General features: G+C 39.8%; 3 protein-coding genes across 4 annotated transcripts; 2 read left to right on the top strand and 1 right to left on the bottom strand.

Annotated features, from left to right (window-relative positions):
• Positions 1–12,887: 12,887 nt before the first annotated feature.
• Positions 12,888–30,424, top strand: LOC137255723 (sulfotransferase 1B1-like). Of its 2 annotated transcripts, none has more exons than XM_067793224.1 (8): positions 12,888–12,987; positions 13,393–13,440; positions 22,438–22,557; positions 25,393–25,570; positions 26,418–26,735; positions 27,724–27,827; positions 28,365–28,527; positions 29,961–30,424. In XM_067793224.1, exons 4-8 carry the CDS (start codon positions 25,399–25,401, stop codon positions 30,074–30,076), a joined length of 873 nt encoding a protein of 290 aa, XP_067649325.1. In that variant the 5' UTR covers positions 12,888–12,987; positions 13,393–13,440; positions 22,438–22,557; positions 25,393–25,398; the 3' UTR covers positions 30,077–30,424. The 2 variants fall into 2 exon arrangements, with proteins under 2 accessions (XP_067649325.1, XP_067649333.1); XM_067793232.1 differs by having other exon boundaries at positions 12,920–13,155.
• A 9,249-nt stretch (positions 30,425–39,673) lies between these two features.
• On the top strand, positions 39,674–47,240 carry LOC137255715 (sulfotransferase 1B1-like). The gene is made up of 6 exons (XM_067793212.1): positions 39,674–39,969; positions 41,775–41,955; positions 43,379–43,699; positions 45,303–45,406; positions 46,303–46,465; positions 46,820–47,240. Exons 2-6 carry the CDS (start codon positions 41,781–41,783, stop codon positions 46,933–46,935), a joined length of 879 nt encoding a protein of 292 aa, XP_067649313.1. The 5' UTR covers positions 39,674–39,969; positions 41,775–41,780; the 3' UTR covers positions 46,936–47,240.
• A 3,454-nt stretch (positions 47,241–50,694) lies between these two features.
• Positions 50,695–56,294, bottom strand: LOC137277288 (uncharacterized). The gene is made up of 7 exons (XM_067808950.1): positions 56,078–56,294; positions 54,795–54,911; positions 54,299–54,426; positions 52,882–52,924; positions 51,960–52,113; positions 51,187–51,291; positions 50,695–50,763 (listed from the first exon to the last, which is right to left on the bottom strand). Exons 1-7 carry the CDS (start codon positions 56,292–56,294, stop codon positions 50,757–50,759), a joined length of 771 nt encoding a protein of 256 aa, XP_067665051.1. The 3' UTR covers positions 50,695–50,756.
• Positions 56,295–72,089: the final 15,795 nt, after the last annotated feature.

Raw genomic sequence — 72,089 nt, 5'->3', positions numbered from 1 at the left:
CTCAATGGGATTTCTTTCAACAAGACTTCAAGGTTCAGGTTCCCCTACTTTTTGGGTGAGTATATATGGCGGCGCCTATGTAAATAAACGAGTCGGGACCAAACAATCCAGTGATCAATAACCAGAGCATCGATGTACGCAGTTGAGATACGACGTCATGTGTCAACCAAGTCAGCGCATCCCGTTAGTCGCCTCTTACGACAATCATGGGTTACTGAAGATCATATCTGACCTGGATCTTCATGGGTCCGTAAGAGTGTGAAATATCAATACCGGTGGGTTGGGATTTTAGCAATATCGTGGCCAGCAATACCACGGCGGACGACACCAGAAATGGGCTTCACACATGGTACCATGAGGGAAATGAAACTCAGCTAGGCCTTGGTGTGACGAACGCTTCAACCACAAGGCTACCCCACCGCTCACATCCAGGTCTGTATTTGAGACTGTTCACAAACGTAAGGCTCAGATAAAGCTCGCTTGTAGTACACCTAGGACGTCAACCTCAATATTCAGCGGCTGTTGCTGCTCCACAGCACGCCTCATCATAATACTATACATATGGAAATTAATTAAGCAACACCAAATTCAAAGACACATAAAAACTTAACAAAGTTTAACGAAGTAATTTTGATGATTGATTATTCAATTTTGATGTATTGACATACAGCATGAGCTTTTCATGGGTTGATATGACGCGCGTGAAGCTTGCACAGCGCACGTGCATTGCTTTAACCTCAACTTTCGAAAAATGCACTTTTTCCCTGGGGTGTTTACAAGCGCAGGTTGTCGATTGCATTCGGTTTTTCATTCATTTCAATGTCATGGCACGTAGGAAATTATCAGAGGCCACTCGTTGGCAAATAATCGGCATGAGGAATGCTGGTATGTCTCTAAGACAAATCGGGACTCAAATCGGACGACATCATTCCATAATTTCAAAACTTTTGAAAAAATACCGGGCCACTAATGAAGTTAAAGACCTGCCTAGACCAGGAAGACCCAGGAAGACCACAGTCCGGGAGGACAGAGCTTTACTGAGACTTGTACGGCGCAGGTCCTTCGACTCGAGCTCTCGGTTGAGACAGGAGTGGCTTCCAGGGAGACCCATCTCGAACAGGACTGTTCGGAATCGTCTGAAAGCTGCAGGATACCGGGCAAGGAGGCCAATCAAGCGACCCAGACTGTCTCCAGCCCATAAGGCAGCCCGACTGGCCTGGTGTAATGACCGTTTGCACTGGAACATTGCCTCTTGGAGGAAGGTCCATTTCTCAGATGAGAGCCGGTTCTTGCTGCACATGGTGGACGGTCGTACTCGGGTCTGGAGGCAGAGGAACACAGCAATGGCTCCACGGAACATCCAGGAGACTGTGGCCTTTGGGGGAGGTTCCGTTATGGTATGGGGGTGCATTTCCATGAACTGCAAGTTGGATATCATTACCATCCGTGGCAACCTTAACGGTGTTCGTTACCAACAGGAGGTTCTTGACAGGGCTGTGGTACCTCATTTTGAGAACCATCCTCTGGCAACGAGACCCATATTTATGGACGACAATGCTAGACCTCACAGGGCGCATGCTGTAAATGATTTTTTGCGGCAAAATGCAATTGACAGAATTCCATGGCCTGCCATGAGCCCTGACCTCAACCCCATTGAACATTTGTGGGACTTTATTGGCCGTCGTGTGAGGCAGAGAGACCCACCAGTCCATAATCTCAACGAATTGACGGCTGCCCTGCATGAGGAGTGGAACAGGATCCCCCAGAATCAGATCCGGAGACTCATCCAAGGAATGAGGAGGCGTCTGGAATCGGTGGTGCGTGCGCAGGGAGGACACACTAGATATTGATGAAAGTCGGTGTGCAGACTCTCAGATGACTGTTCTTTCTTTCCATGTGACATTTGTGTTAATACACCTGACAACAACGTCTGTGGATGAATAGTAAATTGTGTCCATTTTTTCATGAATTTAAGACAGTTTTAAGAATTTGGATTTCGTTGCAATAAAGCAAAGTCTTGATACTTTTTCCCTTTAAGTTGTTTGTCAGAGATCGTCTGTTGAATAAAAAAGTGTCAAACTATATCAACCCGGCATATTTTGATTGTCAGAACACTTCAAAGTTGCTCCAATAGAAAAAATTGGGGTGTTGCTTGATTAATTTCCAGGTGTATATATATGTCCGAGAGACAGTAACTCATAGTGTGTTTCCTTCCTGAAATGTCATAGCACAAATGTAGCAAATCAAGGCTTTCCATTGACCGAAGGCCTGGCTATTCATTATCTCGGTATCTCATTTTCAATTTAAAGCAGCAACATACTTTCAGAGGCCAAGTTTAAGTCTACATACTACCAGTACATGTAGGTCTGAAACGAATCCTTCTTTTTTCATTTCCACGTGAACAGATGACGTGAAGGGTTAACAGAAATAACGGACACTGATAAAACAGACCCACGTAGCGAGCAATTAGCGAGCTGGCTGAGGCGCTAGGCTTGTGATCCAGCGATCGAGCCCATGTGTGGGTGGGTGTAAAAACCTTAACCGAGAGACAACTTTGTGTGCAGACGCTTTCAGTGTTGTCACAACCCCTAGGGAACAGAGCAGAACCCACGAATCATTATGGTACATTATGTTTGCCACATGAATACAAGAATGTGCGAATACCCAGTTGCGGGTAGAACATCTAGCAGTAAACTTGGACATAGTACTGTGACTATGTGCCCTAGTCCACCCAGCTGTGAATGGGTGCGTCGTGAAGGTGAGAAAGCCGCAATAGGCCGTGCACCTAATGGCCGCAAGAGTTACTTGTTTCCCAGGGAGTTGAGGTTGGTCGCATAAAAAAATCACGACAGCATGGATTCGTGAAGTATATTGACAGGTCACGACGCTCATTTATAAGATGACGCCTTCACTGGTCGTCTGCATCATGCTCGGTGCATGTATGTTGTGCTCTTGGCTCAGTTGACAGGCTGCCGGTGCTCTTGCTGAGCGTCACGAACAGCAAATTGCACGCATCCTAGAGTCCGTTTGGCTCAAAATATATGGAACGTACTGTTATACTTGGTACTGTAACATGGAAGCAGACTGTACTAAAGTATGTCAACTTAATAAAATGCAGCATAAGACTGGTGTCTTGGCAGGAATCACTTTCATGGCTGAGAGCTTTATTATCTCTATACTTGATGCCAAGGTCAGACATGAATTTTGTTACAACTCGGTCAACTCACTATGTGAAAATAAATCGTTCTTTTGGTGTTATATGAACCATGATATTTATCATATTTTATGCACCACTAACGTAAATAATTGTCACAGTTTTCAGATGACGAAGGAGCGTAGTTCGTGGCTCCTGGTTGCCTGTGCTGGACACAGGCAGCTTTGTCCTCGGCAATAGCATTGATTTTGCCGACGACTTCGGCCCTGCCACCCCTCCGGGTAGCCATGTCAACAATTATTTAATGAAATAAATGGCATTCTAAGATGCATGACTGATCATAAAGTGAATGAATTCAATAGTAAAAATAGGAAATACAATTTACAAGAAATATCTTAACTGTCACATGTCAAAAAAAATTACTAATGTTCAGGTATAAATGTGGGTATCAGTTTAAAACTATTCACATTTAATATTCTTGTATCTAACCAAGATATAGGTCTGTATGAATGTTTATGAAAGATTTTGATAGTATAGTCCCGTACAATATTTTGATCAGCAACTAAATCGTATAGGGTAGAGGCGTTGATTTGTTCGACCTGCAGGTCAAGGGAGACAAACAGCTATGCAGAGCAGTGCCTGCAGGACGGCACTCTATCACCGCAGAGCAGTGCTCGAGTTTGGAGACACTTTGATCGGGAAGAAATGAAGAAATTTCTTGGACTCTAGTTGGCATGGGTGTTGTCAGGATGCCTATGATTTCATCCAACTAGAATGGGACGGACAAGAACCGGATGACATCAACACTTTCCATAGGGGGAAACCATGTTGAACTGCTTACAAATCATCACGCTGTTCCTCCATTGCAGTGCCCTGATGCCAGCAAGGTACCCGCTCCACATACACGTCCTTGACTGTCTAGTGAATGTGATCTTCGCAAACAATCATCGGTAAGTTATTTTAAATTTCCCTGTTTAAATTTAACATTTCTTAGGATGGATTTTATGAAATGGTATCCAGTTGTATTCAATATAACAATTACAGCCCATCTAAGCAAATGACTAAATGAATTATGATGCCTGATATTGCATACTGACATCAACATCCTTCACCTTTTTTAGGCTGGTCCAGAGTGTTTGCGCGGATGAAAGGATGGTTGGCTTCGTCTTGTTCAATACATGGCCAACACGAAAGCACACAGATGGGGAGTGAAATTGAGGATTCTTGTCTAGGCGGGTAGTGGATACAGCCATCAAGTTTGGATCTACAAATTTATTAATTTGTTATCTGTAAATATCCCCAATATTATTTGACTGTGAGAGTATAACTTACGCTGTATTTGCAATATTAAAGCAAAATCACGACAAAATATTATATATAAATATATTACATGTAATAAATAAATAGTAAAATCGTGGCGATGTATATTAATTTATTGTCTGTAAATAACCTTAATATGACTGGAATGTAGGAATATGACTGCCGTATTTGCGATATTGAAACAAAATCATAGCATATTATTGTATTATTGTAACATGTACTGAAATATGAAATTTTGTGAATATCTATAAGTTAACAAGTATGTAAGTACCCTACTATACATTTCATGTTTGAAACATACGTATATAAAGAAAGTCGGGTCAAAGAGTTCAGAACATTCCAAATATCTGATTCACGTATGTATTATGGTACCAATGTGGCAATGTGGACAAGAAATATAAAATAATTTACATACAGGAATAGGCCTACATATAGAGCTAGGGTGGACACAGAAAATATTACAAAACCATAACCTGATTGAACTGGCACTGATGTTGAAACATTCATTGGATGCTTGGAAGGAGATTCAACAGACAATAAATATTAACAGTTTAAACGAAAGTATTACGTACACGTTGTTTTCATATAGTGGATTATAAACAAATATTAACAGTTTAAACGAAAGTATTACCTACACGTTGTTTTCATATAGTGGATTATAAACAAATATTAACAGTTTAAATGAAAGTATTACCTCCACGTTGTTTTCATATAGTTGATGACAGGTTTATTTATATATAGTGGACTATAAACAAATATTAAGAGTTTAAATGAAAGTATTACCTCCAGGTTGTTTTCATATAGTTGATGACAGGTTTATTTATCTATAGTGGATTATAAACAAATATTAACAGTCTAAATGAAAGTATTACCTACACGTTGTTTTCATATAGTTGATGACAGGTTTATTTATATATAGTGGATTATAAACAAATATTAACAGTCTAAATGAAAGTATTACCTACACGTTGTTTTCATATAGTTGATGACAGGTTTATTTATATATAGTGGATTATAAACAAATATTAACAGTCTAAATGAAAGTATTACTTCCACGTTGTTTTCATATAGTTGATGACAGGTTTATTTATATATAGTGGATTATAAACAAATATTAACAGTTTAAATGAAAGTATTATTATATATTGTGAATTATTTATAAACAGGCATAATCTACAACGCAAACACTCTGAGCCTGTCTGAAAAAGGTGAAAGATGCTGATCAATATTTGTTTTATCAGGTTCATGGCATCATTAGTGAGTGAGTGAGTTTGGTTTTACGCCACTTTTAGCAATATCCCAGCGATATTACGGCGGGTGACACCAGAAAATGGGCCTCACACATGGCATCATTAGAATTCAGGGGTTCAAAATAATATCCAAAAGCAACTTGCCACAGGACAAGCGACTATATGAAGGTAACTTGTCCTGACTAATTTTCCACTTGCCCTGATTTCTGTGACATAATCATGATGATGAAATTATGAAAGAACAGATCACCCTTCATAATATTTGATGTTAATGTTTCCTGGACCATTTATCGAAAAGTGATAAATAGCCAAGAAATATAAACTTTTTCATAATCATTGCGAAATTTAATAGCTACACTTTGAGCAGATATGAAATGAGATCCAAGTATATTTGCAGTTTGAAACCCTATGCGAAAATTAGTACAAGTAAGATAACATTATTTGATTGCCCAAAATTAAAACTGACTTGACCCGGGTTATTGGGCGATGGGATTTTTTAACCCTTGGAATTCATTCAGTCATTTAATTACACGGGCTGTAATGGATAGGTACCATTTCATTCAGTTCATCCTAAAAATTGCTAAATTTAAGAAGAAAATTTATAACAGCTTACCAATGTTTGCAAAAACTCCATTCTCAACATCAAGGACACAGTGACAACACACGACACAGCAACAACACACTGGTTATTTCTATGTGGCAGAAAAGTTTCGCTTACAAGAGATTTGTGAAATGGGGACCTGGCTGCCAAATAGAAAAGAGAGGTTTGTGAAACGGGGCTCAGTGGGTTAAGCCACATCAGCAATAATGTCTCTATTGAGAGAAAAAAAAAGCCAATAAAGTTGATAACATTATTTATTACACCACTGCATAACAAAGAACAGGAAACACTCCACCAGACAAACCACTGACACCATATCTAATACTGATGAACTTCATGGTTACCACCACAGACTGTATCACTGCAAAAGGTTCATATCAGCAGACATACTTATTCTCTGACAGCATTGCACCGATCAATCTAACACTGTAAACTAGTTTTTTAACAAACACTCTTTCAAGGAACTAATGGATATGACAAACAGTCCTTTTTGTCTGGGCTATTGTATGTTTTAGTTGAAATGTGTACAAGTCACCATGTGACCAGAGAACTATAATTAGTGGTCCCTTATGCCTGGTTTACATTTGGCCTACGATGGTCCCTTAAACAGCCCATAGCTCCATTTCTGTGTGGTCACTGTGTGGCTGTACGATCATCGCATGATACTAGTATTCTACAGGAGCAGAGGCCTGTACGATTTTGTCAAACATCAAATTTTGACAAATTTGGAAAAATCATCGCATTGGCATCACATTGGCACTGCATGATCACAGTATGATCTCCGCTCAGCCTCTCCTTCTGTGCAGTAGCTCTAGTACAATCTCCATAAGATCTCAGTACGATTTCTGTGCAGCCTCAATGCAGGTTTACCTTGGCCTTGACCAAAGGAAATCGCATGGTGCCCATAAAGTTTGTTGTGCCCATATGCTCATGGTCAAAATTAAGGAGACATTTGGACGGAAGGCATTATTGCGGAATGTTTGCTCTGTACAATTTCTTTACAGTTACAGATGGAATCAGCTCAACAGAGTTTGGCCACAAGACAACCTTTAACTAACAACACCATTCAAATAAATAATTCATGGAGCTAGTTTTGGTATCTTCAATATCACACTTTATCCTTAATAAATATCTGTATCATGTAAACCTTGAGAGATCGAACCCAGGCATGACAAGCAATGGTTTTAACCATAAGACTACCCCACAGGCCATTATACCTGAATTCAATACTTTATACAAGTAAAAACAACAGATTTCAAGTGAGTTGCAGAGTTCGTGAGTCGGCTTTTGAGCATGAAATCTATCGTCAATTTAGTGATGCTTGAGCTGGAGTCAAAATTACATTCTGGATGTGTCAAAATAATTTTTTATAGGTATTCAAGTATCGAATCAAAATAGTGATAAGAGTTATCGAAAATCAAAACTAAGGTATCAGATTCTGTTTTCTATAATTCAAACCTAATCGTTGAAACCCTAATTCTCACAACACAGCAAGAGAGAGGTACAAATTTCCCCAAGCAAAGTTTCTCTTCACACAGAAGTGCCACCAAGTCAATGAGCTGAAAGGCAGCTATTCACTAACAGAAAAGTGTTGCTTTGAAAATAAAAAAAATATCTTTAGTTCACATTAACAAGGAAATTGTCAATGAAGCTTTAGTCAAAACTGTTGGCACGACAACAAAAATTCAACATTTCAAAAACCTTATGAAGAAATACAACTATGAACTTGTTACAAGATCGAACACATATCTTTTTAAGAATGAAATGGTTACTCCAAACATCTTTTAGGTGTATTTTGTTAAAAACTTACATATTTCATAATTGTTTTAACTGAAAACACATGGAAATTCATTTGGGTCTTTCAGATTATCCTAGAGGACAAGTAGAAAACATTTTTCACTGGCCCATGGAGAGATGGAACTTGTCGGAACCACACAAACATGCTTACGGTTAACATTCTCCATCAACATTAAAGCTAGCCAAAAAGCATCCAGTCAATGATGACAGCAAACATTGGATTTCAATTCACTTAAAAACATAGTGGTCAAGGGCTAATGGAATTTGGTGAATTTCAATGGCTGGAACATAGTTCCATAGTTTTCAATAAGCAAAATCACACATATATTCCTTGAAAGAAGTTAATGAACACCCTATCTGTTCTCATAATGACAATTAGTCTGTTGGTGGGCATGGAGTCCTCCAGTTGATAGTATTCTTTAACATATTTTGGGTAGAATAAATAATATTCATTGAGCTACTATGGACTTATTCTGAACAACCAATTCTGAAAGATATTTGAGAAACCCTTATTTGCCATAGTCTTCACGGCAAGGTGGAGAACAACAGACACAAAAAACACCTCCCCAAAATTGTTGCATTACAAAATTAAACAGAAAACATCCCACATAATAGAGTGCTAATATTTAAATCATTGAACTGTCATGTGTATATATACCAAATACATGTTTTGTGAAAAAATGACAATTCAAGACTACTACAGTTTGCTAGATATGCTAGATAATGCAACATGTTATTAAAAATCCATTCCAGGATCCAAACCCCAACGCTGGGAGTGAGGCACCTAATCGCTAGCACACAAAGTTAGTCGCCCAGCCAATTTAAACAGCAATATGGAAATGTGACAACAGGTAGTCTAGACCACATATACTTTGTGTACCTCTTGTCAAGTGTAAACTGACTTATTCTCGCCAACAGTACAAGAATTAGTACTTCAATGAGAGAGAGTCACAAACATAGCTTAATACATTTGCCCGAAAGACACTGTTTATTTTGTTGGACAATGCCAGAAAAAAGCTAGGCTTAACTTGATGACGCAAACTAACGGCAAGACTAGAGTAAACAATGTATATAATAAGAAGAGTGCTAGACACTGTTAGATGATACTAGACTGTGTTAAGCAATGCAATACAATGTTAGAAAATGCAAGACATTACTAATGATGCTAGACAATGACAGGCAATGCTACACAATGTTAGGTACTGCTTGACAATTGTTTAAAATGCTTGACACTGATCGGAAATATCAGACACTTATAATCAGTTATACATGCAGTCATCACCACCAACTTTTGTATATTTTAATTCTCCTTTATCTGCTATTTATTTTAATTGTATATACATGGTTAAAATCACCACTCTGGCTTTATGTACATTACTAGTATATATATCCTGTTTAACTGCTTGTTAGCACCTGACGAAAGGGGGAAGGAATAGCCCAGAAATGTTGTGTAAACATCCATAATATTATGTCTTTTTAGAATACCAATTTCTAAATGCCTCTCAAGAACATCATCATCATCATCATCATCATCATCATCATCATCATCATCATCATCTCAACTTAGTCCTATGCTACCCATGTATAAACCAGCTTAACAGAATAAAAAAGCTAGAACATGAAACATTGAGCACCAGCATCACAAATACAAGGTAATGTATGCGTGAATGAGTGAGTTCAATTCTACACCAAATTAAACAATTTTCCAGCCAAATGGCAGCAGTCCCAAACAATCCAGTCATCAACAGCAAGTGGGTGTGCCTGACCACCCGATCCTCTTATTGGCCACTTACCACAAGAATGATTTATCGAAGTTCAATTCTAACCAGGATCTTCACAATCAGTTAATTAACCACATACCCACAATGCTAATACTGAGCAATAAACCAGCAAATTCGAATCTCCTTACACGGAGTAAATGCCTACTTCACAATTGAACTACATGGTGAGCCAGCATTCCTATGATTGTTCTGACATTCAGACTGGTGGTGGTCCGATTAATTGAAATAATCCAGGATTGGTCACAGTGACTAAACAACAAAGCAACAGATCATGTTTTCTCATAATCAAACACCAACAATTTTGCTTGCATCATCAATATTTTTCAAAAGGGCAGTTTTGTCCATGTCGTTAAATTTAAATTTCATGAGCACTACATGTTTGTTACATATCATGATTGAATTTACCCTTAAAAAAAGACAGGAGTGAGTTTAGTTTAACCCTGCACTCAGAATATGCCAGCTACATGGTGGCGGTCTGTAAATAATCGAGTCTGGACCAGACAATCAAGTGATCAGCAACATGAACGTCGATCAGCGTAATTGGGAACCGATGACATGTGTCAACCAAGCCAGCAAGTCTTACCACCTGGTCCAGTCAGTCGCCTCTACGACTAGCATAGTCACCTATGGCAAGCACGGGTTGCTGAAGGCCTATTCTATCCCTGGACCTTCACAGGCAAAAAAAGAAATAAATAAAAACACAGGAATTTTCTGTTCCTAACATACCAGTCTTCCTTTAAAAATGTGAAATGTGAAATCTGAAAATGCATTTTATGCAGTTTGCAATATAAACCAAAGAAGTACATGTTTTTTTCTCTACTTTTTATGCATTGACAAACCTAATAGAAAAATGTGAAACATGACAAACCAATTATTTTTGGTGATTGATCATGTGTAATGACCCAAACATCAATTATGGGATTCCCATTTTGAAAAAGATACTACTGCCTTTCTGTTTTCATTTATGATTTGTGAGCATAATAAATATTGAGATTAAATATACAAAAATATAATTACAAAAAATTCTGTTTCAGATGAGGATTTTCACATTAGAAGAATTGACTGGGTTGATGTGTGTATTGTGGCATACATGGAAGATGTGCAAATGTTATTCAGAGAGGATAAGTCAAAAACATCTTCAAATACAAACAGACATTAGCAAATATTCAAATTTCTGGATTAGGTAATCATTTTCAGGAGGTAATGTAACTTTGTATGCACATAAACACCCTACACATGATCAACAATTCACTGGTTACATGAGTCTTTAGTAAAGCAGTGTTAACTTGCATTCAATGAAAATACATGAAACAGTTTTTAGATAGAACTGAAAATTCTCATTTTCACAAGATCATCCGTGCTGTTTAAACATTTGAATTCTAGTTATCACTAGTCACAGTGTATTAAAAACAGCACAAGGGGGACTAGATTTCAAACGGATAGTCCAAATTTTCAGCTAGCCAGCAAGACGGTCCATAAATCTGAATGAATTCTCAGTGTTTGGACTGGACTGGCAAAATCCATTTTGATGTCTGCTTTTGGCTTATTTCATACACTGGTATTCACTAGGACCATTGAAAAACTTAAAAAGAATAGTCATCAGAAGTTGTAACTAGTACAACTAAATTTGAGATGTTTTCATTAAATGTATCGGTTAAACTGTTGCAGGAACTGACTAGTTATTGACAGACTATGGAGCACAAGTAAGGGTGACTCTGAAAATCCAAACCATTCAGCAGTTCCTGGCAACGACTACGATGTGACTCTATACAGTGAACCAGTTTCTTTGGCATCCTGTTTCCCCGAGATAGTCACCAATTTGAAATGCCCATTGTCTGAAAGAACACTTAACTCCAAATCACTAGATTTATGACTCATACCATACATTTAATGCGATGTATTGGTACACTGAATGTCAGCCATCTTGAACTAGTTCTGCAATAATGCTACATCTCATCATCAGGAGCGTTTATGTGTATGACCCAGTTCCTGTAACATGACAATGACCTAAATGAATGAAAAGTGAGATGATCTATCCATTAGCTTACATAGGTGAAATGAGGTGCTCTGGGGCACAACACTACCATCACTACAAATGCAGAGACAAAAACACTGAGGATTAATCGGTATAAAAAACAACAGTTTCCTGTATCACAACATACGCCAAATGCCCGTTGTTATTGAGGCAGTGTTCACGACAGTTTTTCAAAGTAACAGGACATTGGGTCCTGTAAGTTTCAGATGTCTGTCTGACCCACTGAAAATTCAAAAGATCCACAGAATAAAGTTAAACAAAACAACATTTCAGATTTGACATTGCTTATAATTGGCATTGAAGTTATTAATATTATGTGATAACATACATAAGATTTCTAAACAGCCAACAAGTGTCACATGCCGCAAATAACAACTTCACACAAAGACATTGTGAAATATTCAGTCAGACACTGGGGCTGCCATGTTGGTGATTTCTATCTGACCACTGGTGAATCTGCCAGATTTGTCAGAGGGTCAGACTGTAGAGGATAAGGAAATATGCCATAGCACCCAGACAGCTTGATCATTTGTGCAAGACATGCACAAACAAATATGAATAACCCAAATAAGTTTGAACTGTTTTTGCATAATTATGATTTCGGAAACATTTTTCATGAAAATATATGTTCATTTCATAGTCATCAAACCCACGTCTTCAGTGTGAAAAAGCAAATGATTTATCTTCTTGGCTATAAGAGTGTGGGTTGTATGATCGCCAGGGACTTGCAACTGATAATAAAATGTGCCATTAAGAGTGTATATATATGTGTCTATAAAACACAAAGGAAAATATTAATGACATGTATTATCAGTATCAACAACGGTTAAGGGGTTAAATCCTGAAAGGTTATAAAAACCATCTGAAGCACTAAGATACCAGCGCCAAGCAAGGTGTAATCAGCCACAGCAAGTCCACTCATGTACCAAAAACAAATCACTGAGTTTGGGTGATAGTGCTAGTGACACATACAGAAACATAGACTTGTGCATACAACTTACTGACAGTGATCCAGATCACCTGTGTGGACCTCTGTCAAAATACCTGAGGTTAGTGAAACAAATCAAAAATCATTGAAAAAGGAAATGCTTATAAAGAATGTGATGTCATACAGTTTTTCAAAAGGATTCAAGATAGTTGCTGTCAGACAAGGCATTAAGGAAAAACCTTTTTAAGTTGAACATCCATCTACGCAATTGGGATAGAACCTTTTCAAGGTATTTTGTTATGTTCTCTGTATTTCTAAAATTTTTGTCATAACTTTCAATTTAAATGGGTTAGGGTACAATTTACTGCACGAAGGACAACCACATTGACTTTGTACCGAGAAACTAAACATCAATACAGCATGGAGGATATCATAGTGGAACATGAACAGAAAAACGGAAACTGTTGATATCATAATAATAATCATATGATGTCATAAATACATAAAAACTCTTTATTTACTTCAGGAAACTGTTCTGAGCTGCATTTTCCAGAATATTCCATGCTGTGTAAAGGTACGTCTTACCTATGAATTGATTTACTGTAGAACAATTCATAATATTGAAAAGACTCTTGTCATGAGTTTAATAAATGATAAAAATCAGTGAAAATTGGCAAATGCTTAACAAAGCTTTACTCCAAAATGCAGCTGTTCACACGCATGATACCTGCACAAACTTTTCAGCAATATGATCATGATGATACATGCAAATTTGCAATTCATCTGCATGAAGTTTGCAGTTGGTTTCCTTAAGTAAGAGGAAAAATCAATCTTTGATGTAACCATAAATACATACATAACATATCGTGAGTGTTTAACTGAGTCAAAACGTTTGATTGGAAGCATAACTTCAAAAAATATTTTTGTAAGAAAACAGTGAAAATACTGTTCCAACACGAAGACTTACAGAAACATACATGCATACAACTTACAGGCAGTATGTTGTGTGATTATGGCTGATGTGTAATTATGACTGACACTAAATTACAGCTATTTGCAACCGACATGAGAGTGATGACTGTCAACATGAAGCTAGGATGCCTCTGTCATGCCACAGACAACTATTTTCTTATTTGTACAAGACAAATACACAATAACAATTCAAATATAGCTTACAGAGGCGACTGAGGAATCGAACCCAGGTCAGAGAGACACGCAGACACTTTAACCACTAGACTACCCCACCATCCCTTAAAAACAACATGTCACCTCAGAGGCATATTTTGACGGGAAGTAGTGATCCATTTCATTTTCAATGTGACATTAGAAACTGCTTTCACATTGTCTCCAGTTAATTTGTTTTCGAAACCTTGAATTCAAAGGCGAACTTTGTTACCACTGTTACAAGGTAAAACAGTTATGTCAAAATATGGATCTGCACACATCAGGGGTTTACTTCATAATGAACCTGTAATCATTCAAGGAAGCCAGAAGTATTCATTGTATTTGTAAGGGTCCATGCATGCATCATGAGGGTTCAGTAGTGAAATGGATTTGTGTATCATACTTTAATTACATGATTTCTTCAGAACTGTATGAATCAATGATCACATAAACAGAGGTCACATATGATGCATGAAAGAACATGAAGCAGCAACTGACTCTGTTACATAGGAGTGGGTGACTGAAACCGGGTCTTCAGACAGTTTTTCCCAATGGGCTACCCAATCATCCCACGATATGTAAGAGGTAAAATGATTATTATTGGATTTCCCCCACAATGGAGTATATATTTTCCCTGAATTCAGTCTCTGTAACTGTATAAACAGAATGCCAGTGTGTGTGTAAAACCCTGCCACAATAATCCCCAGGGAGTTGAGATTGATAATGAGTTGGGCCATTGAGGCTGACATCCAAAGACCATGGGGAAAATAACAATGCCTTGAGTATGAACTAGTCGTGTGGATATGTGCACTATAGAAATATCCTATAATAATAATAATAATAACAGTATAACATGAGCCATTTCTCTTCAAACTGACCTTTAAGGTAACACAGATATAAAACATGAATGTTATTGCTGGATACAGCAAACACATTAATAAATAACATGCTCAATGTGGTCACAAACTTTCAAGTCACTATTCCGTGTGTATGTCATAAGCCATGCTTTCAACTTTCATTTTGACAAATATGTTTCTATTAAGACTTTTGTTCTTTTTTAAACCATCTTTACCAAAAATTTCCACTACCATGATTACAGTATTTTTGGTAGGTTATCTAAAATAATAATTACTGTAAATCCTCCAGTTCTCAATATTTTACCGCATTCATGTTACCAGAAAAAATACACACTGATTTCCATTTTTATTTCACAGAATTTATGAGTCTTAAATGAAAGCCAAGTTTTAGTGAGTGAGCATGGTTTTTCGCCACTTTTAACGATATTCCACCGATATTATGAGGGGACTGAAGATTTGGCCTTCACACATTGTACTCATGAGGGGAAGGAAATTATCAATATCTTACCACTACCTTAGAAACAATCTTCTATTTTCAGAATCACTAAATGTGTAATTATTGATTCCAACCCAGGTAAACTGGAATACAAAGCAACGATACCCTGGCATTGGAACAAATAGTTGAAAATGGGACCAATGAAGACAATACTTGACCAGAGTCTGCATACTGGACTCATAAATGTATTATGAACTAATAATGGAGCTGTTTTAATGAAGAGTGTTCGCTCGTCAATATTATTTCGTGACATTTTGAGTGACACCTGAAATTGTGTTTGGGCATGCAGCCAAAGGTTTGTTCATCCAGGATTTAAACTGCAGCGGAGTTGGCATCTTCATCTTGGCGCATAATTGTTTGGCTTTGCCATAATCATTTCCGACCGAAAACACAGAGGCTGCAAAACGGGAGTTCACTTCAAAATTAGGACCTGCTTTGGCTGAGTTGGTGAATAACAGTTTTGATTCACAAGCTCCACATGTGAATTCCAGTGTCGTGGCCTGTCCGACTGTCTCCTCGGTGACATCGATCAGTCTGGGGTCGGAATATCCCAGATGTGCTTTACTACACGAGGGACAGGGAAACCTGGCTATAAATGACACCAGCAAATTCACATCCACGAAACGAAATCCACTGATTTCGTCCCGGCCTTTCACAATTATCTTGTTCTTACCGTCGCCGGCAGATTTTGCAACTGGCGTAATTTGTGTACTGTTGACATTCTCTGTAGCTATGTTGTTTTCGTGTGAATCTGTCAGGCAGTTAACATCTGGTTTGCGCACTTTGCCATTCACACTATCGGGCATGACATTTTCCGGCATGTTTTCATTGAGCACATCTTCATCGACCGCCGGGTCTCTCGGCTCGTCGCTGTCATTCTCTTCTCTCTCATCGCACATATCTGCACCAAACTTGCGCTTTTTGGGCCTTCTTCCGCCAAGATATGGCATATTCTTCGTCGTGTGTAACGTTATTGGAGAACAGCCTTCAAGTCAGTCACCAAAATACACAAGCGAAAAGTTCCACACATTCACGAAGCATGAAACCGGAAGTTGTTTATTGACGTGCTTGCCAAGAAAGCTCAATCTTCATTGGATGAGAAGGGTGTCCGTCAGCGTATCATCTCAGTTCTTTCATAATGTAAACAATTCGGTATGGGCTGGGGCTGTGGCTATATACACGACATCGTGTATATAATGGTTTTATATCCATTATATGAAATTATCCAGTCGTGTATATTGTACCACAATATACACGACGTCGTGTATATAGACGATTCGATGGGCTGGCTGAGACTGAGTATCTTTTTCAGAATGTTTGACATCTGTCTGGTACTTAGCGCCACAGTGCTTATTAAATGCCATGCAAATCTATTAACTATTCAACGTTTAGTTCATGTAAAGCAGTATTCACTCCACGCAGATGAACCTAAATACGTATATTATATAGGGACCGTTCATGATTTTATTGCAATATGGGGGTGGCGGGTGTAAGCTGTTTCCCGGGGCCCAGTCAGTGGGGGTGGGGGATGATGATCTATGCACGCATACAATGTGAATGACCCTCCCACCCGACCCACTCAAAAGTATTTCGCGTAACCATTCAATATTTTGTTATGTACAAAAATGTGCCCCTACCCCGAGTATTCATGTCAACAATATTGATAATCTGGACCAGATCGATCTTCTCATCTGTATACATCAATGTCAGCCAACCTGACATCCTGATCATGTTAGTCGGCCCTTAATTGTGACATGACAAGTGCTCAAAGTAATTCTTAAAGGGACACTCAGGTTTGGTATATCTGACAGGAACGGTATCAATTTCATTTAGGAGAAAAACACGTATTGTGTTTGGAAATTAGATGAATGTTAGACTGAATTGATTGTCTCTCCTTCTTTATATACAGACACACGTTCGGCTTCAAATGAAATTTAGAGGCTGTTAGTTCGGTCTAACATTCATCATCCTAATTTCCAAACACACAACGTGTTCCTATAACTATACATATAACATGAAGTGTGTTTAAGCAGAGACCATATAATAGATCTATTATATGGTCTCTGGTTTAAGCTCCAACAGACATTACGCATTTTTCAAGCCAATCAATCTAAGAGTTATCACCCTCAGGATTATATATCGCGAGTGATATACCTCTCACACATCGCCCCTGAAGATCTGGGTTAGGATTGTTCATCAGTAATTAACCCATGCGTGTCGTAAGAGGCGCAGAACGGGATCGGATGGTCAGGCTCACTGGCTTGGTTGACAAGTCATTGGTTCCCAATTGTGTAGATCGACACTCATGACGTTGATCACTTGATTGTCTGATCCAGACTCCATTATGTACAGACCGCCGCCATATTTTTTTAACATTGCCGAGTGCGGCGTAAAATACACTCACTCACTCAGAGCACTGTTAGTTCCAATCGTAAAAAACATAACGAACTAAAGTGCGTCATAAAACTAAACTCATTCATCACCATCATCATCATCACCATCATCATCATCATCAGTCCTCGTCAATGATTCTGTCAGCTGATCAAGCTATATCTTCCAGCTACTTTAGTAACACGTCTTCGTCATGAACCATTGTGAAACTGGTGATGTGTTCAGCACAGATAACGATGTTGCTGATTCTGACACCGAAGGTGTGGTTGACGCCAGGATACATTAAATAGCAGGAAGAGAACGATTCATAGTTAATATTTCCTGCCGTTCATCACTCGTATGGGTTTTATTCTGGTGAACCCAGCTCACAGAGCTGACCCTATATTTCCAATGTTAACATGCAGGTGATTTCATGTTCAGAGCATGCAGGTTCTGTGGAGAGCAGGGTGGGGTGCACGCTGGGCCTTAGTACGTAGCTCCTTGTTCGTTTTTTACCCCAGCTTAGAAGTTATCGGGGGTAAATAACTTTCATTCAGGCCGGCCATCCTTCCGTCCCTAAACTTTGTCCGGATATCATATCTTTGAAACCATACATGCTAGATTCACCAAACTTACCACACAAGTTAAGCATGAACATGGATGTGCTTTGCGTTACGTTGAAGTTTATCAGATTTTTATATTTGATTTTTCCATGGAAACACGACTTCCCGCAAAATGTGTTCGGTAGTTATCTTGTCCGGAACATACATCTGAAACTATAAATGCAAGGTTTAACACGTAAGTTAATCTTGTCCCATATGTGCGCCCTTTGCTATTTATTTTGCAAACGGTGTGACGGGACCTTTTTGCTTTTCAAGGTCTTTCTTGATGTCGTATGTCCTAATATTCTTGATGTCACATGTCCTAATATGTGGTTTATTCTGTGTAGTGATTTCCGTTTCATGTAGCTGGGGGTGGAGTCATCCCACAGATGACATCCTTACCTTGTCAGCTTGCTGACGGGGTTAACCTCTTTGGTCATGTGGACAAGGCGTCCGACTTCGGATTGGAAGGTCCGTCGTTCGAATCCCAGCACGGGACTTGGAAATCTTGTGGCCGCTACATTCATGTCATAAAGCGGGAACCGGGGGTATGTGAGCTGTACTCACTTCTACACGTGTTTGAACTGTGTACCAAGGAAATGTGGCGCCAACCTTCACAATATTCTAGACATCTGGAATACTTCATTTCCATCGGTTTCCAATCAAATAGCACGTGAATAATAAATATAGTACTGAAGGCAGCTGGTGCCAAAGAAATGTATCAAATCTGGAAGATTGTTTTGCTTTAAGAATAAATACTCATGGAAACATTTAAGGGAACGCTTGTTTCTTAAGGCAATTCAAGATTTCTGTTTACTAACTTCAGCGCCGTGTATTATCGTTTTCGTGAAGAGTAGTTCACTCAAACTCACCATAATGCTTTCCATGCACGTGTACTACATGCTTCTGAAGTTACATGCACCTAGATCTACACGTTACATGTATGTGCACTGCCAAACACAACGGTTAAAAACGTTGATAACATGGCGAGACAGTACTTAACTTTGGCACAGAAATGGGAGGCAATTGGCATGGTTAATGGTGGAAGCTCATTACGACAGGTTGCAACAACTTTTCTCAGGTCTGTTAGCGTGATATCCACACTTTGGAATCTCTATAGAGCGACTGGTGACGTCAAAATGAGGTGTGGTCGGGGACGGAAAAAGAAAACCACCCCACGGGATGACAGGACCCTACGACTTATTGCTCTGTGAAACAGGTTCAAATCCTCCTCGAAAATCAATACGGAATTCAGGCGAAGAACAAACGTCAGAATTTGTTCACGTACAGTGCGTAATCGTCTTAAATCGGCTGGTCTAAAAAGCCGCCGTCCAGTGGTTGTAATCAACATGACTGAGCAACACAAGCGCTTGAGACGCAGTGCAGTGGGCACGGAACCATGGAGGAAGAACCGTACGTCAATGGAGAAACACCATGTTTAGTGATGAGAGCAGGTACACACTAGACCATAATGACGGTCGAATTCGAGTTTGGAGACGCGTTGGGGAACGTCACAGTGCCTGCACCATCAAATAGCATGATCGTAATGGTGTGGGGCGGATTTACCTTTAACCACAAAGCAGATCGTGTGCGTGTTGATGGCAGGATAACAGGTTTACGATATCGTGACCCGATTGTGATCCCCTTTGTGCGCACAACAGGTCGAATATTCGAGTTCCAGCATGACAATGCCCGCCCTCACATCGCTCATGACTGACTGAGGGCTACAGGTGTCCGGGTGTTGCAATGGCCGTCTAAAAGTCTTGACCTCAACCCCATCGAACATCTTTGGGATGTTCTTGGCCGCAATGTTCGGGACAGACCTGTTCAACCCAACAATTTGGATGAAGTTTTCTTGGCTCTCCAGGAAGAATGGCGTAGAATTCCGATTGGTACCATCCGTACACTCATTCGCAGCATGCCACGACGCGGCCAAGCGGTTCTCCAGAGACATGGAGGACACACCCAAAATTGATTTTCATCATTTGACATAAGCGTTTTCATCTGTATGAACTTTTCTCTTACTGATTCGAAGATTAAAAGTCACAGCTATTTCATGCGTTCCCTTAAATTTTTCCATGAGTATATTTACAGAATTTTCAGTGCGTTCTTTTCAAGATGGTTGGATTTTAATAGCCCAACACATTCGAACTGGTATGCAGGATTGGTAAGACGCATTGGTCAAACGGTTAGTTGGCAACTGGTTGGTAAATTTCGAATAGTATTGAAAATGAAAAAGTATATGGTTCTTGATGCTTGTTCCAATATGGCACAAGTCTACACAAGCCGTCTGGTGGGCAGACGACTTGAAATATTCAATGAAAGAGTTAATGGCCAAGTCACGGCCGTTGACCCAGTCCCTACTCATCAGGTTTTCACGAGGAGAATTGAACCAATCCGTGGGATCGCTGTCACCTCCAACCTACAAAATGACCTACTAATATATGCTGATGAACGGGGTATCTTTCTGGTACGGTTTGTTGCAGATATGACAGTGCGATTTATGTAGGGAAACGGAGATATGAAACGTATTTGAAGTGGCGTACCGGTGATCTGTTGCTTTATTCCCTGTGATGAATTTAGCAACCTGGTCGCCGTGCCCCTGTGGCAAACGTATTTCTCACAATACGAAGTTCAAGTATGAAGGATAATATGACGAATAGTGGCACATAACCATGTTATATTTCTTGAGTCTATAGAAAGAAAGTTGGAATGCCATTCTTGTTTGTTCTTGTTTGTTCTTTAGCACCGAATTGGTGTTTGGGTAGCCTAGTGGTTAAAGCTTTCGCTCGTCTGTCATATCTACAACAAACAGTCGAGCCGAACCTATGTTGGTCTCAGGAAAATCGTAGCAATGTATGAGTGTGTCATCTTATATCCTCATGCAACACATTATTGACTCGATCGAAACTTATCAGCGGTCATCTGGAGGGTGGAACTAGATTAACATTAATACTATCAAATATTGGTCTAATTCCTTATGTATTTATGTACATTAAACGTTGTTCACATGTCATTAAGTGGGCAGGGGTTGTTTATGTTCCTACAGCAGGAAGGGCGAGGGGAACACAAACAAATATCGAGGGTACATCAACTTGTAGGTCCCATGGGGACAGTGGACAACGTTTTTATCTCACCGAATACCTCAATTTTAATTTTGAAATGTTCGAAGAGCGGGTTCAAAGCTTTTTGTAGTCATCACTAGATTTTGCAGACGACAAGGAAAGCAGATTTAGGGTTGTGATTACACAGTAAGATTTACAAAGTGGTCAAATGTAACATATGTTATATTTGGGATAACACTTTCTTGGTAAAGTACAGGTTCTAGTACTTTTTGGGTTGAGTCCCACCCGGGATTAGAGCCAACACCCTCAGGCAACTAATCGCCACACACAAACTAGCCACCCAACCCCCTCAGCCACTGCAACTTCCACAAAAATAAACGTCGGACAACTGGTACACTGGTAAACTGCGAACTTTGTGTATCCCTCTGATAAGTCTAATCCCAACCATAACACATGGTACAGAGTTTGAGTTATCTCCCTTCCACCGATTTGCATTCGGAAAACATACGATACGTGATTCATTGTTATTCGAGATGAAGAATTACTACCACGAAGTACTAGATGAATTTGACATTGCCAGTGCTGTACATAGAAATGTTACCAGCTTGTGAACGGGGGTTACACTGAAAATAATAGAAGAGCGTCCAGCCAATCAGAAAGTGGCATTTCTGTGTGAGGTACGATAATTGTTTATAGATCACCGATGTCTGGAATAATCGGGAGCAGTGCTCACAGAACTCAGTCTGGATATGGCTCAGACGTGTTTGAGACACAGCCCGGAATGGTATTTTTCACAGGCGACAACACGTTACAACACCGATACACCTTTAAATTTACAAACAAAAGTTCCACACTTCGGTGCTTTAGTAACAAACTCGCAGACAGATCACAGATCTCAGGTAGGAGGGAAGTATGTGTAAGTCTTTAATGTTATATATCTTAGTCAACCCATACATGAACCAGTGGATCGGAACCAGCCATCTAAGAGACACATTAACAGGGTTGTTATTTCCACAGGAAACAAAGCGTAAGAACACCGGTATCCCTTTACGACTCAAAAGTTTCATACATCCGTGGTGCAGTCAAGTATATATTGTACAACAACCTCGAAGACAAGACGAACATCTACTATCTCGGGTAAGAGACATGTGTACATTGGTAGTATCTCACGTTCAACAGTTGTTTCAACCGATGAACACGAAACTTGTTAACAGACGATAATTTGGTAATACGGGTTAGTGAGTTAGAAGTATGGAAGGGGGTTGTCTGTGGCGTGTGCGTGTCTTCAACAACCGGCGTATTCGGTGATTCACCGACCAGGAGACAATACATTACCTATTTTTCGGTTATACAGGATTTACACATATGTGATCAGCCTGTAGACCATGACCCAGTTGGACAGGAGCACGATGTGTAAACATGGCGATGTTTGCTTTGATAAGGCCCTGTCGCGTATAGGCCATTTCTCGCGTCCACAAATTCCTTTTGCGAATCAGTTCATACTGAAACTCCAGCCCGTATTGTTTTGTAGTCCTAAGGAAGAGAGGTTTTTTTCATGGTCGTCACCTTCAGATGATGAAGGATAAAGGATATATTCCGAAACGTTTTGCCCCCCATAACAGAGAAGATACATTAGGAGACGCAAATTATCCCTGCATATAATAAAGAAGTTAACACCCATAGAAAACTCTCTTCCTCATGTGCATCACTTCTAAATGCCACTCAAAGGTCTTTTTCAGTTATGTCAAAAGTCTATTTCAGTGAGGTCAAATATCTTTTTCACTTCTGTCAAAAGTATATTTCAGCTATGTCAAAGATCTTTTTCAGCTATGTCAAAGATCTATTTCAGCTATGTCAAAGATCTATATCAGCTATGTCAAAGGTCTATTTCAGCTATGTCAAAGGTCTATTTCAGCTATGTCAAAGATCTATTTCAGCTATGTCAAAGGTCTATTTCAGTTATGTCAAAGATCTATTTCAGTTATGTCACAGGTTTATTTCAATTGTGTCAATCAAAGCAACCAAAGAGCATCCGATTTCATGTTAATATTAATCTAGCTGTCATCACATGGGTGTCTTAAACTACTTTTTAGTGAAAGGAATTGAACTGTGATAGTGTTTTATTCATGTTTTAGATGTATCTTGTTTTCTTTCAATATGTTTTTGTAATATTGATGCCACCCTTCAATAGAACAAGGGCGGTAGAGTAACCAAACGTTGTGAATGGTCACGCCGGGGACGACACTGGTTCGATTCCCAACATGAGTACAACGCTTGCAGACCATTTCCGTGATATTGTTGAAATATTGCTGAAATATTGATATTGCGTTATAATAAATCTACTCACTCAGTATGTCGTAAATAATATTTGTCAATCTACTTCCAGTAGATGTACGTGTATTAGGTATTTGAGACTCTCACGTCGTATTCTACAGGGGATGACAAGTCTTTATGGATGACCACCTCCTCCAACAGTAACGATTCGTTATAGTGTAGATACCATTTTCATTCGTTTTCAAAACGGTACTGACATAAACACCAAAACATTGATGTTGCACAATAAGTAGGGCGGTTATCCACAAATACTTATAACTCCTGTTAATTACAACCTTCAGAATACCTCTCCAGCGGTTTATTTTTCTGCTATCATTTAACAGAGTTCGAACAGAGTATCAGCTATCAAATCAAAGCCTTCATGTGTCTTTTCAGGGCCAACTTCACAATTTTAAGGGACTATAGAAACACAAATAACGCATAAGTTGTTGAATACACGCAATGTTGGTCAAACGTGAGACTGACCATCAGGTGGACATACCTTTTAGTTGCACCACTGCACTGAGAAATAATTTTTGTAAAGACCTCTCTCTTCTATGTGATTGCTGTACCTTACACTGCCCAAAAACAGTTCAGCGCTATCTCACTGGCTGTCCAGTTCATAACAACTATGCCAGGTTCCTAAAGAAACCATGCTCAAGAAGACCAAACACATTTTCACAATGAACACAATACTTGATGATAAACTGATGTATGGTTTCATACAAAGAGCTGTGTTAGACTTCCTCGTTAAAACGGGGAAGTGTGACGTAACTCAATTAATAGTTTGTCAAGTGTTGGGCGCATATAGGCCTTTAGGCCTTTAAGGCCCAAAGCCGCCCCTATCCTACCTACCTACCGCACTGGGAGAGGTTGGCTTCGCGATGGAAATTAATTAAAACCCATTGTCATTGTAAAATATTTTTATCATGTATCACTTTTGCTAAATTGAAGGCATCTTTTGAACAAGCAACTGCATATAGGGCCTTTTCAAAGCTAAGTAGAATTATTGCCTTTTTAGGGTAAAACGTCCAAATGTCAGGCTTTTGATAACCCCTGTTAACTAACGCTATATGAGGCAGCATCCGTATGTACTGAACATAATGTTAGAAGTGTAATGATATGACTCGGGATACATTAGATCGCCTATGTACAATGTCTTGTCAATATCTATCTTATATCTTCTGTTTTCACGTGTTATGCAAAAAGACCCCAAAACAACAAACAAACAAAACACTGTTATAATTGTTGGAATATATATTATCAGTTCACATCATAATGTATCTCTTATTTAACATAATCTGTTTCCTTCCGCTGTCTACCATCTCCTTTATTTTGTGTTGTGGATGACAGGTTTATAATGAGTGAGTATTGTTTTGCGCCTTTTAGCAATATTCCAGCAACGTCACGACGGATGACACGAGAAATGCCCTTTACACAATGTACCAATGTGAGGTGTCGAAGCCGTGCCTTCGGCGTGACGAGCGAACGTGTTAACCATTAGGCTAGCAGAGTTAGGTTTATTTCTATATCATAAATCAATAATTATCAAATATTTCTACGAACAATTTTACATGTAGTTGTGTTTCATAAGACAATGATGGAGTACTGACGAACTAGAGTACCGTGCAATACTAACTCCCTCTCTTGTGTTTACAGGTGAAGATGTCAGTCTTGAAGATCCCTGATGGTGGGGGTGACAACATCACTCTCCTGGAAGTAGATGGCTGTTTGTACCCCAATTCAAACATTGAGGACCCAGTTGACATCATCAAAGGCGTCCGTGACCTCCCCATCCGAGACGATGACGTATTTGTCTGCGCCTATCCTAAATGTGGTGAGCAGTCGAGAAATAATTTTTACTCTTCCCTTGCTGAGGTTTCTTGAAGAATCCCGTGGGTAAAATACACACACCAGCGCGAACAAACAAGAATACACACACGCACGAACGTACATACCGAGTGTGGAATGCTCGCTGCCTGAAGCATTTTACCATGTTAAATATTGTCAAAACCGAGCAGTACTGGTTAGTGGTGCTGAGAACAGACTGTTGGATTAGAACCAACGAGTAGCGGATCCTGTTACGTTTACGGATAGCAGAACCTTTCGGAGGTATCGTCTCCGATTGGACCCGTGAAGGTCCGGTGTAGAATAGACCTTCAGCAACCCATGCTTGCCACGAAAGGCGACTCTGCTTGTCGTAACAGGTGACTAACGGGATCGAGTGGTCAGGTTCGTTAACTTGGTTGGCACATGTCATCTGTTCCTAATTGCGCAGATCGATGCTCATGCTGTTGATCACTGGATTGTCTGGTCCAGACTCGATTATTTACATACCTCTGCCATGTAGATGGAATATTGCTGAGTGCGGGGTAAAACTAGACGCACTCACTCGTCTCTGATTATTGAGTGTACGTTATTATGTGCAGTTGTCTTTATGTAAGATGACACACATGCTGTGTATATGTAACACCATGTGAAAACTGCCCGTGAGTATTGTTTTACCCCGATTTTAGCAATATCATATCAATATCCTAGAACACCTGAAAAAGGCTGGCAATCCATCCAGATGGGAAAATGAACCTGTCCTCGGCCTGAGTAGCGAACGCTTTAAGGACGCTACCTCGAACTTTGCTTCTATATACATCGAAATCCTCACTGATCTCTCTGTGTTGGTATTTCAGGCACTCACTGGGTCTGGGAAATGGTCCGACTTCTGCTGTCGAGCGACACGGACACTGTCATTGAGAAGGACGAACTGATGTTAGAGTTCATCAAAGGCAAGGTCTTAGAGAAGTTCCCGTCCCCGCGAATTTTAAACACGCATTGTTTTGTTGAACAACTGCCACGTGGTGTCTTTGAGAAGAAGTGCAAAATAATCTACATCCTCCGAAACCCTAAAGACATGGCAGTATCGCTGTTCCACCACCACAAGAAACTGATATGTTATGAATATAAAGGAAAATGGGAAAACCATTTGTCTTTACTAATGGATGGAAAAGGTGAGTGAGTGTTGTTTCATGCTCAAGTAATTTCCAGAATGACTTTTGACTGACCATACGAACGTCGCACAAACGTCGCAGACGTCTCTCCCCCAAGTTATCGTAAAGCTATCGTGAATAAAGCTTATATTATCGAAATTATCGTATCCCAAAGACACCCGTATCAAACACCCGGCTCTTGTAGCCTCCAACAGAAACCTGATTGAGAGTTAGGGTAGATGTGCAACATACGTTAAGTTTAGAATAGTTTCGAAAGTATAATAATCTTTGCTTATCATTGAACGTTCTTAAGATTTGTCTTAACTGAGATTTACTGAAATCTAGTAACGGCGCCATGACATGTACATTCGTCACCAATCGGCGCTCACCTGAAGCATCGGTTAGCACAATGTTTACAATGTAGGTGTATTTTCAGAAGGGATAATTAGTGAATTTATTGAGATTTTTTCGCGTCGCTTTAGTTCGTTATTGTGCTCACGAAGAGTACTAGTACTGATTGGAACTATCAGGGATTCGAATGAGTCACATTAAGCCATATTCCAGCTATATGGCGGCGGTCTGTAAATAATCAAGTGTGGACCAGACAGTCCGGCGATCAACAGCATGAGCATCAATCTGCGTAATTGGGAACTAATGACAAGTCAGCCAAGTCAGCCAGTCTGACCACCCGATCCCATTCGTCGCCTCATACGACAAGCAAGGGTAACTGAACACCATTTCTAAGCACGATCATCACGAATGTCAGGGATTCGAAGGTTGTATGTGTGATTCGTATCGTTATGTATCACGTGTAATGTTACCAGTACGGTAAACAATCTCAATTTGGAAGAAACCGGATTGTTGCGTAAATACTGTAGTTGGGTATATATGTTTCGGTAGGACGGCCATGTGAGACCTAAGCGAAGCGAAGTTATTTACGGAGTGTTCTGCATTATAGAGGTGGGAGAAAATACATCACAAAACCAGTACTACACCTTTCACATTTCAGTCGACTTCGGGTCATTTTTCGACTACATGAAGGACTGGGCAGCGGTGGGAAAGACCCACCCCGAGTTACCGACCTTGACCTTGATGTATGAAGATCTGAAAGAGGTAAACGTTAACGTGATCTCGTGGTAGTTTTAAAAATGCCTTCTTCAAAATGTTACGGCTGAGTTCAGTATTCACTGGGAAATGAAATGGGTCTGTTCACTGGACACATCAAGTGGAGTTTATTTTTTTCCTAATCATATCATATATGCTATCGCCACACATACGAGAAAGGAAATATTATATACATCTTATATGGGCTGCTATAAACTGCGCTGTAAACTAGATTTAATATTTGCTTTCTGTATCTCGTCAATCAGCACTATGTTCATTCAAACGCTGAAAATACAACTGTTACAAATCCTATAGTTAAATACGAATCTGTTAATGTGAGCCAAGTCTAGGAAGACCAATCAAAACTTTCTATTCTACTAGATTTGTGAAAGATCCTCAGCAACGGCTCGTCAAGGAAATGATTATGACTATATAGTGTGATAAAGTCAGGTATTAGGTTATTTGTTTTAAGATGTGAAGCCCATTCCGGGTGAAACCCGAAGTTACTGGAACAGTATTACAACCTCACTCACTCCTTTGTTTCAGGACCCACTAACAGGCATTAGGAAGTTAGCAAAGTTTTTAAACGTTGAAAAATCAGAGGAGTTCTACCACAAAGTAAAAGATCTGACGAGTTTCAACAAAATGAAAGAAGCGAAAGGCAAATTCTTTAAAGCACCGGACGGTTCTGCCGTTATGTACAGAAAAGGTGGGTACATTTGCCAGCAATGGACATGAAAGTATCCAGTGGTCGTATTTGGCCACCCGTGAAGAATTCTGGGTGGGGAATAATCTTCAGTTTGTCTTAAGAGGAAGACTAACGCTATTGGATGGTCACGCTCGCTGATGATGTTATGACATGTCATTGTATCCCTATTGTGTCGATCGATGTTCATGCTGTCGATCACTGGGTTGTCTGTTAAACAACAAACACATAGGTCTCTGAATGACATTTAGAAGTGATAGACATGAGGAAGAAATGAACACACATTTGGAGTTTTTGTCAGGGAGGGGCCTTACTCAGTGATTTTTTGTATTGTTCATAGGAATGCTTTATCTGAAAACATCAGTGAGCATGTAACTGCCGAGAAACACACAGACACAGACACACACACACACACACACACACACACACACACACACACACACACACACACACACTTTACGCTATTTACAGTCTCTGACAGTGCAGGGTTGTGGTTTCCCTGGCCTCTTATTCTCGACCAGCATCAAGTGAATCCAGGTCAGTGGAACCTTGAGCGTTCGTGTCACACCCACCCCACCGCAACTTCAAAACAAGGGGCATTATGAATCTATTATGACACGGGTCAACAAGCGACCTTCCGGGAGATGACAGCCATTTAACGACGTAATGTTACATCAGAGCTCCGTCACCTTGATTAGGGCCATTATGTTATCCTTGACTGTATCAGCTCGAATATGTATGCCCACTGCATGTCGAATGAGTCAACATTTCCCTAGCGTGCGTGCGTGCGTGCGTGCTTGCGTGCGTGTGATAGTCCCGGAGTATTGATAAAAAAAAGACGTAAAATCATAGTCAGTTATTCATAGGCAGGATATGTCTCGGTAGGCAAAACGTTTTACAGATGACCTTGACCTTTGACACGTCAGGTACGCATCTGCGACGTGTTAACTGTCATTTGCATCACATGGAATATTTAGCAGTTTACCATTGATCTATTACATGAATCAACCCGTGCATGTTTGTCTTTGGATTTGGACAAGTAAGTAAACAAACCGTCTTCTGGATGTCGTTGTTGGAAAGAATGACATTTAGAAATTTAGACAGCATGAAGAATTGTCACTGCATTTATATTCCGGTTTAATCAGCAAAATGTTTATGTACTGTTTTTGTATTGATCAGTGGCAGCTCAAATGGACAGATGCCCAAATAGGGCCATTACGTGCTTCATAAAACCAGCATTAAACAGCCTGTTTAACGAACTCGCTTGTAACGAACTATTCTTTTGGGTCCCAGCAACATGCTGTACGTTTTAGTCAAAATGCCTGTGACGAACATCGGTTATAACGAACTTAGTTTGGTCCCTTTCTGTTCGATAAAACTGTACTGTACTGGATCGTGATTCACTGAGATTTTGTTACGTCATTTCCGTGTTTCAGGTGAAGTTGGCGACTGGAAAAATTACTTCACTGTAGCCCAGAACGAGGCTTTTGACAGGCTATACAAGGAAAACATGGCGGGTTGTGACATAAACTTTAGATACTCCCTGAAGTAAGGACGATGACCAAGGTGCCAGATGGGAAATGTATACCCACGTCGATATAAAGAACAAGAAATACATTCCTACAGAGTACTACAGGGCTGACAGTAAATCAGATGAGAGAACATTTTATTTTGCATATTAGCTGATTTTAGATTACAATTATATTTTGCATACTTGCGATTTGTGGCAATTTTTGAAGGATCACGAGAACATATGGTTCTCTGGTGCAGGTGCTTGTGTTTATACATGTTTAGGATGTGTTCATATTTCTATATCCGAGCTGAACTCGTATTAACTTGACGCTACATGGAGATATTCGGTATCGCTATTGCCATTATTAAATTGATTGTGTTTTATGTCTTCTGTTCGTTTCTTTTTTCTGTTTAACGCCACGGCCATCTGTATTCCACCTATTTGATGTCGATATATAAATAATCGAGTCAGAACCAGACAATCCAGTGATCAACAGCAAGAGCTCCGATCTACGCATTTTGTTGACACTTGTCAACTTAGCAAAGCCCGGCAATATAACCACCAACAATAGGCTTCACACATTGTATCCATGTGAGGAATCGAACTCGGGTTTTCGGCGTGTTAAGTCAACGCCATAGCCATTAGGCTACCCCACCACCCCAAGTAATAGTAAATGTCATCCTTAAAATTCTTCAATATGATATTTTCCAACCTGTGAAATATGACGCATAGAAATCTGGGTCTGTAATTGTGTTGGGAAAAAGGTATACATGCATGACTGGTGGGGACCAAGCGTGCATAGAGAAATACCTTACCTATAGTGTTGACACAAATATCACCAATGTGTTTCGTTATTTCTTCCCCTCACGTCATGTTTGCACTAGTCTCGTCACTCCTAGTAACTGTTCGATAATGTTTGCACTAGTCTCGTCACTGTTCGATAATGTTTGAAACTTTTGCTGTGTAGTTTACTTGTCACTATCAATGATCAATAAATCACAATAGTAGCAATAGTAGTAGTAGTGGTCGTAGTAGTAGTAGTTGTAGTTGTTCTTGTTGTAGTAGTAATGGTAGTCAGTGTAGTAGTGTGTGAGTACATGAGCTAGTGCTCAAAAGAAAGTATACAGTGTGTTTGCCAAAACATGAAAAGACAAAAGTTTCTATAACTGAGTATCTGCTGAATTTCAAGAGAGTATTCAATTCTACAGTAAATGAACACGATTCCATTTCATACAGAGTCGAAAGAAAGTATTTTGTTGTACATTAAGAACAGCATTAAATGCATTTTCCCCAACATTTTACATGCAGTTCATCAAGGAAATCACAGACTTGAACGTTGATTTAGCAAGACCTGAATCCAAGTGAAAGTTTGGCCTAGATCACATCCACACCGATATACACTAGTGGTTAATGATAGTATCGTGAAAATATCGGATGTTGCGTAACTTTTTTCAGTGTGCATATATGCGTGTATGGGACCAAATGTGACACAAGAATGAGTTTCATATGGTGTACTGATACACTTTTCATGACAAAGAGTCTTAAGTCTGTACTGCTATCAGCCAAGGAGCGGTTCAAAGGCAGTTGAATTCCCATCTGACATGTAGTAGTAGTAGTATGGTTCAAGTCCGCAGTTCCGCCTTATTGTAGGCTTGACATCTATATTTGGAGCAAACATAACGATAGGTGACATACTTTGGCCTTTTGTGTGCCCAGCAGTTTCTGTCGTCAGCATAACCTGTGCTGACCTGTAGTAACCCAGATTACTCAGCAGATTTCAAGCATAATATAAATACACAGACAATTCATTCTCCACTAACACGCGCCATTATAATCATCGTCTTGTCGATTCAACATTGAAAGAGCCATAACCTGTCCCAGTCGAATTTATGTACCACTGTGAGATCTGTCCGTAATTACAATAAACTGAAATTGTTCTGTACTTGTAAAATTTACAATAGACTAAACTTTGCCAAATATAGCGAATTGTGCTTACTCCAGAGTACCCTTTTGTTAATTTCTGTAAATGATAAAAGCCTAAAGTATGTTTTTCTTCCAGAGAATTTCAACAAATCACAGTAAATGATACTAACTCAGCCTAGTTCCCGTGGTCTACAGACTAGCATGATACTGTCTTCACAGTAAACCGGGAACTTCGGGGCTAGAATTTTGTTTCAGGAACCCGTGCTTGTCTTAAGAGGCGACTAAAGGGATTGGGTGGCTATACTGACTTGGTTGACACATGTCCTACCCCAACTGAGTCGACCAATGCTCATGATGTCAACCACTGGTGGTTTCTGATCAAGACATGATGACAATCAGAATGTTGATGAATCAGGCCTTGAAAACACAAAAAAATGAACGGAAACTACGAATTACAGCGTGATACGTTCACCAGTTTTTCGTGAATACTCAGTGTCATTAGTAGGGAGAAATTAATCAGTCACGTACACACAATAGCATTCCTGAACCAAACAATAGCATTCCTGAACCAAACAATAGCATTCCAGAACCAATCAAAAGAAATTCCTTAAGGAGCGTAAAGCAGGACAAAAGAAATTCCTTAAGGAGCGTAGGAGTAACCATAGGGTCAAAAGACATTCCTACAGCTACCCCCTCAGGTGCATATGGAACTCACATTCCATAGGTGCCACATTTACACAATACACATTCCTTCTATACAATACTAAATTGAAAAGATTCTATACCAAACCAAATTCTTATCTTTACATATTTAAAATATTATCAAAGAATTGTTTATAACAGAATAATGTCATAGCTTTTTAAATTTGCATCTATTTCAATCGCTTGAAGCAAAATTCTCATTCCATACCTCTTAACCAATCAAACTGAATGTGTATTACACATAAACCAATCAGACAAACCATTCTCTACAATCCTATCTTACACTCAAACGTTTTAGCTATTTCAAATCAGTTTTATCACCAACTTGGAGCCAGAAGGTGTTTAAAATCGTCTATCTCCCACATATTCGCTATGATGGCACAGAAAAGTGTGGATGAGAAAAGTGTGGATGTGAAACGTGTTGCTTTTTCGTCAGAGGAGACATTTGATGATACATTTCTGAAAGTAAAGGATATTCTTGACAGTCAAGTTTATCTACATGAACTTATGATGAGATCGAGTGTGTTGTACAGAACCATTTATATGGACATGCTGGAGAAGACCAAAGAACTAGAAGGGAAGCTTCAACCAATGTCACCTGCTTTCTTGAAATGGTTGACGGATTACACTGATCTTGTAGGATGTTTTTCCTCTGCGAGCAAACTTCAGAGAGAGCAACAACACAGAAAACAGTTGCTGCTAAGAATAAGAAGAGAAGCAGAAAAACAATGGAGTATGATCTGTTTCAACCCGACGTGAAAAAACCAAAGAAACAGCAGGTTAAGAAAGCAAAGTAAGTATATATTTGTGTTACATGCGACTGTGTTCTATCTATTTAATTTGCAACGTCAATTTTTGTTTTATATTCATATCTTTTTCTTTTCTTTTTGTTGGTAGGGTAATGCAACTCAAGTCAACCATCGCTTGTTATAGAACCTATTTCACCCCCAACTGAAGCTAACTTAGATGTCTCCAGTGAAGTCAACTTGTTAGTGGATGAAGACACTCTCGTAGCTGACTGTCAACCTGTTGAATCTACTACCCCAAACGCTTGGTGGCAGGATTACAATCAGCTCATGGAAGATATTGAGCAACAAGAGTCAAATGCAGTAGAGGATGATCCTTATGAAGAACACAAACTCACTCCTCTTCAAAAGAATTGTAGTGTGTGCTGTCACAATAATATGTTGCGATATATGAGTTGCAATAGTGGACAGGTTCAGTGCCATGTGTGTCATATGGATCTGATGAACTGTATGTGTTATCATGATTCAGAGGGGATGGTGGATGACATGATATCTCAAGACCTTCATGGACATATCCTCACAGTATAAGTTGTTGCATTCCAACAGAAGACATATGACCGAGATGAGTATCATTGGTTCTTATCTTGTTGTGTATCACGATTGCTACGTTCAACTGATGTTATGTATAGAATGTTCTGAGGTGAAATAAATAAATTCTGTTCACTTCTTTTTTAGTTGTATAACATCTTGTTCAACACATTGCCTTGCTTCAATTCGTCATGAGTTCTCGAAAGAAGAACAGCGATTTAAAGCAGAACAAAGCTTTAGAAAAGTATTATTTCAACCTGCAAAGACCAGGCGCTTTCTATGGTCCATCTAAAACTGCGTGATGAATTGAAGAAAAACAAGCAACACAATATCAGGTTGAGGAAGGTGAAAAGGTTTGTGAATGAACAAGATGCTTACAGTTTACACAAACCAGTTAGACACAAATTTAAAAGGATGAAAGTAAGAGTTAATGCAATGAATGAAATGTTTGATGCAGATTTAGCAGATATGACAAGGTACGTGAAATGGAATGATGGTGTCTGTTGGTAGTTGTGGACATTCTTTCACGCTATGCTTTTGTCTCGCCTTTGGAGAATAAGAGACCACTTACAGTGGTGAAATCTTTCAAAAAACATACTCAAATCAAGACGACCAAAGAAAGTTCGTACTGATGCAGGATCTGAGTTTCGCGGAGAATTTGAATCATTTTTGAAAAAGGAAAACATCTCCCACGTCATCACACGTAATGAAAACATTAAAAGCAATTATGTGGAACGTTTCAACAGAACACTGAAATCTTTGATCACACGTTATATGACACATAACAACACCAAAGAATACCTTCCTATATTGCCTCAACTGGTACAGAATTACAATCACACTTTACATTCATCACTGCCTTATTTATCACCAGCACAAGTGAATAAAAGCAATGAATTGAAAGTATGGCAACACCTATATGTCAAACCTTTGAGGAAACAATTCAAGAGTAATTTCAAGTATAATATAGTGAAGAAATTCAAATATAAGGTTGGAGATATTGTTTGCATTCCATATCTGAGGAAACCATTCAGTAAAGAACTTGATTTACGCTGGACTCAAGAATTGTTCAAAATAGCTCATCGCTACAAAAGGCAAGAAATACCCTTGTACAGAATTAGAGACTTTCGTCATCAGCCAATTAAAGGAACGTTTTATACTCAAGAACTTCAAAAAGTAAACAAAGGTGAGGACATTGAGTGGCAGGTGGAAAAAATCCTGAAACGTCAACGTAGAGGAGGTAAAACCTATGTTCTTGTGCGATGGTTAGGACGGCCAAGTACGTTTGATTCTTATGTGGAAGAAAGCCAGTTGAAGATTTGTGATGGAGAAATAGATTTTCCTTAAGTCTTCGGATTCAAAAGAAAGCTATTTAAAGGACAACAGCCCCTATCATTTCCGTGTGAAACTGAATCAAAGACTGGCGTTTGATGGATTTTGGGTTGTTTCATTAACAGAGTTGAATTTTGGGAAACTGACGGATGTGGACAAAATCCAAGATTCGTATGTAAACATACTGTGCAACTTGTGTGATAGTTCACTGGTAGGAGATGCTCAGTTACCATTGTTGAGACGCACTGACTTGAGGTTGGGACCTAATTTCACCTTTGCAAACGAATATAATATTCATGTGATATTGAAAGAATCACCTGTTATAGAAATTGTTATAAAACCCAGTGATGAAGTGGCCTTGTCATTCTTGAACGAGGAGACCAGTGCAACACTTCACTTACAGCGATATCCATTTGCAAGTTAAGATGGAAGACTATCCTCTCTATGTACCTCACTATGAAAATTGGAAACATTACTTCAAGAAACTGAGCACAAGTCACCAACAATACCACAATGGAAAATTACCAGCTAAAGTAATACCATCTCATACAGTGAAAAGAAAAGAAGAAGGGCCTTCGGTTGAATTGCAAATGGCATCAGAGACTCAGAGCACAGTAGAGAAAGCAGATGCCAAAGAGAGAGTGAGCAGTATCTGACCTCGACGACGCTTGGGAACAGGTCCTCCACCCTTTTGAGAGGATGAGTCATTGGCATCTTCATCTTCATCATCATCATCATCATCATCATCATCATCATCACTGACATTCTTGATTTCAGACCATTTGGTTCGTTTCCTAATTGCTTTATGGTTATTGAGAGGACACCAGGTCTTGATGTGGTCTTGCAGATCTGTTACATTATCCATCAACACTCCACAGTCAGCACAAGCAATAGCCATAGTGAAAGGACCTGTCTCGCTATCCATGTCTGAGTCTGTTTCTGCATAGGGGTAATGATCAGCTCTGCTATGTTCTTCAGTTTTGCTGCTTGTCTGGACAGGTTTATCAAGTGAGGTTCTTGTTTTGCTGGGACTGACAATGATCTGCTTCATAGGCTGTTCACGTTCACACTGAGCATTTGTTCCCTCATCTGTTTCTTTAATGATGTTCACATGCAGTCGGTCCCTGTCTTTTGTGGTATGTTTTAAATCAACGACAAGCTGACCATATGGCTTTTCTGTAATCTTTTCATACATAGACAAAAAGTAATCCATATTTTCAGGAAAGATTCTACGAGCAAAAAGTTTAATTTGTTGTTTGTCAATTGGTGAATGAAACAGGGTGACAAAATGAGCGTTCAGTGCAATGTCTCTGGATTCTCGTCCTCTTGGAAACAGATTTTGAACAAGAAGCAGAATCAGGACATTCTTGTGATGAGAAGTTTGAGTGAACAGTTTAGATATTTTCTTGTCAACTTTTGATTGAGCCAAAACACCGTCCAATACCAAAACAGTCCTCAAATATGCTTCAAAGTAGTTATCTTCAGTGATATCATAGGGTAGGTCTTTGACAAAAGTAACTTTTTGGGGTAGTTGTTCACTAATAGTTCGATATAAGGGTTGCCATTGCATATAACACCAAACAATACGATCTGGAGGAGGTTCAATCAAACCATCTCGTAGAAGATGATATGTGAACATTGATTTCCCACAAGAGCTTGGTCCAACAACAAGAACATTTGAAGGAATTACAAATTTGAATTCTTTCTCCTGGTGTGAGCATACATTCTGAGGGAGAGGAGGAGGTTGAGTGTTCTGATCAGGAGGAGGAGTGTTTATGTTACCATTAGGAGTAGGCCGAGGAGTAAAGAATTGTGTCGACCTATGAAATTGCTTCAGATGTCTCTGTAGGTTATCGCTTCTTGTAAATGTCTTGCCACATTCAGGACAGGTGATCATTTCCATGGTGTTCCAACTACAAATGAGCAGGTTTATGAGTCTGAAGCAGTCTTTTATACCCACCAACCATCTTGTTATGTGTCAATTTTTGTAGAGCTCGTTTCAATTTAGTTTTCATATTTTGTCTTCACAGGCTGTATTTTCTGTGGAGGTTTTGTTCCTATCTTGTCTCTCGTGTTCCTCTTCTTTTTCTTGTAGATTAAATTATCTTTTCTTTTCTTCCATGATGCTCTTTTACATGATTTTGCTCTCCTTCTCTGTGATGATAAAGGTCCAAATATATCAGCTGTTGAATTTGTCCTCATGGTTCAACAATATGTCCTTTCTCTAAACTGGAAAGCATAAAACTGTCTCTTTGCTAGATAGCAGTAGGTTTTATTATTTCTTTTGACGTGTACAGGACTGTTAAAGACCTCGGTTTACTTCAGTTCTTAGAGTATGCATATGCAAGTGTGTAGAGGGTGGATGTTTCCATCAAGAGAGGGAGGGAGTTGGTGTGTCTATTAGGAGGAGGAGGAGAAGAAGAAGAAGAAGGAGGGGCGTGGATGTTCCCATGAGGAGGAGGGAATGGAATGTTCTCATCAGGAGGAGGAGATGGATGTTTCCCATCAGGAGGACGATTTTTCTGTTAAAGATAGGAAGAGCAAAGGGGTTTCTACTTTCTACATTTTGATATATCATCTCTCAGTTACGGTTGTTTCATTATGATAGTCATGTGAAGATTAAGTTAACGGGATAACTTATCATAAGCTTGCATACTTTATGGGACCATTTCAATACCAAGTTGACATTGTCTGCTGGTTCACAGGAGCTGATGAATCTCCCTTTCTCTTGTCATTGTGGTTTTTAGTTGAGTAAGACAACATAACTGCTATTACCCTTTAGCTGATTGTTTTTTCTACAAGTATGTGCTTGTTCTTCCACGAAAAGGGATTTGATCTGCAGTGACTGGATTGATTGGATAAAGAGAATGAGATTTTTGGTATTGATGCTGGATGTGTCATACCTATGTATGCATTCAATGTGGGTAAAATTATAATAGGTTCATTAAACAACAATTATTTGTTTTCTTTTCTATGAAAGCAGTATTTTAAACTAAAAGTGATGAACTTTTTATCAACGTTAAGGACTTTGCAAGTATAGTTTTCGGTTCAGTAAGTGTTGGATATTTACACTTCTTACAATTCACTCCCTTTATCGCATAGACCCTATTTACTTTGCAGTCTACTTTTGAAAAATATATACATAGAATCAGCTGACCCAGTTTATCAGTTCTAAAAATGCATGTTGGAACTGCTAGCAAGCAAACATTATTTAACGATACTCTGTATGAGTGACAAAGCGAACTATATCATATACGTTATGAAAGCATGTGATGACAGCATGAGGTGTGAATGCACTTGGCTGTGTTAAATAAGCACGACTAGGAGCATAAAACAAACTAAATGATTAAAGTCGATTTTACCTCATTGTTCTAGTGAACAATTCTAAGTATGAATATGTAAGACGAAACAACCTGCATTATGACTTGAATTCAACTCACTGTCCAAGTAGTATACTTTGTGTTTGAATTTTATGCACTACTAGGGAGGTAGATTATAACTATATTGTGTATGAAACTTGAAGCGAGATGAGGCGGCCTACATTTTATGGTTATGTAAACATGGCGTTCGAGCGCATGATGAATAAGTGCGATTAACCCTTTCACCGCATAGTTACACGTCTCTTATCTACATGTAAAACTGTTTTGAAGTGAGCATGATTAAATGGAGTTTAACACAACTTGAATATATTATTTCACATAAAACAAAGGAAAACTATAAGAATTTAATATTGTATAGCAGGAATGAGTATTGACTAAATGTTACACCTATGAAATGCCTAAAGGAATGTGTATTGTCTAAATGTTACACTTATGGAATGTGAGTTAGCACACCTGTATGCAGCTGAGTGCATCTGTAGGAATGTCTTCTGACCCCTAAGGTTACTCCTACGCTCTTTAAGGAATTTCTTTTGTCCTGCTCTACGCTCCTTAAGGAATTTCTTTTGATTGGTTCTGGAATGCTATTGTTTGGTTCAGGAATGCTATTGTGTGTCCGTGACTGATTAATTTCTCCCTACTGTCATTTAAAAAGAGGTCAAATGCAGCATGTAATAATTGTGATTAGGCTTTCTTAGTGAAGTACAGATTTAAGTACTTTTCTTGAACTGAGTTCATCTAGGATTCAAACCTAAAGCTGTGACAGGCACCATATAACCCGCTCAGCCACCGCGGTTTTCACAAAAACTGAAGTCGGGCAACTGTTAATGCAGACCATGGACTTCATGTACCCATCTGATCAGTGTAAATTGGCTCGGCCCTCACGGCCGAAAGCTATGATAACACAATGCCATTTACTCAGAACGTGTAAACCCAAATATAACATATGATACAAGCATGTTTTTCACAGGGAACGACACGTCGGAACACCGGTAGGCCTTTGCAGATTGACAGTCAGTGTTCTTAAATACGCTATCATCGCTATATTGATGTCAGGCAAAGTCGAGATCTCAGGCGGGTATTCGTTTTATCTTGTTCATCGCATAGCTGACCTAACCCACCTGGCCCTGCCGACTGCCAGACACCTTAACGGATTTGGGACACAGGCAACGCCTTAACAAGATATAGTTTCATTTCTGTTCTCTGTTCATTGCTATATTGGACAACAAACATACCGGCTAAGGCGAGCATCTGTACATCTCAGGTAAGTGGCAAGTATGTGTGAGTCTATCCACTAATATCTTATTCAATACATACAAGACCCAATAGATCTGTCCTATCCACCATTTAACAGGGTTGTTATCTTCACGCAAAACAAAACGTTAGAATACCTGTATGCCTTTACAAACGATAGTTCCACACTCCTATGCTCTGTTCACTGCGATACTATACAGCAAACACACAGGCAAGGTCGAACAACGGTGAGTGCCCGTTCATTCATCGAAAAAAGGGATAGCTAAGGACCGAGCTGTCAATATCTGCTGATTAACACAATGGTGAAAATATGTGTTCATTACCAAAAATCATGTGGTCCTGATGTGCGGACCGAAATGTGTTATTTGAACTTCCTTCCAGTATCATTTGCTTGGAACATCTCTGCATTGCATCTTTAAAGACTCAGTGCTATGATGTCACAACCACACAGGGCCGATCGCTAGAGATAGGTATATATACATATGCTTACGAGTGGGTGCTATTGTGGTTTTTATTTTGGTGCATATTTATATTTTTTGCGACTTTTTTTTAAATGGATGGTGCAGATGTGTTAGATGGTTTGGACTGGGTAGGAAAACATAGGCTGTGAGTTCGACCTTCAATGCTGAAGTTTTGTCGTAGATCAATATACATTAGCAAAATAGTCATGCCTAGAAGTAGTAGCTGTCTCTTCAAGGGAAGTAACTCCTGTGGCCCTAATGCTTACACAGATGCAACACACGAGGTCAGCGAAGTGCAGGTAATATATCCCACTTACAAACACCCGACAGCTTCTAAAAACCTTTAACTCTGCAAAGAATGCCTAAGTTGGAAAATATCAAGAGTAATCTCACATGATAATCCCCGAATGAAGAAAAAAACATTTACTTGAAAAGCTATCGCAGCTTGAAACTCATGGACTTGTCCACTTTATTCAAAGGGATGAAAATTGTCACATATTGAAAACGATGTTAAATTCTCTGTGCAAAATACAAACTTAGACCTCACACATTCTCAAGAAGAGAGAAGTAGACCTAAATTAAACTTACTATATGAACAGAACTCCTAAAATACCTAATAAACCTTGAGCAAAACAATACCGCTATCCTGAACCTAAATAGATTCGCCCAAGCTTGAACTTCTTTGGAACACTTTGAAAATATAGAAAATGTAACTGTGCCAGGCTAGCGGATATGCACGTTTTAGCGCCACGGAGGAGCAAAATTGCTGGTGTACGCAGCCAAACCAACAAAATCATTTCTAATGCATGTAAATAGAAATATATTGAAGAAGATTTCGTTTCTTGTGAAACATTAATAAACTACTTGTGCTAAGGAAGTTAGTGAGCAGAATTCTCCAAGAGTGTGCATTCATATCGTGTTACTGACACTTCCAGACAATGGTTTGTTCTGTTCAAATTTGGGACCCGCGAAAATCTGGGATAGAATCCGGGTCTTCAGTAACCTATGCTTGTCGTAAGGGGCAAGTAATGGGATCGGGTGGTCAAGTTCACTGACTTGGTTGACACATGTCATTGTATCCCGGTTGCGTAAATTGATGCTCATATCGTTGATCACTGGATTGTCTGGTCGAGACTCGATTATTAACAGATCGCCGCCCTATCGCTGGAATATTGCTGATTGCTGCCTTTAACAACAAACAAACAAGGGTCACATTTTCAAGATCATACCTCAACCCCTCAAACAATCTAAAAAATTAAAATGAAATGTTGCACTTGGTAGTGGTTCATAATCATTCAAAATACTTGTTATAAACTATACTTGCGTACACTAATAGTCCCCTCTCTTGTGGCAGTTGAGGATGGGAGAGGTGAAGATCCCGGATGCCGGTGGAAACAGCATCACTCTCGTAGAAGTTGACGGTCATTTTTTTCCACGGATTCCCAATGAGGAGAACCCCATTGACGTCATCAAAGGCATCCGCGACATCACTATCAGAGAGGATGACGTCTTTGTGTGTGCCTATCCTAAATGTGGTGAGTGTCTGTCCTGAATGTGGTGACTGTCTGTCCTAAATGCGGTGAGTGCCTCTCCGAAATGTGGTGACTGTCTGTCCTGAATGTGGCGAGTGCCTATCCGAAAATGTGGTGACTGTCTGTCCTAATTGCGGTGAGTGACGATGTTAAATGTGCCGAGTGTCTGTCCTAAATGTGGTGAGTGACTATGCTAAATGTGGCGAGTGTCTATCCTAAATGTGGTGAGTGACTATGCTAAATGTGGCGAGTGTCTATCCTAAATGTGGTGAGTGACTATGCTAAATGAAGGGAGTGTCTATCCTAAATGTGGTGAGTGACTCTGCTAAATGTGGTGAGCGCCTGTCGTAAATGTGTTAAGTGTCTGTGGTACATTTGGTGAGTGCCTATCCTAGAGTGATGGTGTGCGCATATTGGCATTGGTTTTAAGGGGTTACAGGGGTTCTGGTATATGCACCCTCTTAAAACTAACGTAAAAGAAAGCTGTAGACTGCAGTGGACAATTTTCTAAGATACAGGAATTAGTAAGTAAGTAGGAATGTAAGTAAGTAGGAATGTAAGTTTCGAATACGAACACCATCTGTTTTATCCCTCCCAATTTACGAACAGGTAGTTGTTTCACACAACTAGTAAAGACTAGACTTGGCCATAGACTATTTCGTTCTGTCATTGAAAGCCTGGGTCTATGCACACTGAATGGAACACCGAGAATAAGTAGGGTAGGTCTATGTTAACACTCATCCCGTTCCACATATGCATTTGTTTCACTGTTCCAACTACTGCACTTACCCCTCGTAATACAAACCAAAAATAGCAACTGAAATTATGATAGTTTGTTAAACAACTTTATCATAAGCTGAATTTAATAATGACAGTTGAATTTTCATTGGTCAAGGTAAAAATGTGAGGATTCGCAATCTTAATTTCTCTTTATTTGGTTTACTTTTCCCGTTAAAGTGAAGCTTAACGTTTTCATGGCAAACATCATCCAGTTTAGATTTGGAGCTGTTTGTGCCTTGGCGTGTCCCTGTGGTCTTGCCACAGGAAAAGGTGACGTCTGTGTTCGTTTTGTTCTTGAAGATGGGGGAAATCTTAAGGCTGAAAGACAATGGTAGAGTATGGTGATTCTGATGGGTAATGACGAAGGTTTTCGGGTCTTGAGGTCTTGTTGATGGCGTCAGAGGGAATCAAATACCAGCGCCTTGAGCAGCGCTATTTGCATGGATACATGCGCTATATACATACCCTATAATACTAAGTATCCCAATTGCGTAGATTTGTGCTCATGCTGTTGATCACCGGACTTTCTGGTCCAGACTCGATTATGTATAGAACGCTGCCATATAGCTCGAATATTGCTGAGTGTGGCGTTAAACAGCCAACCGAAATCTTAAATTGATCTCCCTGTTTTGTCCTTGTTTTTCAGGCACTCACTGGGTGTGGGAAATGGCCCGTCTTCTTCTGTCGGAGGATACCGACACAGTCATAAATAAGGAGAAATTCATGATAGAGTTTCTCAGAAATGATGTCTTGGAGAAGATGCCGTCCCCGCGGATCCTAAACACGCACTGTCTTGTTGAACAGCTGCCACGTGGAGTGTTTGAGAAGAAGTGCAAAATAATCTACATCCTCCGAAACCCCAAGGACATGGCAGTGTCGTTCTTCCATCACCACACGAAACTGATCCCGTGTTATGAATATCACGGAAAATGGGAAAACTATTTACCTTTACTGATGGACGGGAAAGGTTAGAGCATTCGGAACTACTCGTGTCATTACGGCAAGCCCGATGGCGACTCGTACCTCTCTGGAGGCAATGTTCACGATCGCCACTGAGCCTTGTCTAAGGGCAAACATGCAGGGAGATGAAAACAATCTAGTTCGAAAGTTGCTGTTCCTTTCGGTCAAAGGTTATGCCTGCTCTAGCTTTGTTTCAAAATTTGACAGTGCCACCATTGTCATGCTACGAACGGAAATAAGAATGCAAAGAAATTGTTTGACCTCATTTTCCATTTTACAACGCGCAGTTTGATCTGTTTTATTCGTGGCAATGATAGAGAACTATACAGGAACGAGTCTTCTTGTGGGTCACGGAAATCACTTATGCTTCGTGTATGTCACGAAAGATGAGTCGGTGCGAATGAGATACGAATCTTCTTGTAGGGAACGGGAAGAGGCAAGTAGTTACGATTTAGATAAGAGGGGTTAGAAAGAGGTTAGAGTTGTGTGTGAGCGGCTGAATTGTGTTTTATGTCGTAAACGAAAGTCGTAGACTACCGTGGTCAATTTTGCAACCAGAGATAACTGACTAAGTGAGTAAGTAGGAATGAAAGATTTTTTCGGTCATGAAAAGCCTAGGTCTAGGTTTCCGAACACGAACACCATCTGTGTTATCCTTCCCGATTTACGAATAGTTAGTGGTTTCACACTCATTTCAGAATAGACTTAGCCATCGTGAGTTACTTCATTTGTAACGTCACATTGGCAATATTTCAACAATATTGTGACGATAACCATTAAAAATAGTGAATGGTAAATAATCTGTCTACAACGGACAGTAAAAACAACTAGATTATCACAGATAGATATTTAAAGCTTGTAATTAAATCTATAACAGATTAACTACAGGGGATGATACAATATAAAAAAAGGGCTAGAGACCGCCAACAACTGAAAGCAGACCACAATACCAGGGACCATGGGGACTTACAGTACCTTTGCTACCAGCATGGACCGTAGCTGGATTTACACCATCCCCTCTGTGCCTGACGATTGTAGGGAAGTTTAGCCAAAAGTTGAAAGAACAGATATACTGCGTTTAAAATGGGGTAAGCAAAAATTGAAACTGAAAGTTTTGGGACTTGCGTACCCTCTCAGGAGGACGTTGGCCATCGACTAGTTATGTGACCACAGTTAACAATAATTCTTGCGTGCAATCTTTGATGTCTTCTTCGTATGCTTGAGTAAGTGAGTTCGGGTTTTTATGCCACCTTTAGCAATATTCCAGCAATATCACGGCGGGGGATACCAGAATGGGCTTCTCACATTGTACCCATGTGGGGACTCGAACCCGGGTCTGTGGCGAACAATCTAGACCCAGGTCAAATTTAGCAAGCACAGCATGATTATAGAAATAGCGAGCAGTTTTGAAGGTACAGAATATTTAGAACACAACTCCGCGGTGATAGTATTGTTCCCTTTATTTATTTGTTTGTTTGTTTGTTTGTTTGTTTGTGCCAGAGGAGGTTCTTAAGTGCATCACCTCAGTGAAGTTCAAAATAGACCATGAGATTAAATAGAATCGATGCTTGAAGATTTGCAACCCTGACAACAAAGTCTCTACATTTCAGTTGACTATGGATCGTTCTATACATATTTAAAGGACTGGGCCGCCATTGGCCAAACCCACCCCGACGTGCCGATCTTGACCCTGGTGTACGAAGATCTGAAAGAGGTAGCAGTGAACTAACTAAACGTCAACTGTTTCATTTGTAACTGGACTGTGCAATGTCCACATGACTAACTGATAGTGACTGGTAATGCGTTAAATCGAAATCATCAAGTGGATTTAAAGAAACTTTAAATTCGAAAAATTTTGTTTTCTGTACACAAACGATAAGAATGCCTTATACATAGCTGTGCGTGATTCGTCATCATTATCAAAAAATGACGAATTTCACGTTTGTTGAATGACATTTTTGCTCTTTATTAATATCATTCATCATTAAAGGTCACATGCAAACCCCTCCCCAACCCCCCCCCAACCCCCCAACCCCCCCCCCCCCCCCCCCCCCCAAAAAAAAATAAAACATAATTGAAACACAGTTATCACTTATTCATCTTATTCACTTATCACTGGTTCATTTGCCGATACGCTTGGATGGTTTTTGTTCATGGCTTAAAAGCCCGATAGGTGTTAACTCAATGTGGACAATGATTGAAGGTTTTATGTAACGAGTTGATTATTTACTTTCTAGTAGGTACACAACCAAGATTAGACTACTGCTCAGGATCCCACGCTCCGGACAGGCATACTGTTTCAAGCTCCGCAAACCTATTCACTCATTCGTAACTACTCGTCTTTTCCGTGACCTACAAGAAGACACCATCCTGCGTGCCGGAATGACACGAGTAGTTACAAATGCAATTCACAGCGCTACGTTTATGAGCGCAGGGCAGCGCAGCGCAGCGTAACTTTTGAAACCAGTTTTTCCCCCAGCGCTTTAAATGATTCTAAATTAATTAAATGATTCTACTTCAATGTCAGCGTGACAGCAAGGATCTGGATCAGCCAAACATGGTTGTGTCGAACACTTTCGTCGACATCAACCATTATTTTATCTTTTTCAGGATCCACTTGCAGGCATTAGAAAGTTAGCGAAGTTTCTGAATGCCGAGAAATCAGAGGAATTCTACCTTAAAGTAAAACAGTTGACTAGTTTCAACAAAATGAAAGAAAACAAAGGAAAGTTTTATGCAGCAGAGGATGGTTCACCTGTTATGTACAGAAAAGGTGAGTAACACCCGAACGCTCTGACTTTGTAGTAGTATTAATTGATGAAAACAGTGTCGAGTTCTTTCAAGCATCCATCAGCTGGTACAAAATAATTGCAGTAGTACATATTGTCATACTGATAAACAACTTAGGACATTTTAGGCTGATATCATTTGGTAGACAAGTTGTGTAAATTTATATGTGCGAAAGCCTAATGCTGACACTTTTGCAGCAGATATTTTTAAAGCGAATTGCATCGAGTATTGTCTCGTTATTGTGATTATGTTACAAACATCATACATCGTATTATTATTTTCTTCCATAAACATATTTCTATTTAGTGAGGTTCTGTGCGCATTTTATGTGTTTCAGGTGAAGTGGGCGACTGGAAAAATTACTTCACCGTAGCCCAGAACGAGGCTTTTGACAGACTATACAAGGAAAACATGGCGGGTTGTGACATAAACTTTAGATACTCGTCTAAGTAAGGAACGAAGACGAAGGGGTCAGATGGGGAATATAGAACCATGCCGTTATGAGAACAAGAAACACAGGACTGCTTGTAAAATCTATCAGAAATGAAAATATTTTATTTTATATATTCACTGATTTTATATTTCAATCATATTTTATATATGTGCCATTGGTGGCAATGTTGAAGGACCACGAGAATGTATCGTTCTTTTGTATAAGTGCTTGTGTTTACGCAATTGATTTGTTTAAATATTTCTGTAACGGGTCGAGATATTTTGATACAGATAATGTTAGTATAAAGTTGACATTATTTTTGTCACTTTGCTTGTTTCTATTTTCTGTTGTTTAACGCCACACTCACCAATATTTCTGTCATTTGTGTGCAAATGATTAAGTTTGGACAACACAATCGAGTGATAAAAAGATATGAACATCGGTCTGTGCAACTGAATGACATGTGTAAACCACGTTAGCGAGCCTGACCACCCAATCCATTTAGTTGCCTCTTACGACAAGCATAGTCGCGTTTTGAGGCAAGCATTGTGGTTGGTGAAGCCTTATTCTGTCCCCGATCGTCACGGGCATTACCAGTGAGAGATCACCGGGGAAGCTCTGTGAAGTGAATCCACCAAGCATGGGCTGCTAAATGCTAACCCAAATCTAGATCTTCACGGAATCCTAATCCTATGTCACTAAAGTGAGTGAGTGAGTTTAGTTTTACGCCACACTCAGCAATATTCCAGCTACATGGCAGCGGTCTGTGAATAATCGAGTCTGGACCAAACAATCCAGTGATCAACACCATCAGCATCGATCTGCGCTATTGTCGATGACATGTGTCAGCCAAGTCAGCGAGACTGACCACCCGATCCCGTTAGTCGCCTCTTACGACAAGCATAGTCACCTTTTATGGCAAGCATGGGTTGCAGGAGACCTATTCTACCCCGGGGCCTTCACCGGTCAGGTGGTCTCTAAATGTGAAGGGTTGTGGATTGCTTGACTTCACCATCTCGGTGTTTACACATCAGCAAACGCATACCGAGACTGTATGAAGGCAATGCTATCTCTTTCTCAGAAACAAGCGAATCCAGATCATCAGAGCGTTTCTTGTCAAGAATAGTTACTACATGTATTTTAAAGAGTTCGCGCTTGTTGAAAATCTGTATTATGGCTTGTTTGCAGGTACTTTCCATTGACTTCTGAGGATAGCTAGGACTTCAGTTCTACTCAACATTAATTCACATGAAATAACTTTAGATACTGGCTGAAGTACGGAACGGAGTCCAAGGTGTCAGAGAGGAACCGTATACCCATGCCGATATGAGAATAGGAAACTAAATACCTACAACAGAACGAGGATTTTGACAGCCACTGTATCTTCCCATTATGAATATTCCCAGTTTGACTACCCCAAGTTGGACTGCCCATGAACGTAAACATAACATGGAGCAACCCTACATTTAATAATGTGCTGGGCCGTTTAGCTGATTACTCTTTGAAATAAACCTATTAGGTAGACTCCAAAGGTCTGCCTATAATAAGAAGACAAGTGAATCGGGGATATTGTGATCGTTCATTGTTTATTTTGATATTTGGAGATAGCTCCTCTACTCGAATTAAAACAATAAAAACTTCCACTAGAACTATTAACTGTAGAACGCGAAGATATTCTCTATAATTTACGCCAAGACCGATTACTTCGTGGAACCATCAGCCAGTGGAGCTGTTAACGCCGTTTCCCTGAATCAATTTAGAACCACGATAAACCCAACAAAAACTCACAATTACTTTGATTTAAATTATGGGGTTATTGTATCATATTGTCAAATAATCTATTGTTGCCCCAACAGCGGTTACAGTGATGTAAATGCAAACAGATATGATCGACTTATATCGGAAACATCCAAGTGTTCATGTGGACAATATAACGAAGACTTTGGAATAACTCAAGAATAGCGACATTCTCATATCTGTTTACTCGTGCAAACAACCTACCCTTCAACGTAATTTTATTTGTCTATCCATTTCAAGGTTCAGGACAGTCATCATGATCACATATACATTAGTTTAGTTTGTTTCAAGAGAGAAAGGTTTAATGAATATGATGACTCCTGGATTGCCGTGTACTGTATCTACTAAAACAAATATGCTGAATCCGGGATTGCCGTGTACTGAATCTGGTAAAACAAATATGATGACTCCTGGATTGCCGTGTACTGTATCTAGTAAAACAAATATGATGACTCCTGGTTTACCGTGTACTGTATCTGGTAAACTGTGGTGATTTAACGTTCTACGACTAATGCAAATCTCAGTCACATCTCCTGTTACACTCTTAACCTATATAGTGGTGACATTGCATATCAACTTCTAAACAGCAAATAAAATGTTTAGAAAAAAATACTTTAAAAAAAAACACTTCTAAACATCGTACAGTCTACATTGGTTTGAAAAAACCTCCATTACAATGTTTGTATGATTGTTAGCCATATTTTGGATTCGAACTCACATATTCTCACCTACAATAGGCCAATGCATCTAAATTGGTAATACAAAGGTCAAAACTCGAATTGTTGTTTGATGAAGCAATATTACATCTATTACATCAGCTGTCAGACGAATGGAATAACTTAATTTCTAAAACAAATTCAAGAATTTTATGTTAGTGATTTCAGAACAATGCGAATGTAATTAAAAGCCCGTGGTTCTGCTTTAAGGCTATGTAATGAAGAAACAAGGATATTATTTAAGTGCATGTTTAAACGCAAGGTCGTACATATAAAGTCCGCGAAGATTCAGGTTAGAATTAACCTTTAGTAAGCCATGCTTGTTGTAAAAGAAGACTAACGGGATCGGGTGATCAGACTCACTGTCTTGATTGACATATCCCAGTACGCGATGTTCGTGTTGTTGACCGCCGTCATAAGGTTGGAATATTTATGACAACAAATGGTATGGATTTACAACTTCTTTAATGCTTGCAACACGACGTGTCTGGGCTACTTATTGTCCCTTTATCAGGAGAAGGTCAATAATTGTAAACCTATACCAGTTGTTGTCATTTTACCTTCCGTCATCTAAGATCCGTTAAGGTCCCGGTGTCATAAAAGGTGACAAATACTCCCTCTAATAATTGTCGATGTTCGAAAGTCAAAATCACTTTCTTAATTTCTAAGAAGGATTAATGGAATGGATATCTGGGCGAGTATGCACTTGCATGACATCATGATATTTTTTACTCGAAATTCGCTAACTGGCCGAAGGCCTCTAGTGTCATCGGTTCACTTATATAAGACACACTGATCAGTTTCAGAACATAACATTTTATTGATTACAGATTACAGAACAAAGCGTTCTACGAATCTTGTGGTCTTCTTTTAAGGTCTCGGTCCTGTGTTTCCACAAAAAACAACAACGATATGATTTAGGCATCAGTATATCAGAGTTGTATGATATGGAACCCGTGAAGATCTGAGTTAGAATTGACAGTCACCAGCCAACGCTGTTCGTAAGAAGCGACTATCGGGATCGGATGACTTGGCTGACATATGTCATTGCATCCGGATTGTCTGGTTCAGATTGCAGTATGTATAGACCGTCGCCTTTTAGCTGGATTATTGCTGTGTGCGGAGTTTAACAACAAACAAACACACATATGCCATACTGTTAGACCCAGTGTATCAAAGAGCAGATAAAAGAGTGGCTACAAGAGCAGTCTTGGATTACTGTTTCCTGGGATTGCCACTGCAAGCTCACATGGACATTAAAAGCTACCGGGACATAAAGAGTATATGATCTTACCAGACACAGGTACGCCCAGGGTGGCCTCCGCTCCCTAGACACTGTAGTGAGAGAAACACACATCTTATTAATACCCTCACACGTATGGTTACAGCGCCATTACATGGTGCAATCTCAATTCCATTTAAGTGCAGCTTCCCTTCCCTAGTAGATCCTGTTAGACCTTGTCCCCAGCAACCAGTGCTTGTGGGAGGCGACTAATAAGAGCAGTCAGGCTTCCAGACTTTGTGGAGACGTGTCCAATGTGTTTACATTGACTCTTTTCACACTCTGCCATCAGAAAGGCGCAATACTGATGGATACATCAATAATCACCAAACATGCAAAATAACGTCTCGTTCTTTCGAAAGCAGACCTATCGGCAATGTGCAATTGCCCTTCATACTGCGCATAATTTCAAGAATGCTTCAATGTAATGTGCGTATGGCAAAGGATAACACCTTTCAAGATGTAAGTTCACATACCAGGATGTCTTGAAATCCAGCCTCGGACATGCCTTGGGTGTGGACGTAGTGTAGGTCAATGTTCCTTCAGATTCACAGCTCGTGTGGTTGAAAATGTCGAGAACTCTGGAGGAGAAAAAAGTGGGTATCTTGTTGCTATCGTTATCACTTCAGAAGTGATGACTCTGACAAGTATAGATAGCTCTAATTAACGATGTGAAGTGAGGAGAAGGTAAATCGCTATAGAAGTACTCGAAGAAGTAAGTAGAGAGAACAACTTCCGGCTTTCGTCTTTTAAATGTAAAATCCTGATCTACGTGCCGTACAATCTACAATTTGTCAGCATGATATTTTAGAAAATAATGCTAGAAATTTGCAATACGTTAAGTCATCAGAAACATGTACTCCAATAGTTAACGCAAAAAGGTTCTTATATTCAAAACGCGGAAACAGTTTCTGTTATCTGACCTGCGGTCATTATGCATTGTCTGTTGGAACTCACGTGACCATTTCGCTCCTCACGTCATATGTGACAAAAATCGGCCATATGTTTGAAGACCAAGCACTTCAGTACTACAAATAGTATGTCTTCTGACGTATTACAAACAAATTCAGTGACTGGTAAATTGTGTTGGCTGCGATTTTACAAACTTTTTGTTTGATTCTAACCATCGAAGGTGACTTTTGGAATGCCCCGATGATTGTTTTGCGTTGGTATTCTCCTTTAAACTCATGCAAGTTTACATGTATGTTTTAAGGCAAAATCATCTGTGAAATGTGATTTCTCAACTTACTGATCACTAGGGTAGGCCACGTAGATGAGCCACGAACAGCGGTTGATCTTGACGTCACAACACGCGTCAACATTACAGTGCAGCAGTTTGAAAGACTCGGTGTCGAGGTTGTATGTCCACAGACCACCAGCAACATCACAAAACACTATCGTCTCTTAAGAAGAAAAATATAAGGATCTGAATTATTAAGATGTACATGTAACAGATGATGACAGTATATCCTGGAATCGGTTATCTCAAGGAATCATGATGACAACAGGCTTTTGTTTCTAAACACGGTCTTTTGACTCTCCTTTGCTTTTAAATTTGTTTTGTTTTATAACAATTTTAAAAAGTATAGTTTCTTTATTATGGCAACTGAGTAATCCTTAGTATCGATAGTGAAACATTTAGAAGAGTTTATCAGAAACTGAGTAACATATTAATGTTCAAGGACAGCCTTTTTAGTGCGCAAGTACTTAAAAGTACACAAATATTATTTGTAAAAACGAATCATGAAAAAACAAAGTTGGCATTGGTAAAGCCATGGAATTGCAGAAAACGGGCCACATATCATTTCATTGTAAAACAAATAATGATGCAACGGGTAGGTAATGACTGAAATATGTGTGAAATACCTGACACACGAAAACTTTTTGTCCCCTGAGCCATCAACTCGATAAATGACAAATAGTGTCACAAATGTACAAGGTCATCAAGCTGAACAAGGTTCGGTATATAATCCATATACACACCATTGTCAATGACGCCTTAATGTTGATTGGAAACTTCACTGTGGTCTCCATTTGGATATTGTTGCAATCTGAATAAAACAATAACCTGAAGGGAAACAGAAACTAACTGATTACCGAGAACACGATTTACTGTGATTGTCTCGTCAATGTTAGACCAAATGTCAAGTAGGGTTGCCGTTAATGTCTACCTGCAATGTGTTTAGTGTCATTCTTTTCTGCTTGTAACACCAGCTGTTTTCACACGCTTGCTTGTTACAGTTGGACTTAATCAGCTGTTACGGTGAATAATCTGACAAACTATATGTTGTCTAATATGTATGTGTGCTACTGACTTTGCCCGTCACATTGGCGGTCTGGGTCTGATTGCCCAGTAGGTGTAGTTGTTAAAGCAGATTTGAGCATCTCCTCGCTTCATTTTACTGTGACATTACTAAAAGCTGAATAGAACTACACTCATTCACTCACTCAATACGGCTGAACCGGAATGAATTTATGTCGCGTGTTCACTGGTCAAACAGTTTAACAAACTCTTTAACGATCAAGATCAGCTACCTTCACACGCAGACACAGGTATTATGGTTAAATAATCGTCGTCGCCATCTGCTTAATGTTAACTGTAAGAGGACTTGTTGCTTCTACATACCAAGTGCCTCTAAAAATTATTGTGAGTGATTAATAATGCAACTTGCTGTTGTGGACAACAAATATGTACACTATGCAAAGAGAATTGATACTAGCCCGTTATAAATTCTGACTTACCCAGCACATGGAATTCTGAATAAAATTGGGCTAGCGTTGGCGTCAAAGCTGTACATCAAACTGTCTCCGTTAAGGTCGACCATGGAGATGAAATTCACACCAGCATGATATCCAGTGCCAGTCCCTGTACCATCAAGGGGACCTTATAGAGGGCCAACACATTACGAATGACGACTTCGTATTAATAGAAAGTATGCACGATATACAATATTCATTTTCAGTTGGTATGCACAGAGACCTGTGGTCATGTTTGTATGTTTCAATGTAAATGTACTGCTGTATTATGCTACACGCACACGCACAGGTGCGCACACACGCACGTGTGCAACACAATTTAAACATTAAGATTTCAGAGTTGTATGTAGAAACTCTCATTTCCGAGGATGTCTGACGATTATCATTTCATCATGGTCATACTGTTTTGGTTAAATAAAAAATATATATTTGTGCGAAATATATTTAGGAGATAAACATCATGTGTTGGCCAATTTCCGGGTGTTATTGAGTATTTGAAGCACGGGAATACATTTGGAACCGACGGCGTCGACTTCAAATACTCAATAACACCCGGAAATTGGCCAGCACATGATGTTTATCGACATTGTAAACAAAAAAGTAAACCAAAGGGTTTTACTGTCTGCACTCGTTTACATCGAGTACGGGTACAGCAGTGAAGTGTCATTAGCTGGCCGTTTCTGCTAGTTCCCATGGTAGTATCTGGAGCTGCTCTTTTCTGGGTAATCATAACTTATTGACAAACTCTCGTTGAGTCCCCGATGGCAAACGCAACTCAACCACGGTTAGGGGGTTATTCCTGATGTAGTGGATGATTTAGTAAGAGGCAACGGATCCGGTAACTGTAAGGGCGCTGACACTGGAATCCGTTCCTATACTCGCTAGGATTGTACCGACAGGGTCAACCTGAGCAATGTCAGAGGACATGCATCCAGCCACCAGCACAGCACATCCTTCGACTGTTTGACATTAAAGAAATTAGTTTAAATGCACATATTAAGAACGTGTTCTTCAGATTTTCTAACTCAGTGGCATTCTACATGACAATGGACAACGTCAATATAAACTGAACACTTCTCACACCAGTTGTATAGAATTTGTAGGTCAGACATACAAACACTAACTACGAGGACACAAGTATATGAACATAATGGAAGCCATTTATGACAGAATGTGCAAAATAGATATTGTTTGTATTTATTTCATACGTCTCTGTGCTCGAACATTCCAACAAATCACAGATTCAACAGATCGAATCATGTATTTCCAGAAGCCAGTTCAGTCTATTTGGTACCAGCTAGCTCTTATATTGCTTGACTACACTTACGTGGAGGACAATCGTCGGGCTGGGCATCTATCAATTCATTGAGGTCACTGATCAGGTCACATAAGGTGCTGTTGATGTTGAGTACACTTGCTTCAAAGCAATCTGGATCCTCGGGAGCTAAAACGTAGAATCCGTTGTTATGACAGGCATGATCGTACAGTCTAAATGTCAATATACTAGCAAGTCAGACGTCATGTGTATCCATGACAAATTCAGAACTTGTCTTTGTTGATCTTTGGTCTTCTATCACAAGTTAGTAGACTTACTGGTCAACACTCAATCTCTTTACATTTCATTTCTCCAGCTTACGTTCAAACGAAAGATTAAAACACGAACCTTAATGTAGAATATTTTACACATGACCGCCGCCATATAGCTGGAATATTGCCATGTGCGGCGTAAATCTAAACTCACTCACTCACTGAAGGTATGCCTCAAGTACATGCTGTAAGCGTATAACCCAAGGTACTTCTGTGGTGCTGGGTCATTAGTCATATGACATCCCACGGGGTACCCATTTTCTGCTTGGTCAACAGAGGTAATTATTGACATATGGAAAGACTCATCAATGGCGCGTTCTGTCTGTTGCAGTATGGAGACTCAGCCCCGGCGACATGCAAAGCTGGGATGCTGGCCAGCGACTACCTGCTACCCCAGAGGATCATTCAATAGTACCAGATGACCCCCGAGATGTGGGAGGCGAGAAACAAAGTGTGGCGATAAAACGTTTACGTCTGAGTTCGAATGTTTATCAATGGTTCCTAAAGCCATTAACTAGTAATGCACATCTAGAAACACACACAAAGACTTGACATGCTGTCATTAACACATGGCGTTTTCTTTTTCTGCGCATGCTGAAATAGATACGTGTAATTGTTGCAGAACAATATTCGAGTTACAATGAGTGAGTAAGTTTAGTTTTACGCCGCACTCAGCAATATTCCAGCTATATGGCGGCGGTCTGTAAATAATCGAGTATGGACCAGACCAACCAGTGATCAATAGCATGAGCATCGATCTGCGCAATTGGGAACCGATGACATGTGTTAACAAGGTCAGAGAGTCTGACCACCCGATCCCATTAGTCGCCTCTTACGTCAAGCATAGTCGACGTTTATGGCAAGCATGGGCTTGCTGAAGGCTTATTCAACCCCCGACCTTCACGGGTCTATTCGAGTTACAGCTCTTTCCCAACGCATCACAAACATGGAATGTGTATCTATACGGTAACGGTTACGAACATGGGCTCAAGAAAGATCATCATCAACTGTGTTTCAACTTACTCTGACAAGGGCATTGCTCCTCGAAGATGTCAAAGACACACTGGAAGTCAGTACACTGGAAGTCAGTTTTATGTGTTTGCAGTTGTCCCAGGAGCTCTTGAAGCTTGTCTGGAAGCTCAGAGGGGGCAGGGTCACACCTCAGGTTAGGGACACACCTCAGGGATGGCGCGAGAGCAACCAGGAGAATAAAGAAGAGTCTGCTGTCGAATATTGTCATGGTGATTACGAGTGACTTATTACGTCATCCTCACGAGTTAATATAGGCAGTAGAAAGTTAGGTGGACCAATGACAATACAGACATGAATCGAATGATATCATCCATGTGGCCCGATGCTTTCTATTGGTCAGTTTAAACATTTCAGTAAAATACCTGCAAACCTCAGCCTCATTTTAAAAAGCCAAATAGATAGTGAAAATGCCATATGTTCATACTGATTTTCAAGCTTGAGAAGGTTTTTACCAAATATCGCATTTAATTTTACCTATTAAACGTTAAGACAGAAATTACACAAAATTACACGTCATTAGTGCAAATATAATGAAAAGACACATGTTATGTAGTAGGGTTCATTATAAGTAGTATATCTCACTTGTTTTGCTATTTCATTTCATGAGTATACAGACTGATAATGACTTGCATGTGTTAATATTTACAACCGCCATAGATTCGTTTAGCCTTTGACACAGTCTGGCATGACGGACTGCTCTGGAAATTACATCAGATGGACATCCGTCCAGCTCTCTGGCGGATCCTATGCAACACTTACACTGGAATGCAAAGACGTGTACTCGTCAACTACATGTATTCGTGCTGGTCCAGGCTCCAACGTGGCGTCCGACAAGGTAGTATTCTCTCTGCAAAACTGTACCTTATCTACATCAATGAGCTCCTTACGAAACTCGACAAGAGTTCCTTTGTAATGGATACACACGTAGCTGCTCCAACCCAAGCAGACGACATATCGTTGATATGTTCTATATCTGCTAATGTCCAGACAATGGTGTCTCCTTGTCAGGAATATAGTTCTAATGGCAATTTACATTTTCTCCTCTCAAGTGTAACATCATAATCTTCAACCCTAAAAGAAGACAGAATTGTCTCATTTAAATGCATGACAAAGGTGTGCCAACAACCAAATGCACAAGATATGTTGGAATAACTCACGAATCCAACTTTAGCAACCCAGAAAGAACAGAAAATGCAAGCTCCAAAATGAAGTCGATTGCAGTTATGCTGATAAGAGCAGGCGTACATCATAAAAGGACTGAATCCCACCACGTCCTCGAATCTAGTTAGATCAGTATGTATACCAAGAGCCACGTTCGGTTGCGAAAGGTCACTAAACGTCAATCTGTTACACGTGAGCGAGCACAACGCTTTTGCCTAAAGCTGTGCCAAGGACTTCTAAAGACAACAAGGGCAGGCATCTGCAACGCGCTCATCGGATGGTCTTCAATAGCATCTTACAGTGATACCAGAAAACTATTCTTCCTTGGTTCTCTGTTCAACAGTAAAAACATCTTTTGTCCTATAAACTGTTTGTATCACGCCTTTTCTTCATACAGACATTGCCCCACCAAGCAGCAACTTGGTTTTATTCCAGACGTTATCAACATTCTGCAAAAGTATCACCTTGTACAGTATCCAGACAACTTCATCTATTCCAGTGTGTTTGTGAGGCAATCGTCATGGAAAACGATTGTCAAGAAAACTGTTTTAGACCATGAGCTCTCACACTGGTATGAGCGCCTCATAACGGATCCAGACCTGAAGCAGTTCGACCAAATACGCCTCTCACCAACTTCACACCATGCCTGGCTATTAGCTGGGAGACGCCCGGAACTGAAGGATCAGTGCCAGTTACCTGTGCAGCCCTGTGCCGTCTGGAAACCAACCAGATTTGAGCATGATGATCCCCTGGTGTATGCCATATGTACCTGTGAGGTACAAGCAGAAACGAGAGACCATCTGTGGTGCGACCTGATCAACGTAGTTCCCGTGGACCTGAGTGAAAGCCTGCATAGCAAGGCAGGTCTGAACCCAGTTTGTTGTCTGCTTTCCTGCCGAACCCCTGTGACCCTGGCAGATGACGATCTGTGGTTGTAGAGAGAGATTGTTTTGAAGGGACTTTCCTCGCTCTGTGCATAACTCCAGTGAACTCTAAACACTAACTTATCCAATTATCGCATTTCCACACGTACTCTCCGATGGAGGAATAAAAGTGTGTGTGTGTGTGTGTGTGTGTGTGTGTGTGTGTGTGTGTGTGTGTGTGTGTATAGTTATGTTTATATACCAGTTTATATAACAGCAATTTAAAATATTGATTTCAGCGAAACAGTTTAACATGTATCTTCTATTATGTCGTTTGTTTTTGTAATAAAAGTTTGTTGGGCTTGTATCCCTTGTTTTATATAATTTTTCTCCTCGTCCTCAATTGTTGCAGAACTTCTTTATGACGAATCTCTTCTTTCATTTTATTGTATTTTTTTAGTTCACATAGTATCAAATGAAACTCTTCTTCTGAGATTTTATTATGCGGTGTTTGAGTGCGGTGGAAACATGATCTTCTATAGTGATTAACTTTGCCTCAGCAAGGATTCTAATTTCATCGTTTCAGTTTGCGGGATACAAATTTAAACACCGGCCCAGCTGTTCCTGTAACTATAGCTGCTAATTCAAGACCTAACACCACAGGTGCGGCTACGATTGTTGATAACAACCCAACTCCTACGGCTCCTAATCCCATACTAGTTGTCATTAGTGTGGTATCAGCTCCATCTACATACTTTAAAGCTCTATTGTATGTTTTATGTAGTGATGCTCGAATATCGCGCTCTTGTTCTAGCTGTCGTTTTGTTTCACATATCTGTTTCAGTCGAAACCCCTCTACACTCCCCTTTACATTTCCTTCTTCATCTAGGGCTGGATACAGCCCCATTCAGTGTGTCTATAATATATTTCATAAATTATTTTTAATTATCCGTCATTTATTTTTTTATTGATATATTTGAGGCTTATAAGGTTTAGAATATTGTACAAGTAAACTGGTGAAATATTAATATGTATGTTTTTATCTACAATACGAACTCCATCAGGACTTATTAATGGTTCATAGCCTTGTCTTATTATGATTCGGCAACGTTTATTCTCATGTCTTTTAAACCAATTATTCTCAGTCCATCAAAACGTATTCTTTGCACGGAAGTCTCTGTAAGACATACGTCTATAATTAATGTGGTATTTGGTTTCATTCTATAATTTGATTCCGGAAAAAATCACGTTGGTAATCGTAAGTACCGCGAATGATTAAACTGGTATTCAAGTTGACTGGCGCTAACATGTTGCCAGTGTGACCTGGTATTCGTAATACTTATATAGTATTATCTTTTAAGGGATTGAAGGAAGTGAGAAGGATCCCGTTGTTGGTAATTTTGGAAACGAAATCATTTTGATTAAAATAGATGTAAGAGTTGGTTAGTGTTATTTTAATTAACCATTCAAGCTCTGTAAAATCTGCTAGTGGCATCCGTTCGTATGCGTCGTCTTTAAAGTATAGGAGATATGGGGTACCTTCTTCACCAGGTGAATTGAATCACTTTGTGTCTCCTAATGTGCTACATTAGAGTGACTGCTTACCGTTCTTTATATAATTGTTAGAAAATAGTTTCAAATTGTTTTTCTGATAATGCTGCAGGTGTTACTTTCAAATCAATAAAACCTATGTGATCAGATATATATTGGTTACAGATATAGTTTCTTGCATGTTAACAAAAAACACCTTGTATGCTTGTACGTGCTTCATGCATCACCCGAATATAAATAGAGCAAACCTGATTCTCGTGTTTTTTATCCCAAGTGATAGTGATTCCTTTCATGAGTATAACACGTTCAGTTCTTGATCCACCTAGTTCAGTTCTTGATTCACTTGGATGGCCAGCGTTGAATTCTCCGGGAGTTTTTTCCAAGAGGGTGAAGACACCTTTGAATTCAGTAACCAACAGCAATATCGCGGTCACTCCGGGTTTACTAGTTAGCATGTGGGCTGCCATAGTTGAGACTGGTTTTATGATTACAGCGCGTCTCTGATATGGGACGTAATCCACGAGCTGGGTTCCGTTATTTACGACATTGTTTACGACATTGTTTACGTAGTGGTCTTTGTTTTCCGTGAAAACGTATGGTGGACTTAATGTTGTGTTGATAAGCCAATCGATTCGAGATGGTAACATGACCCACTTGTTGTCGTTAGTGAGCATTAGATAGTACGGGGTTTTTTGTTCAACGTTTATTCTTTCAAAGTCTTCTAAATCGAATAATTTACCACCGAAAGAAGGGTATATTCCCCATTCATCCTCATCGTTGCGAACTATATCGTATCGTTTGTTGCTGATAGATCTTGATGTATCTAGGTTAAAAGTACCACCAGAATCACCACCGACGGCGGGAACTTCATCGCGTTTGTAAATGCTGTTCATAAGCTTAAAAGCGTTTATTTTACCATCTATTGCTTAGTCATCAAACCATCTAGTATCACCTAGGTCTGATAAACCTAATTAATGCATTAATATTCGCATTCCTGGACCTTGATTACTAGCCTTTATTGTATATGAAATGTTACGCCTAAGTATCCTATAATTATATTATTATTTATTGTATCTAAAATTGATATTTTTAAGTCAGAAATATTACGATTTATCAATTTTTTATACTGTCTCGATGAAAATGACTCAGTTCGTCCATCATTGTATTTTAGTTTTTACCGGGACAGCCCTCAACAACGCGGAAGGGTTGTCACGTTTTATGTTACACGTTGTGCTAAGCTGATCGAGATAGCTCGCGGTATGGAACTAGCTCTGGTAATTTCCTACCGGTGACGGTAATATTAGGTTTTATTTCTTCTGATGGTAATCATAGTATATTCGCCAATAGTCGGCCTAGTCTCAGTTTGTTTACACTGTTGTTAATCAACACCACTGTTCCTTTTGAGTCATTTATTTTAAGTTCAGCTCCTAAGGGTTTGAAAATTTCATCGTTGAGAGAACACACGCTGTAGTGTCCATCGGTTATTAGGTTTCTGGCTCCACTGACAAACATCTTATTATTATTTTTATTAATGTTTGTCCATCATGGGTAGCAGTTTATGTCACATAGTGCTATTTCGAGTTGACCAGACGCGTTATCAATAGCGTGTGTAAGTTGAACGGCCTCACCGCTCTTTATATCTGGAAGAGTAATGTACATATTATCATGTTTATATATTATATAATAATAATGTGTATAAACCCGAAATACGTGACCCAAAAAACGATAATATAAAAGCCTCCGACTTCACACACATGAACATCGTAGTTAATGTGGATGGTTCGTATTTCAAAACCCAGTTTGTAGATGTGTTTGGAAAGTATAAGCTGTTAGTCACTGATGAGAAATCTGTCCAATCTGGACTAGATGCTGTCTGACGTTGACAGACACTAGGCCTGATGCCTTGAGTAAATAAGTTTTCACGTTTCACGTATACCACCAGATCAGGCGTATCTTCATGGAGATCAGCGCTCCACTTCCGCAGTACAAGGCGTGGAATGTAACGAACAACCCGTATGATAGACGGGCTTACGAAAGGATTTGTAATGAATTTGGAATTGGTCCTAAGACCGATTGGCGTTTACCAGGTATACACCATGGTTTAGGAATTCCTTACAGCAATGGGCTTTCAGTAAAAACCATTTAAAAAAGATTTACTAACAAACTTTATGAAACGAAAAATGTTCAGTACGGAATTTGTTTCCATGCTTTAGATGATATTGTTCCTAAACCTACCACACATGAACCAAAACCAGTGAAAGATGGCAGTGATGATTTAGTGAGACGAGGTATACTCAGGCAGGACTTTGCTCTGTCGAGTAATGAATGGAGAGATGATTGTATGTATTTTAAAGGCGATGTTGCTTTCACTGTCCAAAAAGTGGAGCAGCCTCCCAGTTCGGAAGATGATTGGAAAATATTTATGCTGGATACATCGAAAGGAAACACTTGCGCCGGTATTATTCGTTTAAACGATTCGATTATAACGTACATGTGGGCTGTTCTCGGGGCTCAATCGCAGACGCGCTCCGGTATCATAGGTAGTGGTACCGCTTATGACGCGCAGAAACAGTTCGAGGCTAACACTGAGGATACTATTGGATCACCTGTAGATCTACCTAGTGCGATAAAACGATACCAGGACGCTTTGCAATATGCCAGGTCAAAGTCGGCTACGTGTTCGGTGTGGGCTTATACATGGCTCCGAGCGATATGCGTCTGAGAATCAATAAAATAACGGGCTACAACAATGAAATAATCAACGCCACGGCCAATCAAAAATTGGGTGTTAACACCGGTTACGCTACGCTATGAGAGTACGGTATGAGATGAACGAAGATTCTAGATTTATCAATACTCAACACCAGCGCGAAAATCATTCTGTTAGAACTTTTAAGGACGTAGATGAAGCTATGAAGGAATACTACGTTTTAACGGGTAAACAACTAGAAGCATTAGGTAATGAACCAACGGTTTCTCACTATTACACTCCTTCAGAGGGGCAGAAAGATCGTGAGTTGGTCTTCTTGGCACTGGGGGTAGCAACGGCAATGTTAATTGTTAAACAATCAGACTAAATATTATATAAAAAATGAGAACAGCAAAATTGTTACTGTTGTTTTCACCGTAAAGGTTATACAAACTATACGTGTTCTGTGTGTGGTATAGGAGACAAAGGTCATTACCGATTATGTAAAGCTCATGGCGCGGATAAAAAACGATTTCAGCTTATTTATGAGAAGAAAAAAGACTACATCAGCGAAGTTAAACGTTTCTTAAAGATAAATGTATAAATATATGTATATTTCATCCCTGTAGGATGATTCCTCACGTACGAACCCTCTACGTGGCCCATTTTCCAAGAAGTATGGCTTAGGTTCCCCGTCTTTGATATCCACTCTATCGACATTGTACGTTTTCATAGATCAGACAGGATCTGTAACACGTTTACGGGTGTCTTCCTCGTATTCACCTGGTTGATATAAATATCTAACAATCGCGCGATCTGGATTTTTTTTTTCTACGGGGTGCTGCTGCTTCTGATACAACGGATTTCATACGGATTGCTTCTACTGGTCTCTTATTGAGTGGTCTTGTTACTTCGTTGTTCATAAAGTCAACTACCCGAGGAAGTCGCACTACCCATTCAGTATTTCTATGTGGGGGCCCCAATACTAAATCACGTGAATATTGGTGTGCAAACAAACGTTTGGCTATAGAGCGATTGAATCTCTCAACTATGGCTTGACTTCGATGTTCTCCGGCTGCACCCCTCTTTATCTTGACATTGTGTTTGGCTAGCAGTTGTGACACACAACAAATTCTCGATCTGGATCGACTTGCAGCTCTGAGGGCCACGTCAGCGGACTGCGTTTGTATATTCGTTCGAATCCGCGGGCTACTTGTGTCGAATCCTTCGCGGTCAAGGGTTCGGCTTCCACATATCGGCTGGCTACATCTACAACTGTCAGGGCGTACTTGTAGCTATAGGTTTTACCTCTGACAGTATCGTGTGGAAGAAACAAGTCAGCCTGGTGAACTTGATTAGGGATATGAATACCGAATTGTCTCCTAGGTATATATTTTGGTGCCGGTAAGCATATTTGCCATATAGCCTGTTTCTGTAACCAGGCTTTGGCTTTTTCTTCCAAAACACGTACGGCTTTAGCTATTTTTTTTAATAGCGTCTGTCCCTTTCCAATATCCTTGCGGGCTGTAGTAAATTTTCTCCATTATAAATATGTTATTCAAATATTTTTATGACCATAAGCGTAGGTATTAATACCATCCCAAGCTATCCATCGTTTTGTATCCATTGGTGATAGAGACATCTTATTTAAAGGCAACCCGTATATCTTATGTCCATGATTACGAAGTGTATTCATCTGGTGTTTGAAAGTTGTTGTTTTTTCTCGAATAGAGCCTGTTTGTATAGGGTATGCTTAATATGTCGTTTCACCACATTCTTTTTCACACCTTTAGCCTTTCGTATTTCAGCGTCGTGTGCATAGGAATGTCTCTCGGGTAGTCACTGGTATACAGGTGCATATTGGTGTTCATATCCTCGTGCACGTCCTCGGTTTGAATCTTCATCAGCAATGAATCCGTATCCGTGTACAACACTTCACATCTGTCTCCGTACTGCTCGTTGTAGTAGAAATCATACATCAGGTGTTTAGATAAGTCTAGAATACTCATACCAACATAAACCGGTCGGTTAAGTTTAATGTGACTCTTTTTCATATGTATAGCTGCCAAGTCATCGTCAAAAATAGTACTTCTATTGTACGCTGGGCTGGCTATCAGTTTCCTGAGCTTGTCTTCCTTGCTAGATCGGACTAGCTTCACATTAACTCGTTTTCTGAAATTCTCCATCGTTTTTCCGAATACAGAGTTGTTCATGATGTTACGGTTAAAGATTTACCGTGACAAACAATGTAAGAAATCCCCTGTGAACCAGCAAAACAGAACAAAGACAAGTCGTAAACGTTCAAATATTGTATGATTATGCAATGAGAGCAAAGTATACAAAGTCACAAATCAATAATCACAATATCGATTTCAAATACAATACAAACGCGGCAAAATCTAAGGCAATGGGTCACAAAATATATAGTATAGCAAACTCACCAAAGTCTTGGTGTGAGAGAGAAACAGTCATGCAGAATGTAACACAGCGAGCGGTCTGACAGCAGTAGATGCAGTGTTGGCAGAGGCAGAATGATAAATTCCAGCGAATGAATATGAATGTGTGTATCTGTGTCGCTCACAACACGGCAGCTAGCATTTGTATACATTTTGAGTCGTTTCCCGAAAGTACGAGCACTTACTGCCATCGCCAATACTGTAGCTCTAGCAACGCCCCGGAAGTAGCAAACAGGAAGTCAACGGCAGATTATTCCCGAACAAGCCTGCAGCCAAAATTCTAAAAATGCGGATCATCCATTATACGAAATGTGACCCATCATATTTATTATTCAAAACACTAAACATTGTAACCCAATAATAATTATTACTGAATTAATAGCAAAATATACAGAAAATACACAGTCGTAACAATGAGTTTATACAGGTTTTTCTCAAAGTCGTTGGTGGCCAGCTTTCTCAAGTCCGTGTTCAAACTTCAGTATTCTATGTACTTTAGTAAGTTTCATGCCAAGTGATGAATATAGTTGTAAATTACGGTAGTGAACGATACTTTGTTTTTGCTTTTTCTTGTTTGTTTCATTAAATTAGGTGCAAGTTTTTCTACATTTGTTAGTGGTCCATTCATCAGGTTATGTTGATACTCAGACATCCAGTTTTGGTTAACCCATAACCGTTCTGGTGCCAGGAGGTAACTGTTGTGAGATCTGTGCAATTCCTCTGGGTAATCTAAGTCCACTCAGGTGCAATGCTCATGACGTCCATCTGCTGGTCAGGCAACCATTCGAATCTACCCGTAGGTAGATACTGGCTCATGGCCCAGCCGTACAGATTGTTGGCATCCAGGCAGAGTAGGTGGTTCAAAGGTTTCTTAGGATTGTATCCTTTCACGTACTTGTTATTTGCTTTAGCATAACATTTCCATACCATGGAAATACCACCGCATAACCCTTTCTCAATAAACAGATGCATAACATAATCTGTGAATAATTCCAATTCAATACTGGTATTCTTCAGTAATGCATCCCACGAGAGTTCAGGACTCGAAAAATACAATGCAGGGTCCAATCCATATTGCTTTGATTATGTTTTTCTAAATATCTCAAAAACATCAGCTAACAGTAACACATCTGTTTTTAAATATAAATCATGGTAATCACCCAGATTCTTACACTCAAATTTTTCCCATACCATTTTAGCGTGGTCGTAATCATCTTGTGAGACAGACGCATCAGAAAGCTTATTGTAGATTTGGTCAATGGAAGGTAATTGTATCTCATTAAACTTGGACCAGCCATCCATGTATTCATACGAGTAGATTCCCTTACGTAGCAGCAAAGCTCTGGTTTCATCTTCTGTGTACCGATTAGTTACAGCTTAGGTTATTAGCCTTGACCAAGCTGTCTAGAGAAGACAATAGAAACTGAACACAATCTATGAATCTCAACCTGTTTAGTTAAAAGGATATTTATCTTTCCGTGTTGTTTGGGATACATGATATGTTGCCGTTGCCTTTTGAAATGCTTGCATAATCAAGTGTGAATCATACCCGGGTAGATTGTGAAATACCACTGGAATGTGAATAAGTTTATGATTTATTCTTAGCTTCAAACTACATTCATTATGAGCTGCACCTCTGTATTTACCTGTCATATGACCGTGACCACTAACCGAATCCCCATTCAGAGGTTTACAACAAACATGACAATGTGTGCTTTTATTGTGAGTTTTCCGATCTGCTTGCGTTATTCGCACTAATATTTTATTGTACAACTTTTTCGTAATCTTTTTCTCTTCTTCTTGTAAACATTTCAGACATTCTTCGGCTGCACCTGGGCCTGTATAAATAACGGGAGGGCTAGTTTGACCATCGTAACGAACGACCACACATCCAAACCAATGACAATGAGCCACTCGTCTTCGTTGATGTTTGTAGCCTTGCTCCACAGCCGCTATCGATATAAATGGGCATATTTCTGGCTTTCTTCATGACCAGTCACTTCCTACATGCAATTGCACAAATGTGAATTTTCACAGGTATATCCATATGGAATGGCGACTTTGCAATGCATTAAAATGATACTTTACCAGCCTGACTGTGCGAGGATCACCCGAACCCCCTCTGCTGCATTTCAGTATGAATTTGTAAAAAATAATAATAATATGAACATGTCCAGGGCGTGATGGAAAATGATGCTTTCAAACTTCTCTGGAATAGGCCCATATACAGCCTTATTTTGTTTTGATAACAAACCTGATCTTGCCCTTGTTAATAAATCCAATGACTTTATTTATATCATTCAACGTTTTCTGTCCCCTTTGACAAATACATGATTGACAAGATTCAGGAAAAGCATGATAAATATGCGGACCTCGCCCTTGAAATGTGTCGCTTGCATCCCAAGTTCACTGTCGTCAGGCTCCTCATTGTTCTCGGTGCCCTTGGTTTGGTACCTCCAGTCCTCTTGGCGCAGATCAAGAGAGTGCCCGGGTACTCCACCGGGAGCACAGCCCTACTGAGTAATGCAGAAGGTTGCAGTGTTTGGGACACTACAGAATATACGGAAAGTTCTTAGTGGGCTCGACTTGGCAGAGGTTCCTGGGAGAAGTCCCAATCGCTGTGTGGGCTGCGTGTAGAGTTTGGCAAGGGCCCTGAGTTGATGATGAGCCTTACAAGCTTCATAATGCCAGGACAACATAATAATAGTTCCTCAGTGTTAGCAGCATGTTGATCGCATATGTTCAAGCTGCCTTTTCGATATTTTCACTGCACGTCCGTACTCTTTTCAAATTATTATTGCTAAAATTGAAGAAATCAATAAATTCTGTCAACACGAGTTGGACACAATCACACGAAGAGTCCCTTAATTTCTTGTTTGGATAGCATCTCATAAAGACATGGCAAACTTGCCTGTCAAGAAAACATCGAGTAAGAGAAATCAGTTACTTTGACGAAATGGAACAAAAACTAACCCTGAAATATTGTCAGTTAGCGGAGAAAAATCGATAATTTGTACATTATAATCTCATAAATGTAAATTTATATTATCTGCTTAGGTCAAAAGTATGAATTTATAATTTAGTGATGTGGTGGAACAGTTGTGATATGTTATATACATGTACTTATTTTGGTGATACCCGGGAGGATGAGTAGTAAAAGCGATGTATTATTGATGCCGAGAAAATATCTTGTCACACATGCAATGTTAAATGCTGCCATTTCCACATGTTCAGTTTCCAGAATCTTTTAGAATATACACAAGGTGTCGATTCTTTACATTCGTTTTGATAATATGGGACAATAATTCATTGTCGATGTACTTTGTGATGGATGTGCGTATGTTCATCACCTTGACAATTATGTAACATGGAGGCGGAATTTCATTCTCTGGCTTCCTTTCTAATGCAGAATACAGTTGGGCCACTATAATACTTTTGCTTTTGCTATACTACTGCCTGTTTAGCCTCTGGAAACCTCGCCGTCATTTGACGGATTTTTACAAAGGTCACAACACACTGGTTATATTTGACCTTTGATCTTAATGAACGGTTAGATGCATATAATATGCACGAAATACAGTTGTTATTATTAAAGAATCTCCCAGCTGAAACAGATCACGTCAGAACATTTTTCAACATCAACGGACACTCCAAATATCTCGTAGAAAGAACCGTAGCCTCAAGTCTCCAGCACCAAGATGGACACCCTCCTAAACCTTGAGCCTTCTCGTATCAGAATCAACATACCCTACTATGGCCAGATCATTCAGCACATACCCATATGCCCATTGTCTGCACATCTCGTCCTCTCATCACATGCTTCTTATTCATTTATGGTATGCATATGCGACACTGGCCTCTTTTACAAATTAGTATTTATAAAAACTGATGTATCTTGTTTCTATCAGTTCACCTGACGAAAGGGCAGGGAAAAGTCCAGAAACGTTGGGACATGGAATTAACAAACATTGTCATCCATAATATTTATATTTTACATTCACACATCAGAGGCCATGGTTACACATCACAGGACATGTTCCCACATCACGGGTCATGTTCACAAATTACAGGTCATGTTCACACATCACAGGTCATGTTTACAAATCATGGGTCATTTCACACATCACAAGGCATCACTGCTCCTTTGCCAACATATCAACACCCTCCCCACAACTCCACCCCTCCCACCTCCTAGTCTCAATGTCAACCTATGACCACCTCTCTCCACATGCCCATCCATCAAACCTCATGACTCCATTGCCAACCTGTGGCCACTTATATCCACATGCACACCCATCTTACCTCGTGTCCCCATGACTATCCTATGGTTACTTATCTCGATGCCCACTCACCCTACATCATGGCTACACTGCCAACCTATGGCCACCTGTCTCCAGCCGGCACATCCTACATCAAGGCTACACTGCCAACCAATGGCCACCTTTCTCAAGCCTCCCAACCTACATCATGGCTACATTGCCAGCCTATGGTTACTTATCTCCACAAGCCCACCCATCCTACATCATGGCCCCATTGCCAGCCTACGACCACCTTTCTCCAAAAGCCCATCCATCCTACCTCATGGCTCCATTGTTAACCCACGACCACCTCTCTCCACATGCAAACCCATCCTACATCATGGCTACATTGCCAACCTATGTTTACTTATCTCCAGATGCCCACCCATCCTACATCATAGCCCCATTTCCAACCTATGACCACCTGTCTAAGGCCTACCCATCCTACAACATGGCTACATTGCCAACCTATGGTTACTTATCTCCAGATGCCCACCCATCCTACATCTTAGCCCCATTGCCAACCTACTACCACCTTTCTCCATAAGCCCACTCATTCTACCTCGTGGCTCCATTGTCAACCCATGACCACCTGATTCAAACCAACCCATCCTACATCATGGCTACATTGCCAACCTATGGCCACCTGTCTCCACAAGCCTTCCAATCCTACATCACTGGCACCACATAGCCGCCAATTTCAGCATGGTCAGTCCTTGTGCCATATGGCCACAAGCACGTGGTCACCTTTCCGTCAACATGCCACCTCGCGAGTCCTTGACATTGTTAAATCCAGACAGTCATAATAGACAATGTATAATGACTAATGTATCTACATAAAAATCTTTAGTACGCGTGTATTGATGCATTGCCACATGGAGGGAGGGGCCAAGGTACACCGTAGCAGCTGTTAGCCACTTCCTGGTACATATTGATATAGGTCAAACTTATTAGGACTTATTAGATGAGAAATTAATATTTCTTTAAATTTTCTGGATTTTCTGTTATCTCGGTGTATGTACGTATATATAAAAGTATTACTATTACTTGGACTATAAAACTTTCATTCATAATTTAATGTTTTGGTGTACCAAAAACACACAGTTATAATGCAAGGACAGTTTAAGGTCAAATCAAATCTACACAGTTTAAGAACATTATCAGAGAATTACAGCGGAAACAAGATTGCTATAACACTCACTGTAAACCAAAAGTCACTGTGTTCTTTAATGTTGAAAAACATGATTGAATGGTATTAGATTCCCCGAAACTGCAAACTTATTCGCTGCGTATTTTCGGATATGAAAGTCGTTCCCCTTTCATATCATGTTTATGTCCGTCGTGAAATAATTTTGCTTTGTCGCGAGCTTTAGCGAGAAATAATTTTGCTTTGTCACGAGGTTTAGTGATAAATAAATTTGCTCATCACGAGATTTAGCGAGTGACAAAGCAAAATGAATTCACAAGGAGCATAAACTTGACTTGAAAGGGGAACGTGTTTTGGACCCTATTTATTACCCACGTTCTAAGAAATGAAAATATTGTTTACAAAAGCAATATTTGGCTTTCCTATATGGAACCGCTCAACGCGGGACAATACGCCACACTGGTGATTGGAATGTCAACCGCTTCACTCCTGGAAAACTGCTGCATAGAGGCAATGTAGTTGCTTTAACTAAAACAAACAAATTAACCAAAGTGTAATTCTTTTCAATTGGGGCTTGTTTGCAAATGCATTATTGTTTTAATCTAAATCTCGCCTGCACCGTCACAACGTCAGTTGGCCATCACTGTCGGGCTAGTTGTTAATGTTGAGGCGTGTTCACTAAAAGGCAGATAAAAGGAAGCATTAGACGCGGCACACACATCAGTAGAAGCCGAACGTGAATAACAGGGAATTGTATGTCTCAAATTGTTGTGTTGGAGGACGAGTCATTGTAAATAATACGAGGACGTTTGGCGTAGGACGCCTGCTCACCTCGGCTTGGAATTCCCACTTGTCGAGATTCAATGTTTATGTTGAGTCCACTGTAAGTTGGGCATGAAACAAAACTGCCAACAACCTCGAATGAAGATGAATTCATGCCTATTGTGTTCTGACTCACAGAAGTGTTTTTAACATGAGAAACCACAGGAGGCATTGCACTGGCAGTAGACCACGTGGTTTGTTCAGGACAGTTGAACGCGGCTGACAGTGGCAGTAGAACACATGGTTTGTACAGGACAGGTGGACGCGGCTGACAGTGGCAGCAGAACACATGGTTTGTACAGGACAGTTGAACGCGGCTGACAGTAGCAGTAGAACACATGGTTTGTACAGGACAGGTGGATGCGGCTGACAGTGGCAGCAGAACACATGGTTTGTACAGGACAGTTGAACGCGGCTGACAGTGGCAGCAGAACACGTGGCTTCTGAATTCATGAATGTATAGTGTGCTACCCTGAGTAGACAAGCAACCTAGTTTAAATTGAGGGCGCTTGATAACTCTGCGTGTTTTCCAGCCCTTTCAAATCTCGCGCGCTCAGCAGAGTGAACGTCTTTTGTTCACTCTTTGTAAAGAATAACGTTGAATATTATTCTGCTCTGTTCCGAAAGTAGATGTTTCAATGCTATGTCATGCAAGCTTTGTTGTTAAATGTATTCAGTTTTGGTGTTACTTCAGGACTGCAGTCAGAGTATGATCTTTCAAAAACTAACGGTTCGAAATACACATGAATAGAAGTATATCTAGAAAACTGATAAAAACTGATAAAAACAGCACTATGAAAAGTCACATCATTTGGGAAGAGACAGCACCGAAAGTAATGTAGAGGCTTAGAATCTGCTTATTGAAACAGTTCTATTGTGCCCTGTTCCGATAGAGAACAGATTTAAAAAAATTTAGGACTTTCACCTCGTCATTTCAAAATGCATAACCTGTGTTAGGTCATGTAACATAAAGAGAGCGTTTTATCTCAGTCCAAATGTGTACTCGCAAAATATCA

The sequence above is a fragment of the Haliotis asinina genome, chromosome 1 (assembly GCF_037392515.1).
Source record: "Haliotis asinina isolate JCU_RB_2024 chromosome 1, JCU_Hal_asi_v2, whole genome shotgun sequence".
NCBI classification, from domain to species: domain Eukaryota; kingdom Metazoa; phylum Mollusca; class Gastropoda; order Lepetellida; family Haliotidae; genus Haliotis; species Haliotis asinina.
This window is presented reverse-complemented; position numbering and strand designations above follow the sequence as displayed.

What these genes read in the sequence shown, in the direction of transcription:
- LOC137255723 (XM_067793224.1), top strand. Translation starts at nt 25,399, where the DNA reads ATGTCAGTCTTGAAGATCCCTGATGGTGGGGGTGACAACATCACTCTC. An exon ending in TTTACTAATGGATGGAAAAG is followed by an intron (nt 26,736 to 27,723) that starts GTGAGTGAGTGT and finishes TTCACATTTCAG; the next exon opens with TCGACTTCGGGTCATTTTTC. An exon ending in TGCCGTTATGTACAGAAAAG is followed by an intron (nt 28,528 to 29,960) that starts GTGGGTACATTT and finishes TCCGTGTTTCAG; the next exon opens with GTGAAGTTGGCGACTGGAAA.
- LOC137255715 (XM_067793212.1), top strand. Translation starts at nt 41,781, where the DNA reads ATGGGAGAGGTGAAGATCCCGGATGCCGGTGGAAACAGCATCACTCTC. An exon ending in GTGTGCCTATCCTAAATGTG is followed by an intron (nt 41,956 to 43,378) that starts GTGAGTGTCTGT and finishes CTTGTTTTTCAG; the next exon opens with GCACTCACTGGGTGTGGGAA. An exon ending in TTTACTGATGGACGGGAAAG is followed by an intron (nt 43,700 to 45,302) that starts GTTAGAGCATTC and finishes TCTACATTTCAG; the next exon opens with TTGACTATGGATCGTTCTAT.
- LOC137277288 (XM_067808950.1), bottom strand. Translation starts at nt 56,294, where the DNA reads ATGACAATATTCGACAGCAGACTCTTCTTTATTCTCCTGGTTGCTCTC. An exon ending in TGACACTAAACACATTGCAG is followed by an intron (nt 52,114 to 52,881) that starts GTAGACATTAAC and finishes TTTCTTCTTAAG; the next exon opens with AGACGATAGTGTTTTGTGAT. An exon ending in GTGGCCTACCCTAGTGATCA is followed by an intron (nt 51,292 to 51,959) that starts GTAAGTTGAGAA and finishes TTTCTCCTCCAG; the next exon opens with AGTTCTCGACATTTTCAACC.